Source organism: Acomys minous (assembly GCF_964271855.1).
Source record: "Acomys minous genome assembly, chromosome: 13".
In the NCBI taxonomy this organism is placed as follows: domain Eukaryota; kingdom Metazoa; phylum Chordata; class Mammalia; order Rodentia; family Muridae; genus Acomys; species Acomys minous.
The window spans coordinates 24211794-24283882 of record NC_140495.1 but is presented as its reverse complement, the minus strand read 5'-3'; the positions used below and the strand labels follow the sequence as shown (position 1 = coordinate 24283882).

Below are 72089 nucleotides of genomic sequence, written 5' to 3'. Positions count from 1 at the left end.
GCTAGCAAAAAGGGCACTGAGGGCAGGTATCAGGTTTCTCAGCTTCCTGCAGCGCAGGCCAAACAAGATTGTTTGGTCTCAGAGGGGCTATAAGCTGAATGTGTCAACAGGTTCCAGGGGGCTGGAGAGTTGCATGGAATGTGACAGGAGAGAGGCAGCGTGTCAGACTTTGAGCACAGTGACCTGTTTCATCATTCAGCATTCATTCCCATGCAAAGATCTAAAGCTTTTCAAGGAAAAAAAACAAAACAAAACAACCCTTTTATTCACATTAAAACGTGGATGACTGAATGTTCCTAACAAATTACACCTCATAGAAAACATTTAAATAGAACACTTCAATGCAGGCTTCCAGCCACCACCTCCCTCAACGTTCAAATGTACGTGTGGACATGCAGACGTGGCTCCCCATCCTAACCAGACTACTGAGTATTTCCTGAGACTTTCTCTTCTTGCCAGACAGATATGCTACCTGAGGGCCACTAGAGTATCCCCCATTTGTTCCTTTAGCTGTCTTAAACTTGTTCTTCGGCTTTTACCCCAACTGCCACCTCCTCCAAGTTTTCTTACCCCACCCCACCCTACCCGACCCCGCCCACATCCCAGGCTGCACTGGGAGCTGCATGTGCACACTCTTCCAGAAGGTTCCCAGGCATGCTGAGCAGCCTCAGTGTCTTGTCTAATTCCCTCTGGGGTAAGGCCTGGTTGACAATCCATGCTCAGAAAGCTTCCCCCTTCCCCTGCATAAGGAGGTCAGATCCCCTTGCTAGATTGTGTGAAGCCTGGCAACACCGGTGACAGCCCGCCTGTGACATAAGTGTGTACCCTAGCACGCACTTCCCCTCTCACCAAAGGCTCCCACCGATTTCCTAGCAATCGTTTTGTCCATAGTTGCTACCAAGGGGGCAAACAGAATCTGGAGTTTGGAGACTACAGTGGCAGACATCCTGTGCATCTCAGCACAGAGTCCCTGGGCATCCGTGAGCTGAAAGACGATAAACCTAGTTAGCAAATAACTGTGCGTGAGCAATGGCCTCTCACACCTGCAGTGGTGCCATCACTTCCAGCCAGGTAAAAGCTACTTTTTTTCTCTTACCTCCAGACCTACGGTCCAGCTAGAGCCAGAGCCTGCCCAGCACTGCAGGAGCTGCCCGGAATATACCAGCCCTAAGCAGATGTGCCCACCTGCCTACCGACGAGCACGCACATGCATAAATAATTCACATGCACACACACACACACACACACACACACACACACACACACACACACACACACCAACAGCATCAGCTCTAGATGCAGCCTACATGCCTGTGAGTCCTGGCTCCGTGCTTATTTTCAAGCCGATGACCTTGAACAAGGTCAGCTCCACCACTCTTGTCTCCGTTTTGTCACCCAAAATTGGTAGGGAAGTAATCCTTCAAACCTCACAGGAGTGAGCTAACGATTAAAGCTATCTAATGGTGTCTAGCCACTGTAAGGATGCTAATAAATGCCAGTGACTATGACTCCATGCACCTCACATACAACCCCACTCTCCGATCCTTGGTGACTCTTAGTCATGGACTCTCATAACTTAAAAACGCTCTGAGAGGAAGGGCAATAGTTAGTTTTATGTTCAGTCACCAACCATGTAACGAACATCTCTGATGTGCCAGGCCTTGGGGAAGCAGGAAGGGGCGGGACCCTGCACTGCCTTGAACACACAGCCAAGTTTGGGTACAGAAAGGGTAAGCAATGTGACAGTGGTGAGTGGCGAGTGCCATGGCCAGGAAGGGGAGTAAGTATAATAATTCAGCTGTGGGAACCTTCTGGGGGCTGCTTTGGAGGACGATGCATCTAAGTGGCCACAGTTGAGTTCCAAGTCAGTCGTGACAGAGTGAGGAGGCTGAGACACAGACCAGGCTGTGGTAGCTCATGTTATCAGTAGCTAATTATACCTACGGTTTTATACACTAACAGCCCTGCCTGAGCACTTTCCCCGCTCCAGGCCTAAGTCCAGCACATTAGGCCTATTATCTCAGCTCCAGGAGAGGAGTTTCCTTTACAGCGGGATTCTGTAGACTAGCGGTTCTCAACCTTCCCGATCCTGCTACCCTTTAATGCAGTGTCTCATGCTGTGGTGACCTCCCCCACAACCATTTCGTTCCTACTTCACAACTATAATTTTCGATACTGTTACGAATCATGATGTAAATATCCGATATGCAGGATATTTGATCCACAAGCCCCACCCCCATAAAAGGGTTGTTCCCCTCCCAAAGACATCCTGGCGCACAGGTTGAGAACCGCTGCTCTAGAGCCTAAGTGATGAGAACAATGGTTTGTAGAACTAATAAGGCTCAAACACCGCTTTAAAGTTGGGTCTAAAACAATCCCCATTTTACAGAAAAGGAACATTGAGGCATGGAAAAATCAAGTTGTCCACTGAAGGGGCCCCCATGTGGGCTCATGAGGCAGAGGGGGATGGGACCAAGCTTTTCTGGTAGACACGGTCCTCTTCATAACTCACCCCCAGTGCATACACTAGCCAAGTTCACCACTCAGGTACTCTGTGGGTGAGGTTGACCCGTGGAGAAGTCAGCAGTCAAAGCAGCAGCAGCCTCTTGTTCACAGGGCACGGGGACACCCCTGTCCTGGGCTCTGTGAGCCCAGGGTCAGCAGGGTGCCCACTGCCCACCCTGGCTACAGCCAGGGCTGCTGGCCCAGCGGCCCTGTGTTTACATTTCTCCCTCTGTCTGGAGACGCGGATTTGAGATTATCTCTTCCCAGCCATGTCAGCCTGTCCTGAGCTGTGCTTCCAACCCCAGCACCTCCCAGCACACCCGGGGCAGTCCCAGCTGGAGTCTGATAACCATGGCTGAGTGGCGTGGCCTCAGATGAGGTGGGAGAGAGGGAAAGGATGTCCACCCCTTGACCTAGACTGCAGAAAAAAAAAATAAAAATAAAAAAAGCTGTCTCCCTTGCCTGGGAACTCAGAGAGGGTGGTAGGGCTCATGCCAAGCCAGCCTCGGAGGCACAGAGTGCATTAGCCTCTGCAGAACTCTGCAGGAGTGCCTTCTACGGCTGATCCCAGGTATGTGCAGGTCATCTGATAGGCTGGTGATATCTAGGGAACGCAGGATGTGAAAGCCTCCTTATCCTTCCTTGTCAAACTCACCGTCTCTGTGATATACTTGTTTGCTGTGCAGCCCTGAGCTGATTCCTTTCCCTCTCTGGGCCTTAGATATTTCATCTGTACAGTGAGAGACTAGGGTAGGTGATACTAGGTAACACACAGGGGTCTGTGTGTGGTGGGCTCTTCTCAGATTCCTGAGAACAGAAGGCCAGACCTCGTTCTCCTCTATGGCCAAAGTAGCCAGGAACAAATGTTTGGCACTGAAAAGTACTTAAGGAGTTTGTTGATTGACTACATGGCAAGGTCTGCCCCCTCACCTTCTTTTCTAGTCACGAGCTCCACTTGCAGTGGCTAGGACACTTGGAGACCATTTGAGTGTTCCCAGCAGTACAGGTCTCAGTGAAAGCCATTGACAGCATCACGGGGACTGAAGAGCTGGTGACCAGCCATCCTTAATACGCTGTCAGGGGTGCTCACCCACACTAAGGTTTCAATAACAAATAAAAGATGGGCAGGCTCCTTCTAGAAGCATTCTAAGAAGACACAGTCACAGAGAACAAACCCCTCTGGGGCTCCTATAGTCTTCTGCTTGGGTCCCAGCATGGGAAAGAGGCAGGGCAAGTCAGAGGGAGAAATATAAACACAGGCTGCTGGAGCAGCAGAGACACAAAGGCTTGAGGCCAAGGTCACGCCTGAGACGAGGAGGTGGTAAGACAGGGCAGGGCACTGCCAACGGCTGGATGTCACAGCTGTGTCCAGAGAGTGTGTCCATCAGGGCTTTGAGAAAGGTTCGGGCTGCTTCCTACACCATGGGACAGAGGCAGAGCCGCCTGAGGTGTGCATTGTATAGCTGGAGCCGTGCCTGGCCTAGAACCAAGCACGAAATCTAGAAACTTCCAGAGAACTAGCATGAGCTAGGAGTCAAAACAAAACAATGAAAAGACACTGGGCTGAATGGCCAGAGTGTGCCACAGTGTGGAACTCCTAACCATACTTTACCATTCTGATGAGGACTTTTGCTCCTGCTGGTACCGGGGATCTGATGGTCTTTAAGAGTAAAAAGGTACTGGGTGAACTGTATTATATATCTTTTGAAATACAGAGGTGAATTCGGAGTATTGAGACTCTGCAAATGTCAGACATGGTGAGGACATGGGGTTGGTCTGGAGGGCAGCTTCTGGGCGCAAGCTGACACCAGCACAGTGAAGTCTCAGCACTGAGGCAACAGAGAAAGCAAGCCCTTGGAGGTGATCACCCCAACCCGGCACCAAAGCTGGCTTCCTTGAAGCAAACTGGGGTTCAAATTTATCTACCTGCTCATCCAGAAAACCAGGGGGTCTTAAGCGGGTTGCTCTCTGGAGGAGTTGCAAGCCACACCGCAGATACTGCATGCAAGCTCACTATGGAGTCAGAGTTCAGTAAATAGAACGCACAGAAAATTAAGACACGGGACACCCGAGAACAGCAAGACACAGCTGCTAGAGTCTCCAGAAGAACACGGACTCTGGGTTGATCAAAAGAACGGATGAGATTCCTAAGTTTAAAACATTTAATGAAGTAAAACAGAGAATTGAAAACTCAATCCAGAAACAGTGACTTAAACATGACCCTTTGGGAAATAAATAAAATCCTCTTCAAACAGAAACAAATTATTGAAATCTAAATCTAAAGAAATTGATGAAACAATTGGGGCCAGGGGTGGGTGGGTGGGGGATGGAGCGAGAGGGCTCTGGATCTAAAGCACTGAGCTTAGAGCACAGGGATGGAGAAACAGACAACGCCAGAAAGCCAGCAGCACGCACAGGATAAGGCTGGAAAGCCTGGTGGGTGCTAATGGAGCTGTCTAAAGGAGAGAATCGGGAGCTGGTGATCTCTGAAGAAGCGATGGCCAGTGTAAGAATCACTTGATACGGAAATCACAGGCGATGGAATGGAAAAGAACTTGTACAGTGAAAATATGGAAGACAAGAAAGATCTTTAGGGATGCTGGGTACCCAGACAAGTTGAGCTGGGCGTGGTGGCGCACGCCTTTAATCCCAGCACTCGGGAGGCAGGGGCAGGCGGATCGCTGTGAGTTCGAGGCCAGCCTGGTCTACAAAGTGAGTCCAGGACAGCCAAGGCTACACAGAGAAACCCTGTCTCGAAAAACCAAAAAAAAAAAAAAAAAAAAAAAAGAGTAAGAAGGCCTCTGCATCACAACGCGCTGGAGTGAGGGGCAGGGAGGTAGCATCTCCTGCTCACATTGATGGCCTGTCCAGAAATCTAAGCCCAGCTTAACTCTCACTCACTAGAGCACGAGAGTTGACTCAGACAAAATACTCCATTTACAATACATCCTTCACTAAAGGACAAAGGAAGGCAAATGGTCCCAGAAAGAAGAGCTAGGAAATAAGAGGCATTTTGTTTTGTTTTGTTTTTAAGATAGCATCCTGTTACAAAACCCAGCTTGGCCTTGAACTCTCCATCCTTCTGCCTCCACTTCCCAAGTGTTGAGATTACAACATAGGCAGTATTGCAGGCTCATGAGAGGGAATTGAAAACAAAGAAAATGTGTAGATAAAGTTAAGTGGACACCGATTCTATTAAAGGCTAATGACTAGGGTTCGTGTTGGGATAAAAGTTAATTTAGAATAAAATTCTTAGCCAGTGAAAGCTCCTGAGGCATAATATGTGGGAGGAAGACATTTGCCTGTACTTCTTAAAAGTGCATTCTCCATCCTGAGGAGCCATCAATAAAATGAGAGAGAGAACTGTCAAAGACAGTTAAAGGAAGCAAATGGAATTTCAAAACTCTTACTCAAAGCTGAGTCCCTGACCTTGAGTCTGTGCAAGAGGCACAAAGTCTGTAAGGTCCGAATTCTACCGATGGCATCTTCAGTGCACACGAAGGTCAAGGTTTGGTGAAGATGGTGGGAAAGTGGGCTGTGTGGTTACTTCAATTGCTCCAGAGGACACCTTGCCATTGGCTGCCTGGCACTCCTCTTTATTATGGGCACTTAGCTTTAGAAGCATCTTGAATGCCCATTAATAGAAAACTGGTCAGGAGGATGGAGGCGTCTATGCAGTATAAAGGAGAGAAGGGTAATAAATCCTCTGTGCTCCATAGTCTATTATTCAACACCCCAACACACACACACACACACACACACACTCTCTCTCACACACGTACTCACATCGCATGCACATCACACGTACACACTCACTACCTCCCATACACACATGCATGCAGGCGCACACATGCACCCAAGGAAGAGCTCATTCAAGGCCAGCATAGGGCCGTGGCATCTCAAAAGTAGACACTGCATGCAAACTGAACTGAACTGGAAAAAGGCAAACCACTCCAGAGAAGCAGCAACAGAAACAGATCTAGAAGTTCCTTTTAGCAAAAGGAAAGAGAAGAGAAGAGATGTCTTGGCTGACCCTTTGGAGATGTTCCATCCACACAGCAAGAAGAGAAGGCACTAGAAGGGCATAGCCTGGTCCCCAGCACACGAGGCAGAAGTGTGCACACTACCCCCCCCGCCCATTTCTGCACACCTAGAGACCTGGGAGTTTATGACCTGACTGGAGTTGGCATGTTACAAAGCAGAAAAGGCAGGAGAAGGCCAGCCAAGCTGCCCTCTTCCTTGCCTCCTTCCCTGGTTATCAGCTCTCCACTTCCTGCCTGACCAAACACGTCAAGGATGTTTCTAAAAAGCTCCTATCTTTGAGAAGAGTTATGGAGGACAAGGAGCCTGCATCTCTCAGAGGTCATGGTGACCATGCTGCTCCTCTCTCCGCCTCTGCCCTGAATTCCCAGATACGAATGGTGTGTGTGTGTGTGTGTGTGTGTGTGTGTGTGTGTGTGTGTGTGTGTGTGTGTTACTTTTCTATTGCTATGACAAACCACCATGACCAAGGCAACTAATTTTTTTTTAAAAAAGCATTTAATTTTGGGCTCACAGTTAGAAGGTCAGAGTCCATGGCTATCAGGCAGGGAGTATGGCAACAGGCAGTCTGGCATAGCACTGGAGCAGCAGTTGACAACTCAGATCTGATGCACAATCAGGCAGAAAGAGAGAGAGCTTTTGAAACCTCAAAGCCCCATCCCCAGTGACACAACCCTCCAACAAGGTCACACCTTCTAATCCTTCCCAAACAGTTCCACCAACTGGGGGCCAAGCATTCCAATATATCAGCCTATGAGAGACAGTCTCATTCAGACTGCCACAGTGTATATATACATTTATTCTGTTTCTCCAACAATACTGTTACCTTCCCACGTTGAAAACTATCTCCCACTATGTCCTGAGCGCATTTTTGGATACTGGAAAATAATCACCTCCTTTGCTTGCCTTCTTCCTTAGCCATCCCCCTCACATCTGTGCCTGCCAGCCCATACTCTATCAGAAGATGAGCATTTCTCTGGCCATAACAAGCTGCTTCTTATTTCCCTCACCTTATTCAGTGTTGTTCCACCTACCTGGGCCTCCTGGCCTGTCTGGCCTGGTCAATAGTCACTTGTCTTCTGGGTTGGGCTTGGGAGTCACTGGCCCTATGGATTTTTCCTTGACACTCTGACATTCCGAGTTGGGCTAGGTGTTTTTCTTTGTGCTTCCCTTTACTCCTTGAGTTACATGTATTGTGAGCCTTGCAGCAATCGTCAAACATTTATAGCACGCCTCCAGTCTTCCAGGAGTAGTTATCTTGAATTACATTTGGGTTTTTTGTTTTGTTTTGTTTTGTTTTTCAGGGGTTTTTTGTTTTGTTTTGTTTTTATTTTTTTGTTTTGTTTTGTTTTTTGAGACAGGGTCTCACTATGTAGCCCAAACTGCCCTCAAACTTGAGTTTTTAACTATTGTGCCTCCTGAGTGACGGGATTACAGGCAGGTGCCACTAAACCTGGCTTGTATAATGGTTTCAGCCTCTATACCATCCTATGACACAGCTACAGCTGCTTTACTCAGGGTCATTCTTCCTCCTTTGACATCATACAACTAATTCCTTTGTGACTAGCAACGTGTCCAGCTGATTGATCATGGATCGCTGCCCACAGTTAAATATGCACCAGTGGAAGCTGTTGAGGGGGACTACAAGAACACTCTCTAAACGGTGGCTGCTGCACCTAGAAAGCGTGCCTTGTCCTCCATCGTTCCTCTGCCCTGTAATGTTGATACGATGGCCAGGAGCATCCTAGTCATCTTGCAACTGTGAGGCAGGCTTCCAAAGGATACCAGTCCTAAAATGGTCATTAAAAAAAAAAAAAAACTAAAAAGAGATCCACTTCTGATATGGTGACATAAACTATTGGACCAAACCTCTCCCCATGGATTAACTGTTGACTCTAGGCAAAATAAAGGCCATGACTGTCTCTGGATGCTAGAAGACAGCAAAATGGAAGGCAGATTTGGAAGGAGAGAGAGTTGAGGTTTGGAAGGAGGGATGGGACATGGGGGGGGCTGCAGCGTTTATGTCTTACTTTACAGTAGTTCACAGCCATCTTGAGTGGGCATTGCGCAACTGGCATCATGTGGGGTGACTAAATCTCTTGCAGAACGCCCAAAGTTTGTCTCATTTAAAATAAAACAGAGAACAAAACTCAGGAAAGGCTCAGAGCTTGGAAATAAAGGAGGAATTCTAGAGAAGTCAGAGACTGGGGCTTTGAGTTCTTGGCCGCAACTAGGGGTCCCTGGCTAGCAATGCACCATGCACTCACAGGGCAGGCTCCCAACTGCCCAAATGATGACAAAAGAACTCAGCTGAGATTTGAGAATTGCTTCCATGAGACTTTTTTTTTTTCAGACTAAATCCAACCATTTAACTTGCCAGAGAAAGCAAAACAACAACAGTCTACATAATTATATGACATAGTCTTCATCTCCATATTGTATGTACAATGTCCAGGGTATCAAAAATTACCCAATATGCAGAGCACACAAAAGCATGAAAGACAACTAACTAATGTAGACCAAGATGCGGGAATTAGCAGACATGGATAAGGATGTGCAGAAAGTGTGCTTATAACGAACGAAGACGGAAAGAAACACTTATGCTGCTGGATCTTGGAGTGACTGCATGTGGAAAACTCCAGGTATCCTGAAGACTCTAGCTTTCTCTAATATTGTTGAGGCCAGGCAAGGCACAAGGAAACATAGTACTCAGTCTACTATGCATTAGTGTAGTTACCAGTCAGGACTCATGTATACAACTACACAGCCCCCTTCCCAGTTAAGATCATAGCTTCCACACTGTGAACACCCTCTGGTCTGGACCTTCAGTAAGATCTGTACCCCAGCCTGGAAAGGATCTGTCTTAATGGTGGCCTCAACAGCCAATAGCACCTCACCTTCATCTTCAAGTGCAAGAGGCAGTTGCTGGAAAAGCATCTTCAGTGTTGTGTGTGTGTGGGGGGGGGGGTTGTTCTTGAGGCTCCAGCCTTATGCAGAGAAAGAAAACCTTCACTCTCTGGTTCTGCAAGTCTGGCTTGCTGCCAGCAACATATAAGATGTCTGGCAACAGCAACAGGCTGGTTGATCAGTGGAATCGAATCGAAGACCCAGTTATGAATCCACACACATATGGTCACTTGATTTTTGACAAAGAAGCCAAATGCATTCAATGGAAAAAGGATAGCATCTTCAACAAATGGTGCTGGTCTAATTGGATGTCTATGTGTAAAACAATGCACCTGGACCCATATTTGCACAAAACTCAAATCCAAGTGGATCAAAGACCTCAAAATAAAACCAGAGACACTAAGTCAGTTAGAAGAAAAAGCGGGGAAGAGCCTGGAACACATTGGCACAGGAGACAACTTCCTGAACAGAACACCAACAGCCCAGGCTTTAACGTCAACAATTAATAAATGGGACCTCATGAGGCTGAAAAGCTTCTGTAAGGCAGGAGACACTGTCAAGAGAACAAAGCGACAGCCTACAGACTGGGAAAAGATCTTCCCCAACCCTACATCTGACAAAGGTCTAATATCCAAAATATATAAAGAACTCAAGAAATTAAACACCACCAAACCAAATAACCCAATTGAGAAATGGGGCTTGTAACTAAACAGAGAATTCTCAACAGAAGAATATCAAATGGCTGAGAAACACTTAAAGAAATGCTCAACCTCCTTAGTCATCAGGGAAATGCAAATCAAAACAACTCTGAGATTCCATCTTACACCCATCAGAATGGCTAAGATCAAAAATTCAAGTGACACCACATGCTGGCGAGGATGTGGAGAGAGAGGAACACTCCTTCATTGCTGGTGGGAGTGCAAACTAGTACAGCCACTTTGGAAATCTATCTGGTGCTATCACAGAAAACTGGGAATAGGGCTTCCTCAAGACCCAGCTATTATTCCACTCCTTGGAATATACCCAGAAGATGCTCCAGCACACAACAAGAAAATTTGCTCAACCATGTTCATAGCAGCCTTATTCATAATAGCCAGATCATGGAAACAGCCTAAGTGTCCCTCAGTAGAAGAATGGATAAAGAAACTGTGATACATTTACACTATGGAATACTACTCAGCTATTAAAAACAAGGAATTCCTGAAATTTGTGGACAAATGGGTTGAACTAGAAATGATCATAACGAGTGAGTTAACCCAGAAGCAGAAAGAGACAAATGGTATATACTCACTTATATCTGCATACTAGCCCAAGGGGCATGTCCCATGAAAGTCTTCACTTACCAGGAAACTGGGACAGAGGGGAGGACATCCTATTGGGACTCTAGATGAGAGAAGCATGGGAGAACAACAAAGTAGAAGGATCCAGAGGGTCCTAGAAACCTACAAGAAGAACATTATGATAGGCAGATTTGGGCCCAGGGGTCCCACTCAAACTATGGCACCAGCCAAGGACAATACAGGCTGTAAACTTCAAACCCCTACCCAGATCTACCCAACGGACAGGACATTCTCCACAGTTGAGTGGAGAGTGGGGTATGACTTTCACACGTACTCTAGTGCCTCATATTTGACCACGTCCCCCAGATGGGGAGACCTGGTGGCACTCAGAGGAAGGATAGCAGGCTACCAAGAAGAGACTTGATACCCTATGAGCATATACAGGGGGAGGTAATCCCCCTCAGTCACAGTCATAGGGGAGGGGAATAAGGGGAAAATGGGAGGGAGGGAGGAATGGGAGGATACAAGTGATGGGATAACCTTGCTGGCTGCCATGGATGACAACACAGCTGGCATTTGCCCCAGTAAGTCTTCTGTGGGGTCGCTAAGGTAGGTTTCTTCTCTACACTTTACATGGGTAAATTCCGACTTCTGGACAATAAGGCATGGTTTTAGTATGCGCAGGGATGGGCACTAACAATCCACACATGGCTACAATCCAGGAGTCTTGTTTCCCACTTGAAGCTCTATTCCGCTAAGCGTGCAGGCGGCATCATCCATCCTTCCCACCTGTCCCCTGCCATCTCATTGTCCTGCATCCCTACTTGCTTGTACATGAAGAGTGTCCATTTCTATAAGCTCTGAGCTCTTAAAGGTTAGAGACTGTGTCTCTAGAGCCAGCTGTAAAGTGTAAGTCAGCCATGGGAAGACAGGACACAGCTGTGGTCCAAGAAAACATCCTCCTGTGCTCACCTCTTCTCTCCCAACAACACCGTGGCAGCAGTGGCTGACTGAAGAAGCACGGATGACTCCCAGCACAAAACACATCTGTGACATCTTTAGGCAAAGGCAAATGAAACCAACTAGCTTGGTTGGCAACTTTTTCTTTTCTCTTCTTTTCTTTTTTAATTACAGCACCCTTCTGAACACAGGCAGGCAAAGCTTTGGACCCTGGAGAGCTGGAATGCATTTAAAGCCTCCAAGGTTGTCCAACCGGAACCTGCATAACCCAGAGACCCCCACCTCATTCCTGGGGTCTGACAAGCTGATTGAGCCCCTGCAGGAAGAGTAGCTGGCTGGTGATTGCCGGTATCCAGTGTCAGCTCACTGCTGGGGGAGGAAGCTGTCAGAACAGACCTCCCTGGAGTGCCTGGGGCCTCTGCTTCTTATTTTCCCTCTGGGTGTGGGAGGATAGTTGAGGGGGGGGGAGCAAGAGTAGGGAGTCATCACCCTTTCCCTCACCCAACTGGACATTCAAACTCAGACGCCATCAGCCCAGAATCTCCATGCCTGGAGGGCTCAGACCAGGGAAGCAGAAACCACCCAATGCTATTTTTCTCTGAAGTTTCCTTAGAAACAGATTTTGTTATTTTCAATGTCATTATGACTTGATACTTTACGCAAGTCCCATCTTCTTCACACCATTTAAGGAATGCACAAAGCAGGACGTCGGACTGTGGGTGGGGCATTGAGCTACAGAACTCTAGAACTCACCTTTATATTCCAATGTCATGTTCCGCCCGCTCTCCCCGCCTCCTGAAAGCACTGTTCTGCTCCAGGCGCCAGGCACCAGCTATCTAAGCAGTTTCCTGCACTATGATCTCAATGTGCCCCACTCACACAGCCCAAATTTCATATAATGAAAACATAATTCCAGCGTGAGGCAGGAAGCCTTCCAAGAAAACTCCTAATATCAATGGCCTTCAAATGGCGCTTTTTGCTTTTTTTTCCTCAGCTAAACTTAAAGAAATCTGAGCATGCTGTCAGTGCCCCTGCGTCTATGATGCAAGGCAAGCATGCTCGGAAGGGTCAGTCTTTCCAACATGTACTCCGTGACACAGCTAAGCAGGCCTGAATGTGTCCACGATCTTTCCTTCTTCAACTATGACCTTAAAACGAACATGATCAGAAATACAGCTATTAACTGAGCATGCTCAGAAGTGCGCTGGTCCCTAAAAGCTTTCCTATGTGAACCATTCGTTCTGTTGGAAGAGCGCATTGTCTTAGAAATAGCTCTCACATGTCCTTGTCCACCACAGGTCATTACTCTCTCTCTACTCTTTTACTCCTTGGCTTACTGTGCCCTCACCAGGAGCAGAACCCATTATATCTGACTGCAGCATACCAATGGTATTTAGGGGTGAGCCTCTGAGGGGATCATGAGCTCAAAAGTTGGGATTCTGTCTTAATTAGGGTTTCTAGTGCTGTGATAAAACCCCATGATAATAAACATTTTGGGGAGAAAAGGGTGTATTTCAGCTTACAACTCTAGGGTCACACTCCATTGCTGAGAGAAGTCGGAGCAGGAACTCAAACAGGGCAGAAACCTAGAGGCGGGAGCAGACGCAGAGGCCATGGGGGGACAGTGCTTACTGACTTGCTCATGGCCTGCTCAGCCTGCTTTCTTAGAGCACCCAGGGCAACCAGCCCAGAGATGGTACTGTCCACAGTGAGCTGGGTTCTTTCATATCAATCATTAATCAAGAAAGTGTCCAACAGACTTTACCCACAGGCCAGTCTGGTGGGGGGGGGCAGGGCATTTTTGCAATTGAGTTTTCCTCTTTTCAAATAACTCTAGCCTGTGTAAAGTGGACATAAAACTAGCAAACACAGACAGATTCCATGATTTGATGATGAGGAGGAGGAGGAAGAGGAAGAGGAGAAGATTTTCTAATAAGCAGATTGCCCTGTCTTAACATGTGACATCCTATGTCACAATGCAGGAAGAAGCCCCTCAACAGTTGCCAGGTCATGCCCTTGAGTTCTCAGGCTCCAGAACCATTAGCCCACTGGACCTCATTGTGAGTTTAGGCATCTAGTGCGTGGCATTTAGTTGTAGCAACGAGAAAACAGACTAAAGCATCATGAAACATGTGGCTTTTTCTTACTTAGTGTAGTAATGCATTCAAAGTTCATCCATGATCTAGCACATGTCAGTGTTTGCTTCCTGTTTAAGGCTAAGTAATATTCCACTGTGTGTATATCCAGCATATTTTTCTTACCTACTAATCTTCTGTCATTTGGGCCTTTATGCATCTTAGGCAGCATAAGGAGTGCCAAAATGAACATGGGAGTGTTGAGCAGCCCTTCAATGGCCTCTCTTTAGTTATTGTGGACACTCAGAAGTGGGACTGCCACATCAGATGTAGCTGTAGTTTTAATTTTTAATTTTTACTTTATTTTATATTTTTATTAATTTATTCAGATTACGTCTCCATTGTTATCCCCTTACTTGTCTCCTTCCATTCCTCCCTCCCTTCCCCTTTCACCCCATTGCCTTCCCTTAGGTCTGTGACAGAAGGGGACCTCCTCCCCTACCATATGGTCACAGCCTATCAAGTCTCATCTTGGTAGCCCGCCTATTCTTTCTCTGAGTGCCACCAGGCCTCCCCACCATGGGGAAGTGGTCAAATATGGGGCACCAGAGTTCATGTCAGAGTCAGTCCCCGCTCTCCACTCAACTGTGGAGAATGTCTTGTCCATTGGCTGGATCTGAGTAGGGGTTCAATGTTCACTGCATGTATTGTCCTTGGTTGGTGCAGTAGTTTGAGCAGGACACCCTCTGTCCAGATCCACCCATCATGATGTTCTTCTTGTAGGTTTCTAGGACCCTCTGGATCCTTCTATTTCCCCATTCTCCCATGCTTCTCTCACCTAGAGTCCCAATAAGCGGTCCTTGCATCTACCCCAATCTCCTGGTAAGTGAAGACTTTCATGGGGCATCCCTTTTGGGCTAGTGTTCGATTATAAGTGAATATATACCATGTGATTCTTTCTAAGTCTGGGTTAACTCACTCAGTATAATCATTTCTAGCTCCATCCATTTGCCCACAAATGTCAGGATTTCCTTGTTTTTAATAGCTGAGTAATATTACATAGTGTAAATGTACCATAGTTCCTTTATCCATTCTTTGACTGAGGGGCATTTAGGTTGTTTCCAGGTTCTGGCTATTATGAATAAGGCTGCTATGAACATGGTTGAGCATATGTCCTTGTTGTGTGGTGGAAGATTTGATTTTTCAAGGAAGCCCTACACTATACCAATTTTCTGCAGCTGCTGCCCCATTTTATATTCCTGCCAACTGTGTACAAGAGATCCAGTTTCTCTGCTGAGGGTCTTGTCTGTCCATTTGATAATGGCTGTGGTGACAGGCATGGGGGTGGGGTGTGTCTCACTGTGCATTTGATTTGCATTTTTCTGGTGACAAGTGAAGCTGAGCCTCTTCTGATGTGTCTGTTGGCCACCTGTGTACCTTCTTCACAGAAATGTCTGCTCGGGGGCTCACCCAATTTTCATATCAGGTGTCTAGGTATGTTGCTATAGAGATACAGCAATGCCTTGTGTATTTTGGACACTAACCCTATGCCAGATACACAGTTCACAAATATCCTTGGCTGCTTTTCACTGTTTTCCCCTTCACTGTGCACCAATCAGGTTGACAGAATCTCTCACTTGACTTTTTTTTTTATTACCTGTGATTTTTGATGTCATATGTGTACGTGTGAAATAATTTACATATGTCAAATGTCAAGTATGTTTTTTACTATGTTTTCTTCTACAATTTTTTACAGTGTGAGGTCTTTCTTTTGAGCCTAAGTTTAAAGTATTTTTATATATTTGTTATTTTTATAATTATTATTAGTTCGTTAAAATTTTAATATGATGTATTTTGATAATATTTGCCTTTTTGTATGGTATAAGAGCCTGATTTCATTGTTTTGCTTATTAGAAAGCCAGTTTTCCTAATACCATTTGTTGAAGACACTATTTCATGCATTTTTTGGCAACATTATTTGAGGTGCTGACTGTGTATGTGCACACTTAACTCTGGGTCCTTCATTCTGCTTCACCAGTCTATGCTTTTCTGTACAATTCTGCTCTGATTGACAAATATTAGTAATGTGTCTTTTTAATGTCATAAGATAAAAAAGACTATATATTAAATGCCTGCTGATAGAATCATAATCCATAGTGGAAAACTATAAGAAGAGGTTTCCCTAAAATAAAAAACAAGGCTATGATACCCACCCTACCATTTCTAACATTGTAAGTCCAAGTCAAAATTAATAAACAGGAAAAAAATACAGCAAGTGTCCAAATCAGAAATGAGGCGTGAAACTAATCTACTTGCAGATGACATACAGGACACGCAATAAAAGTGGTAATAGCTAATAAATAACCCCAGTAAAGTTGCAAGATACATACACACACACACACACACACATACACACACACACACACACACACACACACACAAACACACACTGCTCAAATCAGTTATATCTCTATATACGAAAAGCAGAGTATATAGAAAGTAAATTAGGAAAACGTCTGATTTATGATAGCATCAACAATTAGTGAAAGAGTTTCAAGATAAGCTGGCCATGGCTTCCAGCTCCCTGGTGGCTCAGCCTCAAAGCACCCAAAAAGCAGTTCGTCAGTAAGGTGAGGGGGGTGGTGAAGTTCAGAACTGGGCAGGGACTGGAAGAGAGCAGGCACTGGCTACTGGAACAGGACACAAGAGATGGCATACCAGCTTGGAGCCCATGTCACCCAGCAGTGAAGAAAAGGGGAGAAGTGAGAGAAGTGACAAAAAGCAGAAATGCAACAGGGAACACACAATCCAGATACTAGTGTAGAAGGGGAGGGTGGGTGAGTCCAGCTGGCCTGGATGCTGCACAGGAGGGTGACCAATGTTCTGCACTTATCAGCTGGCAAGTGTGCAGTGACAGGGAGCCATCTCCAAAAGATCTCCCTGGATGCACAGCAAGATGGCTAGCATCTACATTGTGGTGCAGGAGGACCCAGGAAGAACCACTGTAGCAAGCTCACTGGAAAAAAAAAGTCACGTGGTTCAGGTTAATGACCTGGAGTGATGTGGAGTTCGTGTCCTCCTATAGACTATGGTATGACTAAAGACCATGTCTTTAGTATAATCATAAACAAATCCTTTTTTTAAATATTACATTTCTTTTTTAACATATACATTTATATTATTACACATAAATAAAATAAACTACATACAGAAGGAAGGACCATGAGACGATCAGGAATTATATAAATGTTACATTCATAGTGATTTGGCTGTTTGTTTTTTTTTTTAATACATTTTTATTAATTTATACATATTACATCTCAGTTGTTAGCCCATCCCATGTATCCTCCCATTCTTCCCTTCCTCCCACTTCCCCCCTACTCCCCTCCCCTCCCCTAAGTCTGTGTCTGAGGGGGACCTCCTCCCCCTGAATATGCTCATACGGTATCAAGTCTCTCCTTGGTGACCTATTATCTTTCCTCTGAGTGCCACCAGGCATCTCCGTCCAAGGGACATGTTCAAATATGGGGCACCAGAGTTTGTGTGAAAGTTAGATCTCCTTCTCCACTCAACAGTGGAGAATGTCCATCGGCTAGTCCGGGTAGGGGTTCAAGGTTTTTACTGCCTATTTTTTCCTTGGCTGTTGCCACAGTTTGCGGAGGACCCCTCAAGACCCAGCTATTCCACTCCTTGGAATATACCCAGAGGATGTACTACCACACAACAGGGACATATGCTCAACCATGTTCATAGCTGCCTTATTCATAATAGCCAGAACTTGGAAACAACCTATGTGTCCCTCAATAGAAGAATGGATAAAGGAACTGTGGTACATTTACACTATGGAATACTACTCAGCTATTAAAAACAAGGAATTTCCAAAATTTGTGGACAAATGGATTGAACTAGAAATTGTCATAATGAGTGAGTTCACACAGAAGCAAAAAGAGCTAAATGGTATATACTCACTTATATCGAGACACTAGTCCAAGGTGTACGTCCCCATGAAAAACTGTACCTACCAGAATAGTGGGCAAGAGGGGAGGACATCCTATTGAAACTTTAGGTGTGAGAAGCCTGGGAGAAAGAGGAAATGGAAGGATCCAGTGAGTCCTGATTTGGCTGTTTGTATTTGGCAAGCTTGAAGTAAACATCTTTCCTATCTTGTTGGGGCTAAATTTCTGAATGAAAATCAATATCTATCATATCTCATCTCTACTGACTTAAAACATCTATCTAGACCTACATCTTAACCACCAACGAACTGAGCTTAATTGTAAGACTAAACTATCTGGTCTGAGTTTGGTCTTTTAATTTGGTTTTGGAGGTTTTCCATTTTTTTTTTTTGGTCCATAATTACTACTATTATTTTTATGAGTCACTCACTGACTTGCACTGCATGCATGTGTCTGTATTCATGTGTGTATGCCTTCATGTGGATGCACATGCATGTGTGTACCTGCACATGAAGAGGCGAGAGTCTATGTAAGTTGTCTTCCATTATTCTTCATCCTGCTTTTTGAGGCAGGGTCTCTCACTGACCTGGCGCTCACCCATCATTTAGACTAGCTGCCAGCAAGCTCTGGTGACTGGCCTACTTCCTACTCCTAACATGGCGGCTGCAGGCATATACCACGGCACTCTGGTTTTTATGTGGCTGCTTCAGGTGCACGCTCAGGTTCTCGAGCTTTGGTGGGCACTTTCTTCACTGAGACACCTGCTTGACCCCCTACGCATCTATTTAAACTTTATTATTTTCTGGATGCTACGATTTGTCAGCCTTGTCTTCTAGCCCAGGAATTCTCTCTAATTCTATTTAAGATTCTTAGCAAGGCTTTCCACTTTTTTTTTTTAAATTGACTTACTGGATTGTTCATTTAATAATTTCTCTTTGATTTTTTTTCAAAACTTGTTTCCTTATCAAACTCCTCAGTCATATTTTATATTGTCTTCCTTAATTTATTCAGTTGGCTTTTTAAAAAATATATTTTTTCTTTGGAATTCAATAATCATTTTTAAAGACTTTGAATTCCTTTCTCAGCATTTCAATTCTTTCCATATTGTTGGAATCAGTTCTTGGGGGAATAATGAACTTCTGATAAGTCATGTTGTCTTGTTTTTCATAGTCCTTATATTTCTAGGTTGAGATTCCTTCATCTTTTTTTTTCTTTTTATGGTAGCATTCACACATACTACTGGAGAATTGATAATCAATCATCAATCTTACCCAGCCATGAGCCCTGCTAACTACATTAAGGACCAGCCTGGTAAGGAATGCCCATTGACACAGAAGTGGCACAAATACGGGAATAACTGTGGCAGATTTAATTAGGGCCCCATGGTCTCACATATTTAAATGCTTGGTCTGTAACTGATGGACTGTTTAAGAAAGATTAGGAGGTGTGGTCATGTTGGAGGAAGAGTGTCACTGGAGGTGGACTGTGAGGTTTCAAAAGCTCATACCAGGCCCAGTCTCACTGGCTTTCTGCCTAGGGACCAGGATGTAAGCTCTTAGCTAGCTACTGCTCCAGTGCCATGCCTGCTACCTGCTGCCACAACTCCTGGCCATGATGGTCATGATTAACCCTCTGAAACTCTAAGAAAGTCCCCAATTTAATGGTTCCTTTTGTAAGTATCCTTGGTTATGGTGTTTCATCACAGCAATAGAACAGTAGTTAAGATGGTACAACCAACCACTTTTCTTGTTGGATTTAAGGTTCACTCCCCACAAGATAGAATCCATATCTGGTACCATTACTGAGGCCAAAACCCTGGGGCTTGACAGGTCAGAGGCCCTAAGGGGAAACCTACCGTTATTACTCTAAGTGGACACAACATTAAAATGACTCCTAATGACTTATCATTATACGCAGTCTGCGCATCTCTCGACCTTTAGTCGGAGAAGCTTCTTTTTGGAGTAGAAGATTAACACAGAGACCCACAGCTAGACAAGAAACAGACAGGAAGAGACATCTACATCATCCACCCTATTGCCAAGGCCTGGGATCATTGAGGAGGTGGGGGAGGGGGCAGAACGATTGTAAGAGCCAGGGGAGACAGATGACTACAGTGAAACAGTGTTTTCCAGGCACGACAGGACAGTGGAACATCTGGACACATAGCCGTTGTGCACAAGGCCTGCACAGGTATAAGCCAGACGGAACTGCAGCATGGAGTGGGTAGACATGACGTCATACCCCCATCTCAAGAGCTGTTGGTAGCTGATAGGTTCTGGGAGAGGAAGAGTTGGCGTTCTTTACGGGTGTGGCCCCTGGTAGGGAGCCCATGCTCCAGTGGATGGCCACACACCCAAGAGTATATATGGAGCCCAATTTTTACCTGATGGGTTTAAGTGAACATTAGGACATCAAGTTGTGTGGGTAGGCATGGGGTGGTGGATCCAGTAGAAGATAGAGGGGAAGGCTAAATATGATCAAAATAAAAGGTATGATGTTCTCAAGGACTTAATAAAACATTTAAAATTTTTTCACTTTTCTGCAAGGGCTCTTAAGGAACAGTCTTCTCTTGCTATGTCCAGGGACACTGAACTGTTGTGAAATGTTAACTGTGTGTGGCTCTGTGGCTGTGTCTATGTGATTGTATCACATAGTCTTTACATATCCATCTGTACATGGACACCTAGGGTGACTCCATGACTTTGCTATCATAAACAGTGCCATTAGAAACGTGTGTGTGGTGATCTCCAGCGCAGGGTGACTTTGATGCCTTTGGGTACAGAAGTGGTATGGATGGGTAGTTCTATTTTCCGCTGTTTGAGGAACACCACTACTGATTTCCATAGTGTGTTGACTAATTTATCTCCTCGCTGACACTGGGTAATGGTTCCCTTTCCCCGGGCACCTTTTCCAGTATTTGTTGTCTGTTTTTTCTTGATAGTAGCCATTCTGATTGGTAAGGTGGAATCCGCTGATTGCTACATACGGTGAATACTTTTTCATGTATTTAATAGACAGTTGTACTTCTACCACAACTGTGCTTATATCTGGCTTTAGCATCACATTTCTACATTTATTTGCATCTATAATTCAGTGTAAAATGATTGGCTGTAAATACGCATGTCTCATTGTCCCAGGAGTTTCCCTTGCTCCACATTGTCACTACTTCCTGTTCTTGAGTCGTCCGTGCTGTTTGCTGGGCTGTCTATTAGCCATGAGAGGGTATAATGAGCCTTCTCGTTTTGATTTTAATTTGCATTTCCTCATGAATAATGATATTGAGACATTTTCATATATTAAGTGAATATTTAGGGATCTGATTTTGGGCAATATCTTTTCAAATGTTTGTTACTCCTTTTAAAATAGTTTTCTTCCTCCTACTGATTTAGGCCTTGTTGGATAGAGGCATTGTTTGCCCAGCTTGCTTTTTATTTTTGTGATAAAATTCTATGACCAAAAGCAACTTGGTGAGGGAAGGGATTATTTAGCTTATGTGTAGTGTTCATCATGAAGGAAAGTTGGGTAGGACTCAAGGCAGGGACCTGAAGGCAGGAACTAAAGCAGAAGTCATGGAGATGTGCTGCTAACTGGCTTGCTTTCCAAGGCTTACTCAGACTGATGCTTATACAACACAAGACCACTTGCCCAGGGGTAAGCACCATGCACACTGTGCTGAGCCCCGCCACATCAATCATCAATCAAGAAGATGCCTCCATGGACTCGATGACAGGCAAATCTGATGGAGGCATTTTCTCAACTGAGATTCTGTCTTCTCAGATAACCCTAGCTGTGTCAAGGTGACCCCAAACTAAACAGAATAGCTATGCTTCTCCCAGGCCGAGGCTTGCCATTTCTTATTAAACTTGCAGTTTAATGTGTAGCCAAGAGGAAAGAGTGAAGTCCATGAGGTCAGCCCCTTTGTCTGCCTGAGAAAGGAGTTGGTTCCCTGCCCCCTCTTCTTCTCTCTATCCCTAAAGGAGTTTGGGAAGAAACACAGGCAGGGAAGAAGCCAATCAGCTGTCTTTCTAAGTGATGCTTGTCGGGTGAGTGGCTATGGAGAAGAGGGGTTGGACCAGGGACCTTCCAGAATCCATAGCCTTCTGACTACAAGTTGAGTCTAGTTATTTATCCAAATTGAAGGTAAACAAGCAAACAAAAATCCTAAGCTACCAGAAGCATCCAACCCTTTCCCCTAACAGGGTTTGGTGCAAGGAAAGAGGAAGGCAGGTTGCTTGCAGTCATGGCTCTCTCATTTCTCCACAAGGGACCCAGGTGAAGGACATGGTTGAGAGGGTAAGGGAAAACAAAATAACACAAACATATTCCATCTCTCAGGACCTATGTGCTCTTTAAGCTGCTTCCTCAGCTCCGTTTTGTTGTCTGCTGAGGGCTTTGTCATGAATGGACACTGAATTTCACCAACTACCTTGTCTACACCCACCAGAGGTTCTGAGCACAAGCACCACCATGACTCACATAAATGGTAAATTTGGGGGTGGGTGGGTCTGTTTCAGACGAATGAAGGTGACTGCCATCACCTTTTTGGATGGCTAAAAATAGAGATGCTGAATTCTGGGGCTGATGAAGAGCCAGTGGCAATCTAGAGATGTGAAGAATGTATCATTTTACTCCACAATTGTCAAATATTCTTAGTATTTTGATGTTACTACTTAATCACCATCATGGCCAACGTTAGTGTTCCTGACATAAAGGGATGCAGAGCTGATTTTAGGACCTCTGAGCCCTTGGAAATAACCCCCCACCTACCCACTTGGGTCTTTGTGCTATCTTCACTTAAAGGGCTTCTCCCTCCAAACACTGGTAAATGTGATGCCTGGCCCTACTGGATCCTACCTGGCTATTATAAAAATAATCTGGATCTAAAGAGACCCAAGGCAGATAAATAGCTGGAGATCATCTGGGGCTAACTCTTGGATGCCTTCTCCACTTGTGTGCAAGGCCTTGGGGATGGAATTCTCCTCTCTTCTTATCACCATCCATCATTCCAGACCCACACTCCATATCCAGACGAGGGCAAGGGTTCAGCTGTTCGCTGCCCATTCTCAGCAACCGAACCTCACACTTCTATCTTGTCACGGTATCTATGGAGCCATCTCTGGTAAGCTCAAGAGAGTGACCTCAGGGGAAATGCTGGCATCACCACACACCTCTAACTGTTCTGCTGGCAACCTGTGTTTGCTTTCTCCTTTATTTTCTTAACCAGCTCCTTGAAAACAGAAACCATTCTTGGAAGGAACCTTTGATCCTTGAACATTCCAGGGATGCTATGAAAAGACTGACTGACCAACTGTTGCCTCCTGGATCATTTCTGTGACCTTTACCATATCGTGAATCTCCTGTGGCCAGAATCTTGGCTATTCACCAGCACTGTATACCTGGGCCCTTTGATGGCCACCCCCACTATTTCTAGCTGCTTGTCTATTTTGGTTCTTTTTGGACCCAGATTATTTGCTGTAACAACCAGGTGGGATCCATCTGGGGCCAGGCATGACACGTACCGTCAAGCAGTTGAAAGCTATCAGCCTGACTCTGAACCACAAACAACTTTGCCCTAGAAAACCATGTCCTCTGAACCACACTTCAAGGATGACTACTTAGATAGGGCTTTGCCTAGGTGTGGCAACTCTAAGGATCAAGACCAAGCTTTTGGGAAACCCTACAGGGTGTGAAGTATGGACATTGCATTTAGCAATCAGTACACTAAGGCAATTCAGCCAGCAAGAGTGCTGCCCGCCTACTCACCAACCACTTTCTCCTGAGTCCAGAGCAATTGCAAAGCCAGAGGTCCTGACACAAGGCTTTTCCCATCCTTGCCGACATGGGTTCATGGTATATTAAAACTCTGCTGGCGTGAATTGCCTGAAAACACGCTTCCCTAGTTGTGCCTCACACAGAAACACTGCTGCTTTTATCATCTCCTCCACTTCTGGAAGAGACGCCCACCCACAGATGCTGTGGAAATTACCGGAGCGTCAGGCTGCTGTGTGTTTTTAGGCTTCTTGTCAGCTCCCATCTGCTATGGCCAAAGGTGCTCAGGAAGCTGGGACACACCTCAGTTCTGCAGCTTGAGGCCCTTTGGCAGAGTCTAAGGCAGGGCCTTGCCTGGAGAGTGGGAGGAGAGAGAGACAGTTCCTTACCCCAGCCTAGTCCAAGGTTTCCTAGGGATTTAGCAGCTGGCACCTACAGGAGTGTGCTCTCCCAGGCTGGCAAACAGTATCAACACAAGATGGCCAATCTTTTTTACCCCCTGCTGTCTATCTCGCCTTCCCTTGGGCTTGCCAGATAAAATACAGTCCTGTGGCAGGGACGGATGGGAGAGTCGGTTCTTCTGGCCTTTTGATGACAGCATAGCATAGCTAGAGTAGAGCTTGGAGTCCCTCATGGGGAGCACCGGCCAGGCCTACAAATGCCTTTGGGAAAACTTATTTCATCACCCAAAAGAATGGAAGAGGAAGGCCAAACCTCAGAGCTAGGATGGGAAGCAAAACATTCAGAATGTCCTGGAAACTATAGGCATCCCAACTTTCTCAGCCAGGAGCGGTTCAGTTAATTTTCAACACCAGATATCTCTAGATAAGGAAAACAATGCATGGAGTGATGCTAGCCTCTGGCTTGACCAGCCCCACAGACTTATGAGTGTGCCTCTGGTTGAACCACAAGCTCTCAGGACCAAGTTCTCTGATTCTGGTGGCTTTTTTTTAAAACAAAGGATGGGTTTATGGGTTGAGAAAATGTCTCGTGTATCCCAGGCTGGCTCAAACTACATAGCAGAGGATTACCTTGAATGTCGGGATCCCCCTGCCTCTACATCCTCAGTGCTGAGAATTCATTCACGTACCACTGCACCCAGTTTCTGAAGTGCTGACAATTAAACTCAAGGCCCCATGCATACCAAACAAGCACTTTATTAACTGAGCTGTTTATCCACAGCCCTGGGGCCAGTTTTGATGCTGGAATATCAAATAGATTGTCACGTGAACCCTGGCACGTGGTAATCTCACTCTACCTGGAGGTGACCACCTTCTTGCTTACAAAAGACCCCTGCTGTACCTCAATACTTCACGAAGCCTCATGATGTCATCAAAGCCCATGGACATGAACTTTGACCACTGGATGGGCTGACCTCTAGAGCTGTGCAGAATTCACAGTCTCAGCCAAGCTGCTTTAGAATCCTAGAATCCTTCATTCTGGTTACCCTTGGTTTCTCTTCAGCTTTTCGAAATGTTCCAAGAACTTTCTCATCACATTGGGCTCTTATTTGTCAGCCTCAAAGCATCTTGGGTCAGGTCTACCCAACCTCAAGGACTGACCTGCAATTCTGGATCAGTATCTTGCCATCACCCATCCTGTACCCACAAAGAGCAAGATGCTCTTGTGGCCCTCACTCCTGGGTGAGGCTATGGGCCAGAAGCAGACTCAAGACTTCCTCGGAGCTCTCTCCCCTCAGTATGCTTGGTCACTAAATGGTTCCAAGTGGCCCGGGAGCTGTGACATCACAGTGGTGCTTTTGATGCCAAGGACTGCTCAGTTTCCATCTGCTTTACTGGACAGGACACTAAGGGAAGGCCAAGTGGAGGGAGCTCTGGGACTATCAATCTTCATGATGAAGGGAAAGATGTGTATGTGGTGGTGGTGAGGGGATTGACAGTGATTGCTTGGGGATCAAGTACAGCGGTGAGCATTCCTTCTGTTCCAGGAAAGGCCAGGTCATGGAGGCTCAAAGACACCTCCTATCCCCCAGGAAGAGGTTGAAAGGGTCAATATCATGTGGCTTTTCCCTGGGAGCAGTAATCAGTAGAGGGGTTTGTGTGGTGGCAAATACCTTCTCAGCTTTTTCTGAAGTCCCATCTCCTACATTGGGGTGTCATGGGACCCTGTCCCTGAGTGCTTGGTCAACTCTTTTTATACGTATTGTGGATACTAAATCTTCCTTATAGGGTTAGGTCTTGAAGGCTTGGTCCCAGTGTCTGGAACTATTTTCGGAGGTTGGGGACTCATTGAGGAACTAGATCCCTGGGGGTGTGTCTTTGAATGTTGGAGCTTGTCCCCAGTCCCTTCCCCCCTCTGCTTCCTGTCCACACTACCAGTTCTGTGAAGGCCTTCCTCACCACAGGCTGGACTCAGTAGAGCCAAGACAAGAAGAAACCTCCAAAATTTTGAGCTAAAATAGATTTTCCTCCTTAAGTTGTTTATGTTGGATATTTTGTCACAGTGACCCAAAGTCTGACTAACAACCCAACAAGTAGTCTGGTTTAAGTTTTCCAGAGAGTTCTTCTGAGTGTGTCTTTGGTGAATTTTAGTTTTTAGTTTTGTTTAGTGGGGGAGGGGATTGTGCTGTTGGAGACTCAACCCAGGACCTTGAGCCAGCTAGCCAAGTGATCTACTCCTGGTCTGTATTCCCAGCTCTCTTTCTACGTTTCAAAACAAGGTCTCACTAACTTGCCCAAACTAGTGTTAAACTCACTGAGCATCCCACTCAGGCCTTGGACTTCTAGTCCTCCAGCTTCGGTTCCCCAAATAGCTGGGGACCCCTGAGTATGTTCTAGAAAAGCAAGAAACCTTGCATGGGATCTATATTTGCTGACTTCAGGAAATTTCCTTGCTATCCTCCAGGCCATAGTTTCCTTGTTTGTCCAACACAGGAGAGAACGGCACAGACTTTTTTTGTGTATAAACATAGACCCACTTAGTGTAAATTCTGGGCTCCTGTCATTTTATGGACCTGTTTTTTCTATTCTGCAAATCTAATATTGTTAAAAACAAAAACAAACAAACAAACAAAAAAACCTGGCAGTTTACTGAGGTTCTGTGCCTGGCCGGAGCCTGTGCTGCTCTTTCCAGCAGCCCTGTAACTTAGGCCCCACTTCTCATGTCCGTTGCATAGAAAGTGGGGCACAGAGCATTGCATTGTTTTCTAAACCACAGCATTAGTGAGTGATGTGCCTCACCCCAAAGGCACAGCTCAGAGCAAGCAGAGCCTCAGGGAGCTCTGTGCCTGTGTGTTTAGAGAGCCCTCCCCATTCCTGGGAGCTTGAGCTGGATGTGCCAAGGGATCCCAGAAGACTTCCCCACTTCCCTCCTAGGCTTCCCTCATAAACATGTTTTAGTAGTGTCTCTACTTTGTCCCCCATCCCAGGAATCTCTTGATGATTCTCTCTGATATTTTCAACTCATTTGACTGATCATTTTTTTTATCTCCACTATTTTTATTCAGGTTCTTTTTCATTGTTTCAGTTTCCTAGATGAATTTTTTCCTCTACATTTTTGGCTTCCTCCTCCAATATGCTAACTGTTTCACTCACTTTCGAGACTTCTCATCAATGTCTTGGACTATTTCCTCAGTTGTGCCATTGGTTTGGTCATAAATTCTTCCAAAGTGTAAGACTCTGAATTCGGTCTCAGACATTTCGGTCACCCTTGGCAGGTTGAGAAAGGGTTGCGGTTGGGAAGAAGGGAGCTATGTTTTGTACATATACTGAGGTAGGCTTGTCTTCTAGTTCTAACTCCTCCTTTCTCACAGCTCATGTCTGCCTGAGGTCCAGCTATGGAGACTGAGAGATCCTGGAACTCATTTCCAGGTGGGATACTTGAGGTGATCTAGTTTTGGCTAACTGACACAGCAGGGTCAAGAGCAGGTTCCCACACAGATGACCAACACAATGAGATGGAGCCAAATCTCAGCCACACATTGAATTCTACAAACCCATTGGGGCCTCCAGTCAAAGCACCAGATCCTCTCAACTCTGGAAGCTGACTTGGGGTTGTATTCAGGACTCCAGTACCCAGTCAACTCTGGGCCCACTGGGGTCAGAACCTGAGATCTAGGGTAAACTTTGGGACCACTAGAGCCAAGCTCTGAGGGTCCTTCAGTGATCTGCAGAATTGCTGAAGCAAATGAAAACTCAAGTGCCACAATGATTCTGGGACTAATGGAGCCCAAGCTCCACTCTCACAGTGACTCTAGAACCATGGGAGCCCAAGCCCCACTCTTAGAGACTCTAGAACCATGGGAACCCAAGCCCCACTCTCATAGAGACTCTAGAACCACGAGAGCCCAAGCCCACTCTCATAGAGACTCTAGAACCACGGGAGCCCAAGCCCCACTCCCATAGAGACTCTAGAACCACAGGAGCCCAAGCTCCACTCTCATAGAGACTCTAGAACCACAGGAGCCCAAGTCCCACTCTCATAGAGACTCTAGAACCACGGGAGCCCAAGCCCCACTCTCATGGAGACTCTAGAACCACAGGAGCCCAAGCTCCACTCTCATGGAGACTCTAGAACCACAGGAGCCCAAGCTCCACTCACACAGTGACTCTAGAACCACAGGAGACCAAGCCCTGGTCCCAGTGAACTTGAGGGCTGCTGGTACTAAAGTCCCATTCCCTCTGATAAATTCTGGGGCCAGTGAAGTCAGAATTCTAGTCCCATGATGAAGCTGGGACACTGGCCCTGAGCCCTAGGCCCCACAGTAAATTTTGAGGTTGCTTAAGCCTTGCCTCTTTCATTCTTTAAACACTCCCTTCCTTGATGCTCCTGGGCCTCAAGGGATCTATATCCTAGTTAGAGCTAAGTACTCAACAGTCACTAATTCTCACCATTCTGACAAGGCTCTGTATTAACCTTCACTTCAGGCTGAGAGTGTCACTAGTCTCTGGGTATAGACATAAATACTTAGATAGAAGTTTGAGAATGTGTCCATTTAAAGAAACAACTTTATCACATCGTCCCCACCCCACCCCTTGGACTTTTGATCTGTTTACAGTAATAGATGTGCATTCCCTTCTATGAGGTAGGATCCAATCCAAGAACAAATCAGTTAGTTACCCCAATACAGGCATGCCACCATCGCACCTGCAGGCATATCCACGCATGGTCTACAGCTAAATGAGACTGTTGATGAGTTTTCTTCCTCCGCAGCCTACATCCCACCTTCTGCTCCTATAAACACTACGTAGAGGGAGAGTTTCCAAAACTGTTCCAACTTGATTTTTCTGTGTCTATAACCAAAGTGAGTGATGTCTTCAGCAAGAGGGTCTCACCATCAAGTTCTTTGGACAAGCGAGATTGACAAAAATGGCCAGTATTCTTTTGGGGACCTTTCAGTCAACAATTCAGAGGGAGGTATCCCATACCTGTTGATAGAGTTTTAGCTACAAGTCTATAATCTGTGGAAGTAGCATTAACCCATGAAAGGTACCTCTACTCCAAGCTATTTGTTTACTGGTTTTTCAAGACAGGGTTTCTCTTTGTATCCCTGGCTGTCCTGGACTCACTTTGTAGGCCAGGCTAGCCTCAAACTCACAGGGATCCACCTGCCTCTGCCTCCCTGAGGGCTGAGATTAAAGGCTCGCACCACCATGCCTGGCTTATTATTTAATTTTAGGTTGTCTTATTTTAGTTTTATTTTATTCATCTTTAATTTTTGTTAACTTCCCCTGACTTACGTATTTCCCCATTCCAACATCATTTAAGCCTTTTATTCCTAGTATACACTACTCCTTCATATCCCGTGTTTTAGTAACACCCCACCCCCGCCCCGCCAGGATTTCTTTTCTTACCTCCTGGCCCATATAGATAACTCTGATTTAAATATAGAAATCTATCAATTTGAAGCTGGGATCCAAAGATATGAGAGAGAATATACACCATTTGTCTTTCTGGATCTGGCTTACCTTGCTCAGTATAACGTTTCCAGATCTATCATTTGCTTCAAATTACACAAGTTTACTTTTTACAGCTGACTAAAATCCTATTGTATATATGCACTACATTTTCACTGTCCACTCACCTGTGGAAAGACATTTGGTTGATTCCATTCCCTCCACTGTGACTGGAGCAGCAGTAAATATGGCTTCTCGGGTCCCTCTCTCAGACAGCATGGAGCCTTTTGAGTATATACCCAGGAGGGTCAGAGCTAAATCCTATGTAAGTTCTATTTTTAGTGTTTTGAAGAATTCTCACACTGGTTTACATAGTAGCATGTTGTTACTTATGTCTCAGAGGGCTGTGGCTGGGCACCATCTTGAGAGCCTATTGTTTAGGGTACTATACTGAGGGCCTGAGAATAAAAACAGTCACAAGTCAGGGCATCTGAGGGCAACATACCGCAGCCTCTAGGTGGGAAGTGACCATGGGAGGCATCTGTGGAGACGAGGAGAGATGGATGCAAACAAGACTGTGTATAAACTAAGGACATGACCAGTCCATGATATGGTTAAGGGAAGGTTTTTGTTATACATATGACAGAAGGGGGGGAAAAAACCAGCCAGAGGCATCTGGAAGAATCTAGAGCAGAGAGAGAAAGAAACAGACTGAACACAGACAGAAGACTAGACTTGGCTAGGGCTATCTGTGAGAGAGAGAAGAGTAGCAGGGGACAGAGAACATAGAAAACACAGTGAAAGAAGCCGGAGCAGAGAGAGATAGAGACAGAGACAGTAGAGATAGCCGAAGGGAGCACCGGAATAGCAGAGCTATAAAGAGAAATGAATAGCTGGGGGAAGGAAGCCCATGAGCTAGGGGGAGCTTAGAGTAAGGGGAACAAGTAAGAGGAAGGACAAGGATGCCAGCGTGGGCTTTGTCATGTGTAACAGGCACTTACGATACTGAAGGAGCCTGGAGGCCAGCACGCACTGTGGTATGTTGATAACGCCATATGTCCCTTCTGCCAGAGGTAAGGGGCATGACTCCTTACGGTAAAGGAGAATCAGTTTCACAAGTTCCTGAGGAATGCTGGCTTTTCTCTAACTGCCTGAAATCCTCCTCTAGAGTGGGTTGAGCCTATTTCTGGCGTTCTGGACTGCCTTTTGGAGTCTGGGGAATGAGTTTCCTCTGGACCTGTCAGACTGGACATGCTCAATGTCATCTGACATCAGGAGCTAAGTATGGTTGAGCCAGGGGGTTAGCGTTTAGATGAGAGGGAATTTTTTCACATTACCAAGCAGTTTCTAAAATTGGATTTGTTGTGGTTAACACGGCAGATTGGCTACTCAGCAGCCATTTGGTTTCCCAACCTCTTGCTCCCTTAATTTTCTTATTAAAGAACACACATTCTTACCTTCCCTGATTCTTTTGTAGCTAGGACGTCATGTGGTATGTTGTAGCCAATTGATGACGCCAACAGATGAATCACTGGGTGAAATCTTCCAGTAAAGGTTATAAAAAAAAGCAATAGATTTATTCATGCCCTTTTGCGGGTTCTTCTTTCTTCCTTTTGAATGGTGATGCCATGCCTGGAGGAACAGCAGCCACCTTGAGACCTGAGGGAAGAAAGCAGAAATTAGATGGAGTCTGAGTTCTTGATGGGGTTCCAAGGCTGCTACAGCAGACGTGGCCTGCCTACCCTGGACTTCTGCTACTGATAATAAAAACTCCTCTCTGCTAAAAAACCTCTATTCTCACAGTTCCTCATTGAAGGCGTTCTGAATGTATATATCAGATATGAGTATTCCACAGTGGATAGCTCCATTGATTTTTTTTAATGTATTGCTCCAATATTTTGTTTTAGTCTAGAAGTTATTAGTCATAGAGAAAGGAGGCTTATGCTGGGTGGAGAGAGGGTTGTTGCTTTGGTTTTTTTGACTCTTGATGCATGCAGGTGTGTGTGGCAGCAGCCACAGGTGGCTTAGGATGACTTATAGGACCCTTCAGGAGCTAAGTTTCCCACTGCCCATTAAGGGTGACCACAGCCAAAATGGGCTCACATGGAAAGATGTTTATGATCTGAGCTTTTCAGAAAATCTGAAGAGGGAAAGCAGTGGTCAAAAGAAGGGCCTGAAATTGCACCTGCCTATGCAGCTTCTGCCCAGGGGCTCCTAGTTTTCTGGGCTAGATAGCCTAGCCAAGTTCTCCCAACCACCACACAACCAGTATTTGGTATGGATACTTCTTTACAGTAGGAGATATCCTGCACATAGTAGGATCTTTAAAAGCAGGCCAGGGGCCTCGCCACCAGATGGCAGTAGAACCTTCTGCTCCCCGATTACAATTCAAATGTCAATTGTCTCCAAATGTTGTCACATGCTCCTGGGGGAAGGAACAAGACAACTCCAGTCCAGAAGCAACTGGTATAAGGAACAACCTAATTCCGAAAAGAGTGAAGATGCTGGTTCAGAACTGGGTAGTCACATGACCCGAAGAGAAGAAAGGGACACTGATGACTTCACTCCCACATGGGCTGGTATCCAAGAAAGATGGCACATCCTCTGACATCCTTGAAAACTGTGTCAAAAAGCCCCCTACCGCCCACCAGGCCACTGAGCACACCTGTAAAGTGAGGCTATCCACAGGTCATCGAAAGCAGTGTATGATGGGAAACTCAAGAAAAACACAAGGACACCCCAGAGTAACAGATGGGATTCCTTCTGGCTTTTAGGTGTTGTGGACCTTCCAATACCTAGAATGTGCTGCCAACAGCTCTTGTGTTTGTAAATATGTGAAGAACCACAACTGACACTTGAGCCCCGAGACCTGCCCTCTGTAATAAGGGTTTTTCCCTAAATTGAGAAAGTCAGTGAATGTTCACAGCCTCACAGCAGGCAACAAGCTGGATGCTGAAACTGTGACAAGGAATACATCAGGTAAGATCTTCGCCTCCCAGGGCCCACAGGCAGTTGAGGAAGTCAGACTATTAAGCAAGCGATTACAAGGCCAGGGTGGATTATCTGGGCTTCGGTTTACTCCTCTGTCACATGGCATGAACCATCCTTAGTCACCGGAACTTCCAGGTTTGCAGGGGGATCATGAAAAACCATGTGCGGGACAGCACATCATGAAGGGAAGTCACAGAGACAGAGACGGAGCAGAAAATGGAAATGTGCTGCTGAACTTGGTTAGGAAACAAAATATGGAGTCTGTTGTGTCCATGTAGCCAAACCAGACCAAACCATGATGCACCACTGATGTCTGGTCATGACCAGATACATTTCCTGGTCATTGGAATCTCTGTAGAAAGACAAAAAAAAAAAAAAAAAAAAAAAAAAAAAAAAGGATAGCAAGGCAGCTTGGGCAACATGAGCAACTAAGACAGAAAATCCATATTTCATTCTCCCCTCCATGGCCTTAACCCGCGGTCCCCTTCTGACAACAGCAGAGGTGTTTGCTGCCACATATGAATAAAAAAAAAAACAAAAACCTGCTGTGGTCAGGATATTTATACCATGGAAATTGGTAAAAATAGCAATCCCTGCGGTTAACCAACCACCAGTGCATCCTTTACACAGCTCCCAGAATCCACTGGTGAAATCTTACCATGTCAGGCCCTAGCCATGAGGTAAGCTAAGAAATACGGTCTTCCAGCTATATAGCCATATGCCAAGAATATTGCTATGAAATAAAGGTAGAGTACATTCTAGATCTAGAGCACACAGACTTGCTGAGAGGATTGTAGCCAGAGGTCCTGACAGAATCAAAGGTGAAAATATTTAAGAAGAGAAAGGTAACTCTTGAAGGCTATTTGGGTGATAAAGTCTGGGCTCAAGATGTGGTGGGGACTTGGGAGGCCGTTTCCATGCAGAACTCCTGGGCAGCGGTACAAACTGGCTGTGGTCAGGTTCTCATGTACGTGGCCCGACCTTGTGCACAGGAAGCCTTCACAGACCATAAAGGTGTGTGACACAACGAACATGGTTCCTCAGTAGGCCGTGTGATCCTTCTAGAGCAAGCCTTCCTGCCCTTCTCATCAGCCTGAGGTGAGAGCAGACACATTTTACTCCTTTGTCCCAGGAGCTTTCTCCAAAATCAAAAATGGTGCTTCTCTAATTCTGAAAGTCATCGAAGCAGGCTCTCTAGGATTCCCCCTGATAAATCACACACCTTGAACTGCCTCACTTCTCATTTTCGTATCCTGTATCCGCTTTATCTTGGCAGTTCAGTTAAAACCTCTAATCTGCTGTCCTGTTCCTCTGCCCTTTCTTACGCCTGGGCATGAGCCAGTTGCTGTGAATAGTTGAGAACTCATGACCCAGACCCTGGATACAACGGCAGGGAACCACACCTGAGCTGAGGGCCTCTGCTTCTGAACTGAAAGCCCTGGCCTTAGATGCCTCTGATGCAGCTCTTCACTAATGTACCACTGGGGCATTTCACATGCCCAACAGGGCATGGCTGACACATGTGCTCCCTTCTAGAACATGTCCTGGGTGTCAAGTGGATTTAATGACTCTGTAGGGGATAGTTGTCTTCCATGTTACTGCCCTCCAATGGTGAAAGGAGCCACCAAGATGTGTAGCTCTAGGCCTGGGAGATGGCCAAGAGCCTGGACAGTGGCTGGAGTGTCCACATTCCTGCATGCAGGACCCCTCAGAGAGCAGTGTGAGAGAACAGGGTAGCCTGTGTACTGGGAGCCAGTTCACCCTGTGCTGCCACACTGCAGCGGACAGTTCTGACAAGTCTGAGGATTCTGACTTTAAGCTCACCCCTCTAAGTCATCACCAAAAGTGCATGTGTCAAAGTAGGAGGAAAGAAATACATTTTACTTTGTAATCATGTGTACGCGTGAAAGATTTGACGGTCCTCATTTGTTTCTTGTCCTGGAATCCCAAATGTTGGGATCAGCGTATCCCTGAGAGCTGGTTTCTTCTGGTCCATGCAGTGAGTGCTCTAAGTAACTCGGCACTGACTGTGGAAGGCGGGAATCTACATTTCAGCTACATTAAAACTGTCCTCCTCCTGCACTAAAACTGGCTTCCCTTTTGCATCTGCAAGATATTTGCAAAGCAGGAAACAGGTGGGTCCTTGGAGGTGGGGGCTGGCAGGCTTGGCGTTAGCTTGACAGAGATGGTAATAAAGCCAGCAGGGTCATTTGGAAAAGTACAGACTCCACTCCATGGAGGAGAGTGGGCAGGGTGGAGCTAAAGATTTACTCTTTAACATGTGCCCTCAATTGGAGAAAATTATTCACTTTGGCATCTAACTCACAAGGATCCTCTAAATGGAAGCCTTAGATATCATCTATCGAAATGGTTTCCAGGCCCTTTTTTTTTTCTTATCAGCAAAATCAAAAAGATTTATCAAAATGAAAACTTATGTGAAATCCCAATAGTGAAGCAGCCAAGAGAGAAAAACCAGTTCCTCGGACCATTTAAACCCTTGCTGAGATTTGAAAAATACTTCCCTATTTACAGATAGCCCTAAAGTTCCTCCATAGAGGTTTGGGATCCCTAGAGCGGAGATCAAAATCACGGACTTAGCAATGACAGGTGTCATGGTTGGGGCCTGGCCAGCACCCATTTTCTTTTTATGAAAACAGTCCCTTCCCTCTGCATTTCCATTGCTCCATTTGGACGAAGCAAGCCTTTATGCTTCCGACTCCCAACCTATACTGGTCACAGAACCTGGACCACAGGCATTCCATCTCTGGCCACGATGATTGGTTCAAAGATAGATGGTGCCTAAAATAGAGCCAATCGGATCTTCTTTCAGGTCTTGGGGAAGGCAGTGCTATCTATTTTTTTTTTAAGGCTTCTAAGAAAACAGGTGGAAGGAACCTGAGTTGGAGGCTGAGTTCTGATCGCAGAGGGAAGGCAAGGTTAGGTCCATCAACATGTGAAAATACCAAAAGCCAGACAGAGGACAGGCACCGCTCAAGGCCTCTAGGCCCTGGTAAAGACTCAACTCCACATACATGATCACATTTGCATCTTTAGCTCTTCTCTGTCCTCTCTGACTTGTTAAGACTGTAACTTTTGTATGTGGATAATAAGTCTATGTAAGTTAGAAACAGTGGGAAGAAGAATACCGGAATTCAGGCAGACAGGGGAAGACTAGCTTTTCCTGAAGGCAGAGTGCTTTGGGCATCTGTCATCTGAGAGCCTGGGAAGGTCACCTTTAAAGGAATCAAACTCTAATATCCCAAAAAGTAACTTCATGCCTTCCTTCAAAGTTTCCTTTTTAAAATTCACCACTTTTTTGTCCACAGTGACATCTTGAATCCCTAACACCGTCACTGGAAGATGGTAGCGAATTGCCAGGGAGCCTGAGCGTAGGACACTCAGCGTAGGGCACGGGAACACTGACAGGAGAGGGAGGGTCATTGGGTGAATACCCAGTCGTATTGCAGACAATCGTAAACACACACTGGAATAAAATGGGACAGACCTGGCTTCAGACCCAATTCCAGCTACATCCTTCTAGCCTCATATGGGGCAGATACTTAACATCTGAGGGTTCACTTCCTACGCTGTGAACCTAATGCCCAAAAATATCTGCTTTGTCAGGAGCAGGAGATAACACCGTGAAGACCCAAGTGTATACTAAGTTGAGTTCCCTCTTCGATAAAAGAAAGAAACAATAGCCATTGTACGGATATTTTTCCAGTTCTGATTCTTCTATAACAGATGATGAGTTTGGGAGGAAGATCTGCTTCCCAAGGTGGAGTGTGTCCACTAGCCAGGCTCGTGGAGGCAGCCAGCCTCGGCTTGACACACCCCACGGTTGGGAATTGAGACCATTCTCACCATGGGACATCACACACATGAGGTAGCACGCTTTCCCCCAGCCCCATAGACAGCAGGATTCCCAGCTACATACAGGTGTATACACTGGGTCCAACAGCATAGGCAGATGCTATATAAGGGTCCCAGGCCATAGATAAAGAGGCTTCATAATGGCGAGGCTTGAGGAATCGGGGCTGAGACAAACTAAAAGACTTATTGCCACCCAGCAAAAAGTAGCAAGGTGAGGCTAGAAAATAGGTCTATCCTTACCCAAGATCCTTCCGCCCCCCCCCCCACCCCCAGATACCATAAGTACAGTAGCATTTTCAATATCTCAGGATGAATAAAGCGTGTAGAAAGAACTGTTGCAGACAGGGCCGTTGGACTCAAAAGTGGCCCAAGGCTAGATCATGGCAAAGGAAAAAACAAAGAAGCATAAAGCAAGACAGTCATCTCCCCTTTTCTAGGCTCCTTCATCTTAGAGTCCAGCACTGGAGATAAAGATAGAAAAAGTCCCCTGTGCTAGGGTAGTAAGAGTCTCATATGTTACTCTTCAAGGGAATTTGCATCTAAGAAGCAGAGCCAAGCATCCTCCTCCAGTGTAGGCCAGATGGCCACAAAGGAGGGGTTCCAGGCAGCGTGTGCCAATAGTAAGGCTGTTTCTACCGAGGAACCAGTTGGGGGGCTTAGCAGCCCCTTCAGGAGGGGTGAGAAAGCCAGCTCTGTGGTGGAGACAAGGCTGAGCCAGGAGTGGAAGGGTTGTAGCATGTTCAAAGATATGTCACAGGAATAATGGAGTGCCCTAGCCTCAGGCCAGGCTGACCTCCCAAAGTATGTGTTTGGGAGTCTGCAGCTGGAGAGCGAGTGCTTGAAGAGAGCCAGGCCCACCCGGATGCAGGCGGCCGGCTGCCTTCGGACCTAGCCGTGATTAGAGGCCTGCTAGACAAGCATCTTGAAGGGGGTGGGGTAGTACCTGGTCTAGGCTAGACCTGCAACATCCTAGGACCACCTCTCAGTAAAACCCCGGGGGGGGGGCAGGGGGGGAGCCACAGATCCAATGTCAGGAAGGCTGGTTGAAATCAGGATGGAGGAAGTGAGTGGAGACCAGCTTCTCCTCTGGCACAGGGAATAGGGGAGAACCGCCACTCCCTAGAACGCCCTCTAGTGGAGGGTTACAGTATGGCAAGCAGAGGATCGCTGTTCCCTTAGCCTTTCCTCCTCAGTCCCACTTTCCACAGGATGACTTCCTGTGAAGCTTTCGAGCACCCCGCTGGATGAAAGGGAACTGCTGCCCCCCCCCCCACCGGGGAGACATTTTAGATAAGGGAGGCAGTCCAGGAAGCAATGGATGTCTCGGATGATTTCCGCATACGGTGGAACTTGGTGACTCATGTTAACTAGGGGATCAAGGGCATTTCCAGAAGGCAGGAGAGCTGAAGTAGGGCTGTGGAGGGCATTACCCGGCAGAACGTGCCATGTTTCCCTCCTCGCCGGGAGCCCTGGCACCGGAGACCCCCATCAATCTTACATGCTTCTCTCTGGCACAAAGGCCAGCCACGCTGTCACTCAGCGCATACCCAGGAGGCAAGGCTTCAGAGCCACTGGGGTTCGGAGGGAGGGAGATAAGGCTAGATGGGCCTCAGCCCAGAGATGGTGGATCTGAGCTTTAGGCTGCTTTATGCCCGTTCCCTGGGTCTCGCTGGGGTATCCACACGTCACCAAAGAGGACACAGGTTAAAGGGGCTCCCTCTTGAGTGAGAGGAAAGAGGAGTCCCCATCCGAATGTCTGTGTACCCCACATCTAGGGTAGCACCTCAGCTAACAGGCAGGAAGGCCAGTTCTCAGCTCCTCTCAGCCTCAGCAGCCATCTTCTCCTCTGCCTTCTCTGCCCACCTGCAGCTCTTCTCGTCCCTTCTGCCTCACTGGCCAGGATCTCAGACGGTTCACATCCCCTCCCCACAGCACACACACAAACACAACCTTCACACAGGGCGAAGGCCACAGACTACTTCCTCGTGTGCGTTCACAGGGCCAAGCCTTGCTCAAGTGCCCTCCTCTCTCTCTCTCTCTCTCTCTCTCTCTCTCTCCCCTCTCTCTCCTTCCCTCTCTCTCTCTCCTTCCCCCTCTCTCACTGAAGTACTCAGCAAACACACAAACGTTGCACACCCTTTTACACACATATATAAAGTGTTCCCACCCCAGAGCTTTTCAAATGCTTGCACAGGATTTACCTGAGCCGACTCCCACAAGTGCACAGATCCATATCCATCCATGCTTCTCTACACGTGTGCACAAACTCTCACGTATGTAAATTAACATTTTATCATTAGCCTCATAAAGCTTTTTAGAGGGTAGGAACTCCTAACTCTAAGCCCAGTTCCTTAAGATGCCCCCCCCCCAATCTCCACAGTCTACTCTAAGAAGCCCTGACCCTCAAGACATATAAATCTGGGCTCTCCTTCCCTACATGACTTTGTAAACCATCATCATTCCTGACCCTTTTCACCTAAGTCAGGCTATTTGCCTTGTTTAAATACTGCCCAGTGACCAAAAGCAAGCTGGGGAGGAAAGGGTTTATTTGGCTTACACTTCCACATTGCAGTCCATCACTGGTGGGCATAAGGACAGGAACTCACACACAGCAGGAACCCGAAGGCAGGAGCTGATGCGGAGACAATGGGGGGGTGCTGCTTACTGGCTTGCTACCTATGGCTTCATCAGCCTGCTTTCTTATAGAACCTGGGACCGCGCAACCAGGGGTGGCACTATCCACAAGGGGCCGGGCCCTCCCTGATCAAGTTAAGAAAATGCCCTGCAGCTGGATCTTCTAGACGCATTGTTCTCAATTGAGGTTCTAACTTGTGCCCAGTTGACATAAAACTAGCCTGGGTACCAGTATCCCATCTATAGAACTCTGTCCAATCTCTAAGTCTCTAACATCAGTGAGGCAGGCCCTGAGTCTGAGAAGCACTAGTCTGGGAATAAGCTTGTACCCTGAGAAGAGTGGCCACCCATGCAGGTACGCCCTGTATCCTAGGTATGACTCTTGTGTCCTTTAAAGGTACCAGAAGTCTTGTCACACACACACACACACACACACACACACACACACACACACACACACACCTCCTTCTCCTGTGGCTTTAATACACCTGCTGGACCCTCAGCTCAGCTCTACCCAGGGTGCTGCCACACATTTCTTCTGTTTTAATTGAAGCCTTCCTAGTTAAAAGGCATCCATTCTTGCCTAAGATGTGCCCACCCAAGCACAAATCCCAGCCCTTCTAACTGCATCACTTAGGCAACCTCCCCTCATGTCTCTGTGCCTCGGTTTCCCCACATAAACATGTAAAACAGTAATACCTCTTCTGCAGTTCTCATAAGAGGCATGGAGTACTCTGAACAATTCCTGTCACGTGATATGCAGCCCAACGCGGTGCCTCTTCCGTCTCTCTCATCCACCCTGTCCACAATCCAAGGAGACTTGCTCCACAGGCTGCAGCAGGCTGGAGCAGGTTCAGAAGCTACGGGCACCTGGCTCCAGCCCACATCCCCACACACAAGGCTGCATCTACTCTGTCCCCCACCACCACCACCATGTGGAGTTCCAGAGAAACTCCGACATCTTTGATTAATAAGAAGCAGAAAGATAAGTCACATGATAATTAATAAATCATTAGCGGCATTACTTTTCATCAGATAAGCCCATTAATTGTTCCCATTTCCTTACAAAAAGCCCAGGTCTTGAGGCCCCTCACAGCAAGTTGATTTTATGATAAATACAAGACCATGAAGAAAAACAGGGCCGTGGTGGTCTGAGCTACATTTACCTGAAGGAGAGAGTGTGTGGCCAGCCTGCAACACTTAAGAGTCTCCTTTGAGACCAGAATTCATCTGTTCGGGCTCCCCAGGGAGGTCAGACACTCCTATCTAGGAGGCAGCCATGAGTTCCCTCTCTGGCAGAGGCACCAAGTGACTGCCAGAATCCACTGCAGCCACACTAAGATAAAAAGTGCCTCTAAATTGAAAGAGTCTAAATACTTAACAATGGCGGGCAAGGGCTTGGAGCAGGGACATGCCCGCCCATTCATCTGCTCATCTTCATCCTTCTAGCATGCAAATGACCAGTATGCATCCGCTGACAATGCAGAGGACTTGGGGAAAGGTGTGGAAGAAAGAGAAACAGTGCCTGCTTTCTTGGAATGCTAACCCATCCTCCGCCCACCCCACCTCCCCCCACCTCACACACAGCTGCTCTTTTATCTTCTCCTGTACCTATCTCGACCTCTGAGAATGGCAGCACAGGCTCATTCTCCTTGAAGAAATACTTTTGTCCCGGCGTGGTGGTGCATGTCTTTAATCCCAGCGCTCGAGAAGGCAGAGGTAGGCGGATTGCTGTGAGTTCGAGGCCAGCCTGGTCTACAAAGCGAGTCCAGGACAGCGAAGGCTACACAGAGAAACCCCGTCTCGAGAAGTCAAAAAGAAAGAAAGAAAGACTGACTTTTGGACAGCTATTGTGTATGGGGACCATGAACTGAGACACATAAAAGCCATCCCCAGAAGCTGGCCCACTGGTGAGACGGAGAGGCTAAACCAATCAACGACGACGACGACAAGGCAGGCTGGAGACCTGGCTGGCCGTTCAGAGCCCTTGTATCCAGCACCCGAATGCCGGTTCACAAGCACCCATAACTCCAGCTCCAGGGGATCTATCTGGTCCTTCTTCTGAGCGCCACAGGCACAAGGCATGCATGTGATGCTCATCCACACATTCAGGAAAATATACATCCATATACCTAAAAATGAAATAAATCTAGCTCCCCATGAAATTCACGACAACAAAATGAAAACAATGAAGTGAAACAACTAGGGGGACAGGAAGCATGCCTAATTAATGTGCAAGCTGGTTAAAGGCAAGAGGCAGCCTTGCAAACTGAGGAACCCATACAGGGACTTCGCAGGAAAAGGCAAGTTAGGACAGGACTCTCAGGGTACCAGTAGGCAGTTTCAGTTTGTCCTCTGGCTTCTTACTCATCTCGAGGGTGCCGTTGCGTTAACCTGGCTTATACTTATAGGATTAGTCTTATTATTACCTGCTTGGCTCATGCTTGGATAGCTTTCCTACACAGCCCAGACCCACTTGCTCGAGGATGTTGCTGCTCACAGTGGACTGGGCTCTCCAATATGGATCAGGACAGTACTCCACAGACATGGCCACAGACCAATCTGATCTGGACAACCCTCCAATTGAGACTCCTCGGATGACTCTAGGCTATGTCAGCTTGACAGCTGAAGTTAACTAGGACAAAGGGTCATGGGACATAACCCATTAAGCCAATGTGCTTCCATGTTATCATAGTCCCAGGAAAGCAGAAAAAGTAGTAGAAATTTTATTTAAACAAATTATGACCAAAGTCCATGATATTTGTAGAGGAAAATGATCATACAGACCCACAGACCTGAAAGAGTTCTAAACAGAACCGAAGTGAAGAGATTTTTGCCTGTCAAAAGACGGGTGCCAGGAGAGGAGATGCACAGGCGAAAAGCTAAAGTGGACCACATGCCTGAGGGCGGGAAGTGACAAAGTAAGAAATTTAAAAGAGATCAGTAACGCAACACACAAGAAAACTACGAAGACCATCAGTGGGTCACTCTGCAGAATCCTGGAACTAAGCCCTTATCTTGAAGAAATGAAGAAGACACAAAACTCTGTGGACAAACAACCTCAAAAAGTTCACCCCTTTCACACTTAACCTTACAAGAAATGCAAAAGGGAGTTCTTATATCATGATGAAAGGAGACTAGCTAGCAACATCAAAGCACGAGAAAGTATGAATCTCACTGCAAAGATGTGTTACATTAAAAATAATCTAGTATGGTGAAGCTGCATACATATTTTATTAACACAAAAATAAAAGAAAGTATAATAACTTGCTAATAGGTACACAATTATGAAAGCATCAAAACCGTGACACCAATAACATCAAGTGCAGGGCAAGGAGAAGGTCAAGTGTACTTTCCGTTTGTGGTTAAAATTAGGTCAATAACATAGGAAATTATAGGTATTTTGTGTAAGCTTCATGGTAAAACAAAGAAAAATTCTGTACTGGGTATACAAAAGATAAGGAGAAGAAGATCAAAATATCACTGCTAAAAAAATGAGCAACCCACACACAAATGCAGCAAGAGAGAAAGAGGGAAGGAGGAAGCTGGAGAGGAAGGAGGAAGGGAGAGGAAGAGGGAGAGGGGAGAAAGAACAAAGGAACCCAAATCAGAAAACAGTAACATAGCCGGGTGGTGGTGGTGCACGCCTTTAATCCCAGCACTCAGAAGGCAGAGACAGGTGGATATCTGTGAGTTCGAGGCCAGCCTGGTCTACAAAGCAAGTCCAGGACAGTCAAGGCTACACAGAGAAACCCTGTCTCGAAAAACAAAACAAAACAAAACAAAACAAACAAACAAAAACCCAAACAAAACAGTAACATAGCAACTGTAAGTGTTTACTTATCGAGGATTATTTTAAATGTAAATGAATTAAATTCCTTAATCAAAAGTTATAGAGGAGCTGAATGAATTTTAAAACCAATACAAGATACAATTATGTTTTCTGCTCACCACAGATGCCTTAGAGCTGGAGAGATGACTCAGGGAACTTGTTGCTCTTCCAGAGGATCCAAGTTGGGTCTCAGCATCCACAACCATCTGACACCCTCTCCTAGACATCAGGCAAAAATATGATACACGGACATACTTACAGGCAAACATCCATACACATGAAAAAAATTAAGTAATAAATCTAAAGACTAAGGAAATTTTAAAAACGTAAGAAGAGATTCACCTTAGCTTTAAGGACTAATCCAGGCATTGTGGCTCATGCCTTTAATCCCAGCACTCCTGAGGCAGAGGCAGGCAGAGCTCTGTAAGTTCAAAGCCAGCCTGGTCTTCAAAGAAAGTCCAGGGCAGCCAGAGCGACACAGAGAAACCCTATCTTGAAAAACCAAAAAGAGAAGAAGGAGGAGGAGGAGGAGGAGGAAGAGGAGGAGGAGGAGGAGGAGGAGGAGGAGAAGAAGAAGAAGAAGAAGAAGAAGAAGGAGAAGGGAAAGAGACAAAAGGATGGTCCATGTGAACAGTAACAGTAAACTGACATGGGTGCAACTATATTTGTATCAGATAAAATTGATTTCAAGTCAAAAAATACATCAAAGGAAAAAAGGTTGTTATTTTAATTAAAAATCCCTGATTGGGCTAGAGAGATGACTCAGAGGTTAAGAGCATTGACTGCTCTTGCAGAGATCCTGAGTTCAATTCCCAGCAACCACATGGTGGTTCACAACCATTTATAATGTGATCTGATGCCCTCTTCTGGCACTCAGGTGTACATGCAGGCACAGCATTGCATACGTAATAATAAATAAATAAATCTTAAAAAATAAAATAAAATAAAATCCCTAATCATCCTATTTTACCAATAAAGAGTCAGTCGGATGTTGTGGTGAAAAACCTGCTAGCCCAGAGAGACAGAGAAAACACCCAGGTGACCTTCCTACTCAGCTCACGTCCCAAGGGAGAAGGCCCAAAAGGCTCACTAGCTCAGCTGATAGCCTCAGGAGGAAAAGACCAAAAAACCCAAGGCCAAAAGCTTCCCAGTTTAAGGGCCAAAAAGGCAAAGGCCAAGGAGCTGAGGAGCTCCAGGTAAAATCCCAAGTTAAAGAACCAAAGCACCAAAGACCCTTTCTGCATCTACACTCTGTCTTAAATACCCCTCAACTCAAAGTCCCTCCTACTCTTCAATCCCTGTCAGCTGGTTTTTTTTTTTTTTTTTTTTTTTTGCTCCACCTCTTGACCTAGGGTTAACTTTATTAAATCCTGTGTACAGAAAGCCCTTGGATTAAAGGTGTGTACTAGGGCTGGCTGAGCCACACCTTAATCATATGTTTACAATAAACAGAAATTCTTGGGTTAAAGGTGAGTGTTAGGGATCAGCTACACCAAACAAAAGACAGGTTTTCACAGTTCACAATCTTAGGGACCACAACGGGATCAAATATCCTGCAACAGAAGGCAATTCTGCATGGTAAAGAGGTTAATTCAGTAAGAGACTATAACAAGTATAAATCCATATGCACCAAACATAGGCATATCCAACATATAAGCTAAATACTAACAGAAATAACAATATAACTATATGAAGTACTTCATTCTGTAAATATATCCTGTTTACAGAATAAAACAACTCAGAAAGTATATCAATGCAGAAACACTAGGCTTGAAGAACACTATGGTCCACATATATTTGTATAGACTATCTAACCCAACAATACCATAATAAATCATCTTTCCAAGGACACAGAGAATATCCAACATATATCATATGCTTGGTCACAAACAGGTCTTCCAATTCTTTAAGAAGATTGAAACAATACTGAATCATAATGACTACCTTTTCTAATGACAATGGCATAACATTAAAAATCAGAGCAGGAAAATTCCTGAAAAATTCACAAGTGAATTGAAATTAACAACATGCCCCAAAGCAACCAAACAGTTAAAATAAGAGCTCAAAAAGGAAACTTAAAAATATACTGAGAAAGGCTCAGAGGTAAGGATGAGTTCAAATCCTGGGACTCAGAAAATAAAACAGAGAACCAACTCCTACAAGTTATCATCTGGCCTCCACATACCACACACACACACACACACACACACACACACACACACACACACTAAGTAAATAAATGTAAAATTTTTAATATTGAAAGAAAAAAAACTAAAAATGAAATACTCTAAAATTTATTGGATGCAGTAAGCTCGGTCCTGAGAAGGAAGTTTGCAGTAACAAATGTCTAAATCAAGATGGAAGAAGAACCTTAAACAACTTGGCATTACACATAAAGAAACAAGTGAAAGTAGAAAATGTAAACCCAAGCTTAGCAGAAGAAAGTAAATAACAATAATCGGAACAGAAGTAAATAAAATGGACACTAGAAAAAAACACAAGTGGTCAAAAACTTTAAGAAGTGGGTAATTTTCATTGTTTTTTGTTTGTTTGTTTGTTTGTTTTGTAAGAGGAAATGCTCAAATATAATCCTGACACAATGCAACTGGCACCAAAGAAACACCATGGATCATAAAAATCTGAGACCAACCGCACACCAAAACACTGAATAATCTCCTAACTGCATCATTTGAAAGAAGTAAAAGTTCTAAGAAACAAAACCAGTTCTAAGAAGGAGAAAATCATATACATGCAAGCAACATTAATTGGGCTGAGCAGGTTGTATTTATATATATTTAGGGAAAGAAATATACATAAACAATTAAAGAAAAGAGACAATGTGTTTGAAAGAGAACCAGGATTCATAGGTGTTGCAGGATATTTGGTCCCATCGTGGTCCCTGAGATTGTGAACTGTAAAAAAATCTCTTTTGGTTGGTGTACTTGATCCCTAATACTCACCCTTAATCCAAGAATGTCTGTTTATTGTAAACAGATGATTAAGGTGTGGCTCGGCCAGCCCTAGCACACACCTTTAATCCAAGGGCTTTCTGTACACAGGATTTAATAAAGTTAACCCTAGGTCAAGAGGCAGAGAGAAAAACCAGCTGAAGCTGGGTGTGGTGGTGCACACCTTTAATCCCAGCATTCGTGAGGCACAGGCAGGTGGATCTCTGTGGGGTGGAGGCCAGCCTGGTCTACAAAGTGAGTCCAGGACTACAAGAGAAAGCCTGCCTTAAAAAATAAAATAAAATAAAATAAAAAAGAACCCAGCTGACAGGGACTAAAGAGTAGGAAGGATTTTAAGGGCTTTGGGTTGAAGGGTATTGTATGTAGAAGCAGAAGGCGTGCTTGGGCCTTTAGCTCTTGAGCTCGTGAGCTTCGTCAGCTCCTTGGCCTTTGGATTTTGAGCTAGCAAGCCTTTGGCATTGGGCTTTTTGGCCTTTTGCTCCTGGGCTGTCAGCTGAGTTGGTGAGTCTTTTTTTTTTTTTTTTTTTTTTTTTTGAGACAGGGTTTCTCTGTGTAGCCTTGGCTGTCCTGGACTCGCTTTGTAGACCAGAGGCTGGCCTCGAACTCGAGTTGGTAAGTCTTTTGGGCTCTTTTCATAGGAATGTGAGCTGAGTAGGAAGGTCAGAAGATGGCTGCTTTCTCTGCCTCTCTGAGCTAGCAGGTTTTCACTCCAGCGTCTGGCTCCTGAGTCTATTGGTAAAACAACAACAACAGAAAACATTTGGGATTTTCATTTAAAACATCACATATGAGGGGTTAGACGGAGAAAAGAGGAGGAGAAAGTGATATAATTTAATTTAAAAATAAAACATATGAAAATGAATGTCAATTCTTCTTAAATTAGTTTTTCGGTTCCTTTTTTAAAACTTTGTTTATTCACTTTACCTCCCAAATGCACCTCTCCTCTCCTCTCCTCCTGGTCCTACCCACTGATCCTCTTCTCTCTTTTCCCATTACCCTCCTTCTAAGAGAAGGGGACACCCCCCTTTAGTAACTCACCCCAACATATCCAGTTGCATTAGGACTAAGCCCCATCCTCTTCCACCGAGGCCAAACAAGGCAGCCCAGCCAGGAGCCAGTGACCTAAGAGTCCATGTCAGAGACAGCCCCTCCCAGGTCCTCTTGCTAGGGGACCCACATGAAGACCAAGCTGCCCATCAGCCACACATGTGTAGTGGACCTAGGTTCAGCCCATTCCTGCTCTTGGGTTGGTGCTTCCATCTCTGTAAGCCCCGTGGGCCCAGGTTAGCTGACTCTGTCGAACTTCTTGTAGACTTCTTGTCCCCTCCCGGTCTCTCTACTTCCTCTAACTCTTCCACGAGACTCTCCGCTCTCCGCCTAATGTTTGGGTGTGGGTCTCAGCATCTGTTTCAATCCGCTGCTGGGTGGAGCCTCTGGGAGGACACGTATGCTAGGTTCCTGTCTGCAAGCAGAGTGGCTCTCTCCTATGGGGTGGGTCTCAGGGTGAGCCAGTCATTGGTTGGCCCTTCCCTCCATCTCTGCTCCATCTTTATTCCTGCATTCCTTTATTCTTGTAGGGAGTGTACATTTTGGGTCAAAAGTTCTGTGTGTGGGTTGGTATCCCCCATCCCCTCCCCCCTACTGGAAACCCTGCCTGGCTATGAGCTGGCCACCTCATTCTCCATGTCTCCCGCTGCTAGTTGTCTCAGCTAGAGTCACGCCAATATCCTTCCAGGAGCCTATCCTGTCACAGGTCTCCCGCCTGTCCCAGAGATGCCTGCATTGGTTTCCTCATTCTCTCCAGGCCTTTTCACCTCTCATCTCCTGCTTCCTCCACATTTGATCTTCACCCTCATCCATAACAAACTCAGATCTGGGCAGAGTCTTAGCCACTGGCTAGACGCAAGCTGGGCCAGCCCATTTCTTAGCCGGCCAACTTCAAAAACCCAGTTTTCCTTTCATTTTTACTATTTGCTGCGTCAGTGGGCCTCCCCGTTCTCTTCAGCAGCTGCTGTTGTTTCCCAGGACTGTGTTCAGTTTACAAATCCCTGGGCTCCTGCCCACTTCCCAGCACACTGAATTGTCTCCAAACGCAAAGAAAACAGAAGTTCTGAGGTTCGGTGCTATTTTTAAATTCCCATTTTACTTTCACAGCAGTATAATTTTTAAATTATGCTTTCAACTTGGAGTGCACACTAATGGTTTAAAATGCCTGCTTTGCAGCATAAGCATGTTGCTATTTAGGCAAACTCAGCAGAGGTGTGAGACACAGTGGTCACAACGGACATGATGCTGATCTTGAGGTCCCTCCACAAGACCCCAAGCGTTGTTCAGAACCTACACCCCATCCCAACAACACCCAGTGAACTGGCAAAGCAGTACCTCTAAAATACCCTGGGCTGAGCTGAGGTGCCATATCTTGGAGCTACAGATCAGCGTATGTGCACTTGGCTAGGTTTGTGTCAACTTGACACAAGCTAGAATCATCAGAAAGGACGGAGCCTCGGTTAAGGAACTGCCTCCATGAGATCCAGCTCTAAGGCGTTTCTCAGTCAGTGGTCAATGGAGAAGGGCCCAGCCCATGGTGGGTGGTGCCAATCTTGGGCTGGTTGGTGGTCCTGGCTTTTACAAGAAAGCAGGCTGAGCAAGTTGCGGGAAGCAAGGCAGAAAGCAGCACCTTCCTGTGACCTCTGCATCAGCACCTGCCTCTAGGTTCCTGTCCTGACTTCCTTTGCTGATGATCAGCAATACAGAAGTGTAAGCTGAATAAACTGTTTCGGTGCCTCTTTATAACAACAGAAACCCTAACTAAGATAAGATGAAATCATGGTATGAAGAGTAAACTTATCTTCCCAGCAGACTCATCGGCCTTTTAAGCTTCTGTTTTTATAGGTTGTTATTGTTCTTAATTTGTTATTATTGTATGGGTATGGGTGTTGTGTGCCACATGCATGCGTCTTAATGCGTGTTTGTATGCATGTGTGTGTGAGCATGTATGTGTAAATACTAGGAGAGGCCAGCAGAGGGTATTGGATCCCTGGGAGCTGGAATCACAGGCAGTTTTGAGCTTCTGGATTCGGGTGCTGGGAACTGAGCTCCAGCCTCCAAAAGAGCAGCAGATGCTCCTAACCACCCGAGGATCATTCCAGCCCCTCTTTTCCCTTTTATTTCTAGCTTTAGCATATGAAGGGAACATAATGTTTGCCTTTCTGAGTCTGGCTTATTTCACTTAACACAATGGTCTTATCTATTTTCTCTGAAGACAACATAACTTCTTTCGAAAGTTATTTGAAATGGGGTCTCTCTATGTAGCCAGTCAGAGTAGCCTCAAACTTCCCATTCTCCTGCCTCAGTCTCTTTTTTTTTATTATTTTAATTTTATTAATTTATTCAGATTACAACTCAATTGTTATCCCATCATTTGTATCCTCCCATTCCTCCTCGCTCCCGCTTTCACTCTATTCCCCTCTCCTAGGTCCAAGACTGAGGGGGACATCCTCCCCCACTATGTGGTCATAGGCTAGCAAGTCTCGTCTTGGTAGCCTGCTACTCTGATTTCTCTTCAGATCGTATAAATCTTTTGCCTTTTACTGCCTCAGTCTCTTAAGCTCAGAAGATACAGGTGTGTGCCTCCGCATCCAGTCAGAGTGAGTTAATCTTTATAAAGTTGTCAGGACTGTGCCTGGTGCAGTAGCATTTGAGCACTAGTGTTAGCCTCAGCGTCATCACTCCTTTGATTACCTATGGTTTACTGGACTGACAGTCTACCAGGGCAGGAAACTCTGTCTTCTTTCCTGTCCTGCACTCCCAGTTCCTAGCAAAAAGTGGTAATGAAAGTCTGATGAACAAATCAACTGGCAGGGCTGAATGTTCCTGCCCTCCTGTGACTCTGGCATCCAAAGCTCTGGGAGGCTCAAAGGTCACTGTCCCTGTGGAAGTGAGAGGGTACACCCAGCCGGGCTTGTTCTAGAATTCAGGGTCATCTGATTCTTCACTGTGGGGCATCCACAGGGACAGACTCACATATCCTCAGCAGGGACTGCCTTCCCAAGGACAAAGCCTTTGCCTTGAGCCTAGGACAATTGCCCTCTCTAAGGTACCAGGACACCACTGGCCAGGGATCTAGAAACACGTCATCGTCAAAAACTTCTGTCCATCATCTGTATTCAGAACAGCCAACTCTCAAGCCCTTGAAATGAGAGCCCTCCAGCCCACCACCCTGGCGTCTGAGGGCATCCTGCACAGTTGGATCTCTCCGGCCACATCTGGTTTCCAGATTCAGGCTGACATAGCCGCTCCCCCTAAGCATCAGGCACACATTCTTAGCCTCTCCAGCTGATTGCGTCATTGACTCCACCCCTGCTCACCTTAGTGCCAGCCTGCTGCCCAGAGCCCCAGATCCAGAACCTCTGTGGCTGGTTCCCATTTCTCTGTGTGCCCTTGAAAACCAATTCAGAGTCCCATCAGATCTGCTTCAAGTACGGCTTCCTCTGAGGCACATCTCCCCCGACATCCTGCTACAGCTTGACAAATTCATTTCATACCCAGTTATTTGTTCATACTTTTGTCTCTATTTAAGGAAGGGCATGCCTTGAGGGATGGACTGCCTGGTTTGGGGAAATTATTTATGTGTGTCTAACATTGATCCCAGAATACAGGACAGAATAATCATTTAAGAATACTGATCCATCAGCTGAAGGAAGGAAGGAAAGAAAGAAGGAAGGAAGGAAAGAAGGAAGGAAGGAAAGAAGGAAGGAAGGAAAGGAGGAAGGAAGGAAAGGAGGAAGGAAGGAGAGAGAAGGAAGGAAAGAAGGAAGGAAGGAAGGAAAGAAGGAAGGAAGGAGAGAGAAGGAAGGAAAGAAGGAAGGAAGGAAAAGAGGAGAGAGAAGGAAGGAAGGAAAGAAAGAAGGAGGAAGGAAAGAGAGAAAGGAAGGAAGGAAAGAAGGAAGGAAGGAAAAGAGGAGAGAGAAGGAAGGAAGGAAAGAAGGAAGGAAGGAAAAGAGGAGAGAGAAGGAAGGAAGAAGGAAGGAAGGCAGAAAGGCAGGAAGGAAGACAGGCAGGCAGGCAGGCATCTATGACTCTGGGACTCGGTGGCACATAGGAGTAGCACAATGGCACTCTGGACTATAATCCCAGCACTTGGGAGGCTGAGGCAAGATTTCAAGTTACAGGCTAGTCTGAACTACAGAGGAAAAGAAAACAGGAGAGGAAGGGGGAAATGATTATATTCACACTTCTTACGTTTCTAGAAGATTTTCTTTAAAAAGAAAAGACAAAACAGATGTTTGTGAGGAGTCCCAGGCACCCAGCTTGCCACCCCTCCCACTCTGTGTGAGTCCAGCCCAGCCCAGCCTCCTTTCCTTGCCATTGACTGGACGGACACCTGTGCCCATGCTTTAATCCCCAGGTAAGCTGCCTGCACATCGCCTTGTCCTGGCCATGGGGACATCAATAGCCAGGCACACCTGCATGCTAGTGGTCACTGATCCGTGGGTGGGGGCCTAGCAGGGCAGAAGCCTCAGCTTTTGAAGCACTGACAAGGCTGCTCCACCAAGCCTGACCCTTGACCTACAGGTGGGACAGCCATTGTCCCTGCATGTCCCAACCACCGCCAGCCCCATTGCAGAAACCCGTGAAGGCATTCGATTCAGGTCGCCGCAAAGCGAAACAAACAGAAGGGCCAAGGGCCCAGGTTTGTGTGGAAGGCTTTGCTGGGCAGGGAAGCCATTGCTTGCAGTACAAAGATAATCCGCAGCAGGCTGGTCCCCACTGGCCAGCAGGGGTCCACCTGTCATAGCAGGTTGTCTGTAAATACATGGCTAGGTCAGCTCTCCAAAAGAAGAGGACTGGGAAGCAGAGGCGTCAGAAAGCAGTGGAGAGGCCCAGAACACTGCACATGGCTGAGAGGCAGAGCTGACTGAGCCTCTAGAGGGGGAGGGCACACCAGAGGAGTCATAACAGGGAAGGCAACTGTCCCCATGCTGCTTGACAAACAGCAGTGTGTTCCCGAGCCTCTGCTTCAGGGGAGTCTGCGACACTTAGCAGAAGAGGACAGACCTAGGTCTGGTGCCAGCTCAGCCACGCATCAACTACAGAAGCGAACTCAACTGGCTTAGCCCCCATGGGGCCTCAGTTCATTCATCTGTAATCAGATGTGCCAGAGAGCACCTAGAGGGGATGCTATAGAGACCAGCTGTGTGCAAAACCGCTTGATCCCACCCTCAGCCTCTCGCTTCCCACATCTACCTGCACAGCGAGCCTTGTGCTTCTAAGACAGCAGGCAGCTCTCAAGCACGTCAATGCTAAGTATAGCTCGCATTCGAAAGTGGTGCCTCAGGATGACAACGGCCTGCAGGCTGAGTGTCACCACCTGGCATGCTTGAGAGTAGGCGTGTTTCTGATGTGGGGTTTTGCTGGATTTTTATAACATCTGCACATTCATGAGACAGCTTGGGATGGAACCTAAGTCTGATGATAAAGTTTGCATATTTTTCAATATATACTATATACACATATATACTATACATATATGTGTTATATATATATATATATATATATATATATATATATATATATATATATATATATATACACACACACAATATACACTATATACACAGAGCCCAAAGGTAATTTTACATAGTATTTCTTTCACCTGCATTTGACTGACTTGTCACAGGGAGGTGGGTATACATTTTTCACTTCTGGCAACATGTTGGTACTCAAAAGATTTCTGACCACAGAACACTTTCCAACCACAGCCCTTCCTTAGACCCTAAGTCTAAGTGCTTCTCAACCTGTGTGGGTCACGAGCCCTTTGGCAGTAGAAAATTACAGTTATGAAATAGTAACAAAAAATAATTTAATGGCTGGGGTGGTCCCCACACCATGAGGAACTGTATTAAAGGGTCTCAGCATTAGAAAGGTTGAGACCCCACTGCTCTAGTGGCATAAATGTACGGGCTTATGTAGACAGATGGCTCCCAACGTGTATGTTATGCATTTTCATTACATACATTATTAGTCATGGTTGTTATAACCAGCTCACTTTAATACGCTTTATTATGTCTATTTGGGGATATAAATGTACTTACTTAAGGAAATAAATTGCTGGGTCATAGGTTCAGAGTACCTGTAACTCTATGAGGTAATCCCCCTACTGACTTAGTCAGGGTTTCTACTGCTTTGAGGAAAACACCACGACCAAAAGCAAGTGGGAGGAAAACATGTACTTCTTCTTCTTCTTACAACTCTCAGGCCACTCTATCCTGAGGGAAGTCCGGGAAGGAACCTGGAGGCAGGAACTAATGCAGAGGCCGTGGAGGGTGCTGCTTAACTGGCTCTCACAGCACCCAGACCCAGCAGCCCAGGAGTAGCAGCACTGCCTACAGGAAGCTGGGCCCTCGCAGTCATCAACTGGGAAAATGCACCCCAGGTGTGCGCAGACCAGTCTGGTGGGGGCATTTTCTCAACTGAGATTCCTTCTTCCCAAATGGCTCTCTCTTCGGCTAACTTGATATACTAGCGGGCACACCCACCGAAACCATGTTTCCCAGCACGGTTCTGGCCAGCACGGCACTCCCACCAGCACGGCACTCCCACCAGCACGGCACTCCCACCAGCACGGCACTCCCACCAGCACGGCACTCCCACCAGCACGGCACTCCTACCAGCACGGCACTCCCACCAGCACGGCACTCCCACCAGCACGGTACTCCCACCAGCACGGTACTCCCACCAGCACGGTACTCCCACCAGCACGGTACTTCCACCAGCACGGCTGCCCAGTTCCCATCACCATCACCCACATTTGATATTGCCAATCTTTAAACGTCAGTTATTCTGATAAGCAAAATAGCATCATATTGAGGCTTGAGTTTCCATTTCCTTTCTTATTAATGAGATCAACCGCCTTTTAATACATTTATATGACATGACATCAGGACTGTGCTTTAAACCCCCCCAGTTTGACTTTTTCTTATAACTCTGTTACAGTCCTTTATTGCTGTTGGATAGGGAGTCTTGGCCAGGCATCTCCCTCTGTCCTGTCACTTCATGCATACCTCTTTCTTTATGGTATCATTTAATGAGACGATCTCCCAATTTTTCACGTAGTCTTTTCCCCTCATGATTTTAGTGGGATTGCGGTGCGCTGTACAGTAACTTCTGTCTATCCCCAACTCATAAGGTATGTGTTCGCTTATTTTCTCAAGGCTTCATTCTTCTGCACTTTTCATTCAGATACAAACCAAGTTTTCAAAAGTGGAAACCCAACTTCTACAAACCATTCACTAATGGAACCCTCTTCACTCTCTGCAGTGACACTTCGTCACAAATGCATGGCTATGTGGCACGCTCTGCTCCTGGGCCCCGTATTTACCCTGTGTCCATACCACACGGGCTCTAGTGCCAACCTGTAATAAGTTTAGAGGGAGCACTGTGTGTTCTTTTCTTTCTTCGGGATTGTCTTCACTGCTCCCCTCCCTTAGTGTTCCCATATACACGTTAGAATCATGTTGTAAACACCTTCAAAAGGAAATCGTGTGACTTCATTTGGAATTGCCATGAATCTGTAGAGCCCTTAGATGCCTGCTGTCTTTTTATATTGGCTCTCCAGTCAATGTAAAAATGCCTCTATATTTTGTTGGGCTTCTTTATTTTCTCTCAATAGCATTCCGTACTTTCCTTTAAGTAGGTTGCATGTGGTACACTGGAGCACTTTTCAGGCCATAGCGACTGTCTCCAAATCTAGCTAAACTTTCTTTCTTTCTTTCTTTTTAAGTTCTATTTATTTATTATTTATATAATGTTCTGTCTGCATGTGTGCCTGCAGGCCAGAAGAGGACATCAAATCTCATTATAGATGGTTGTGAGCCACCATGTGGTTGCTGGGAATTGAACTCAGGACCTTTGGAAGAACAACCAGTGCTCTTAACCTCTGAGCTGTATCTGCAGCCCAAAGCTAAACTTTCTTACTGCGGCTCATAATTCACCTGCAGATGCTTTTGTGACTTGCACATATGTGGCCCTTTCCTTTAAAACAGTTTGCTTACTTCCATATAAAGTCTGGGTATTTTCTCCTCTACTGCTGATCTTGGGCTCAATGTCAAACAGGAAGAATGAATGCCTTATTTCCAGTCATGGGGAGAAGGGTGAAGGGCCCCAGATCCCACTGCCTGCTTTCCTGCCGCCTGTAGTTTGTGCAGGTGCTTCTTCCTCCTCGGTGCCTTTCTATTCTTAGTTTTCTGAAAATGAGGTTTTTTTTTTTTAATAATAAACAAAATTTGATCAAACATTTTATCTACTGAGATACCGTGTGGTTTTTTTTTCCTGTTTTCTGTTAATTTGGTGAATTGTATTGACGGCTTTTGAAATGTTAAGGTAGTCTTGCATTTTGGGGTTAAATTCAAATGTAGAGTTTTATGCATGACATATATTACTGGATTCACTTTGTTTATGCTGTATCTTACTCTGTGTTTGAGTGGCGTTGTCCTCTCCTCGTTTCGTATGGTATCCATGTCATGCTTCAGTAACGTGACTTTGCCTCATGAAGGTTAAGTTTGTGAGTCCCCTCTTGTTCTGTCTCATGGCACTTTCTGTAAGATTCATGTCCAACTATCTTAAATAGTCCAAAGAAGCTAGCTTGCCTGCAATATTTTTCATTGTGGCAACAACTTGGGGGAGGCAAATTTCCTTTAATGATTAAAGGACTACTGGAATTTCTATTTATTATATCCATTTTGGAGCACTATGTCTTTGTAAAAATCTACATACAACAAAAGGGCTGTCCTTTTTTTTTCCAGTTGGTGTTTTTGGTACCTTAGTCAAAAAGTAGGTGTCCAAGGCTGTGTGGGTCTATCTCTGGGTCCTCTGGTCTGTTTCAGTGCACTACATGTCTCCTTTGTCAGTGCCACTGTATCATTATGGCTCTGTGGTACAGTTTGAGCTGAGGCAATACGGTGCCTCCTGATGTGTTCTTTCTGCATTCAACTGCTTTAGCTATTTGTGGTCTTTTGTTTTTGCCTTTATGTGACTTTTAGGATTGTTTTTTTCTAGTTCTGTGAAGAATATAAGTTGCATTTTTCATAGGGATTTTATTGAATATGTAGATTTCTTTCAGTAGTACAGCTACTTTCATAATATTGGTCCTGACAATCCAGGGTCATTGAAGAGCTTTCTATCATATAATGTATTCTTTAATTTTTTTCATTTGACTACTACTAAGATTTAATAGCATTAGACATGTTATATGTATACACATACACACACACACTATATATATATTGATCATAAGGTGGAGAATGACTGAAGAAGACACCTGACATCAACCCATCACTCCTCTCTGGCCTCAATGCCCATATGTGTGCAGGTGTACATAAAGCATACAAACAACATGTATATGCACATTAGCTACTGTTATTAGGATTTGAAATCATTTTAGTGGTGGAGTGTGGCAATATACGTCTGTAATCCGGCACTCGAGAAGCTAACACAGGAGAACAAAGCCTGCCACAAAACCTGCATCAAAAAAATTGGCAAAGATCGATAACGTCAGTCAGGAGGATCAAAGCTGCCTGGGCTAGTGTGAGTTCAAGGCCACTGAGCAACTTAGTGAGAACCTGTCTTGAGGTAGGAAAAAATATTAAAAGGGCTGAGGAGTCTTCTCACTTGCCTCATGTGAATGAAGCCCAGGGAAGGGGAAGCAGAAACAAAAAAATGTTGTTTTCTACCAAAATATGACTACAGAGTAGACTTAGCAAAATGTACAAACCACTGAAGCCAAACAAAAGATACCAATGATCTTCTTCAAAAATGTAAACGTAAGCAAAGATGGCTAGGTGCTGACAGATAGTGACAGATGGCGATAAGCCTTCAGCAAGTTTACCATTCTCAGGCATCAGAGGAGAGGAAGCTCTTCAAAATGTTTTTCAAGGTTGTATTTGATTTTTTTTATACCACATCTACACACACACACACACACACACACACACACACACACACACACCACACTCCCCAAACCACACATAAACATACACACCACATCTCACACATACATATACCACACATATCCCACTACTCACATTCCACACCATACACATACACACACTATGTGCCATATTCAACTACACAGCACATGCACACACCATACACCACACACAATATATACACTGCACACACAGCATATGCTACACACACCCCACACCATACACACCAGATTCATCACACACCATCTAAATATATCATACACCACACATATACAATATACACACCATACACCACATACACATATATATGCGGTCACACACACACACACACACACACACACACACACACACGCACGCACACACACACACACACAAAATGGGCTAGCCAAAGTTTTAAAATAGAACCAAAATCATCAACAATATATTCTGAAACTGAGTTTGGCAGGCTTAGAGAATAATTAACAGAGTCCTGGTCAGCAGCTAGCTGAGCCTGAAAGGCAGAAGTGAGAAGCCCATGTGCCTTAAAGTTCCCCTGGGGCCCTGGGGAGCCACTGTTCTGAGGACAGAAATACAAGGTCAGCCCAACTAGTCAGTTCATCTGAATGACTAGTAAAGTAGACACCATGGGTAGGAGACATCAGGGTGAGGGGATGGAGAGGGAGAGCGAGACAGTTTAAGGCTTCATATTGTAGTGACTATTTGGGGCCCTTTTAGCTCAATATTGTCACCTGTTTGCTATCATTCATTGGTGATCATTTCAAACAACTGACTGCCCTATCTTTTCATGGATGTCTTTTAATGTTAGACACTAAACTTCTGTCTGTCTGTCTGTCTGTCTACCCCCATCCCTCAGGTCTTCCAGTGCTTGGAATCCAAGCCAAGTCCTCACCTACCACAGGCAAACACTTAGACACTTTAGCACTGCCCCACACCCCTGATGGGTGCTTCTCCTTTTTCATCCTAGAAGTTACACTCAATGGACATGCCCCTGTCTATTCTTTGTCCATATTTCTGATTTTTCCTGAGGACTTATCTTTAAAAGGATGACCATGCCAACCACTGCAATGGCTTTTGAATCCATCGTAAACATTAAAATCCTTTACACACTCAGCCTGAGAGCCCTCCACACCTGTCAGTGGTGCACACACACTTCCTCCTGCATCCTTCACAGTGTTGACATGTTCCCCTTTCTCGGCTTGTCAACCCACAGGGGGGACAATGGTCCTGGGGTGTTCTTCTAGATTAGTGCCACATGAGCAAGAGCAACGGTACCCGATCTTTCCCTGGCCTGGCTCCCAGTTTCTCTGCTTCCCTTTACTTGAGTGAAGACAACCCTTGAAGCCTGCTGCCGTACAGAAATCTCTCCATGCTGTGACTTTTGTTTTTCCTGATACAAGGGCTCCAGAGCACGTGTACCAGGAGACATGCAGTCTTGGGTCAGCCCTCAGCCAAGTACCTGGCTAGGCTGAGGACAGAGCGCCAGAAACCTGAGTCCCCTTTTGCGAAAACACTTTCATAATGACCAGCCCTCTGAGCGGGTACAGATGCAGGATAAGCCAAGAGGAGGATAAAGCGAAAGGCCATATGTGAGGTCTCTTAGTTGCCACAGGACTGGAAACACTATCACACTTGCTTTTAATCTCCCTGCTCTCTGTACTTCTCTTTCCTTTTAATTTTCCTAAATGGCCCAGCCGCTGCTTTTGAGAAGGTATTTAATATGGCTGAGGATTTAGCTGTTCCTCCAGGAACGAGCTGGGCCGCCGCTTCTGAAATGTCATCTTGATTTGCTGCTTCCCCGCTAAGTAAGAGACTTACTGGGGCTTAGAACACGAATTGGAGCACAGACCTCCCTAATGAAATGGGCCAGGCTCTCGCCTACTGCTGTAACTCAGGGAACAGCTGCCTCTGGAAGAGGAGCTAGGACCAGGAAAGGGGTCTGGAGCCAGAAGGACTGTCTTCCCAGCCATCGCTCTGTGTCCCTGGCTCCAGTACAGGATCACGACGGGTGCCCCGGGTGTGTCCTGTGTACACCCACCTCATCTCCTCTTGCCACCCACCAGGTCAGTCGATTCCAAGCTGACCTTTCGCATCCTGCCCTTAGGATTGGCTAGCATTTATTTCACAGTATGAGCTGTCAACCCTTGCCCGCTTTCCCCTCCTCCTACACTCACCCCAAACCAGGGATTCTTTGAAAACAGAGGTCATGTCTACTTTCTGTGATCCCTTGGTGCCAAAGAAGTACTCAATACATTCTAGAAGATTCCTCAATGAATCACCGGTATATACACACATGAACAGCGGACTGAGCCTTAGAAAGGCCCTCGGTGTCTGAGTCTACCTCACCTAGAGGTTTCCTCTCCTAGCCAGTGGAAGAGCAGACACTTGGCCAGCATTTCTTCTTAATGCACTACTGAATGGCTGGGGACAGTCAGCGGGAAGGGTATAGCTGCACAGGTGGTGGGTCTTCTAGGAGTGTCTAGACAGGATGGTGGGTGAAATCTGGACTCAGGCATGAGCTCTGCCTACCGTGACCCTCAGATCATATGACGTCAAGGCTCCAGACGCTAAAGAGGTGGTAGGCGGCCAAATGACAGAATTGCTTAGCCACCCTGCGTTATCCAGCCTCTGGCCATTGGATTCCAGTTGCCAGTGCCACAGGATTTAGCAGGTCACATGATCCCACACACTTCAAAGACCTTTCAAGCTGTTGGTCGCACTAAGAGTTATCAACCGTCTCCCTAACCTGTGTAACTGAGTCAAGGAATACGACCGGATGTGGCATGCATTAGTTCTAGAACCAACCATGGATTGCAGTGTTTCTGTCGGGAGGCACGACGGGGGCTAAGCATTCCTTTGAAGACTATACCTCAGCGCGCTCTGACCACTGACTTCCATAATTTCCATAAACACAGAGGCTCTGCATCTTTGTGAGCTTCCGTCCCCATCTCCATGGAGAACAAGTACCATACCTGCTCCTCTGGTCCACCTGCCCTCTCTTGCTGATCCACACTCTCATCAATATGACTCTGTCAGTTACTTTTCCTGTTGCTGTAACAAAGCACCACATACATGGCTTGAGAGATGAGACGTTTGTTTGGGCGCACAGCATCAGAGGGATTTCAGTCCCTCACAGTAGGGAGGGCATGACAGAAGCCATGGCAAGGGAAGTGTGTTCACATGGCAGCAGAGAAGACTAGCTAGAACCCCAAGTGGTTATAACATATTAAGGACCACGCCCACTTCCACCATTCAGGTCCCACCTCTTAAAGACTCTACACCTTCCACAGTCACATCACAAATGGGGTACCAGCACTCCGTACATGGGCCCATGGGAAACACTTCAGAGTCAAACCATAAGAGACCATGTGATGCTCTTCAAAATGTTCAGGTCCCTTGGAATTATGCTGTAATATAAGGTAAAAGAAACAATATCACGGAAGACATGGCTACAAATGTGTGCTACCATATGTGGCATACAAATCCAGGCTCCTTCTGCTCTTGTTTCACAGTTGTGGAGTTATGTTCCTACATCCCCTTCCAGAGACATTTGCTAGCCCCTTGCCAACAAGGTCAAGGCATCTGGTTCGGCAGACACAGTGCAAGGCATACTTGGTGTTGAAATAAAAATAAGATTATTTGGGGCCAAAATGTGATCGCTGACTCAGAAAGTTTTACTGCCAAAGAAGGAATCTGATCCAGCACAAATTCTAGGTGAACTCTGAGGGATAAAACTCATGAGAAGACAAACAGGGAAGATCTGTCAATGCCAACAAACAGAATTGTCTCGGTACTGCATTGGGAGAGCAAATGGGGTGAGGTAGATTGACCAGTGATACTGAATTTTCCCATTGTATAAGCTTTGGAAATGACCCTCTGTATACACATGGTACATTCCTCAGGGCTGTGTCAGCCTGATGTTGCTGCAAAAAATTTGTACAGTCTCAACCTAAGAGTATGAGAGCACAGTGCTATTCAAAAGCCCAAGTCGATTGTTGGGCATGGTGGCGCAAGCCTGTAATCCCAGCCCTCAGGGAGGCAGAGGCAGGTGGATCGCTATGAGTTTGAGGCCAGACTGGTCTACAAAGTGAGTCCAGGACATCCAAGGCTACATAGAGACACCCTGCCTTGAAGAAGAAAAAAAAAAAAGAGACAAAGGAAGGAAGGAAGGAAGGAAGGAAGGAAGGAGAAAAAAAGCCCAAACCAGGATTGTCATTCAGTGAGAGTCAATCAGTTTTCACAAGTATTATGGTTTCAATATGTAATGCCCCAGGCACGTTCATCTAGGTCCCAAGTGGATGATGCTATTTTAGAAGGTGTCAGACACTTTAACGCAGGGTTCTGCTGGAGGAGATAGGTCACTGAGGATGGGTCCTTGGGACCATCTTGTCCTTGGTCTCTTCTATTGTATTGCTGTTTCCTCACAATTGAAGCATTTCTTCTCAAGATGGGGGGGTAACAAATAAATACACTCAATAATGGCCAATTACAAACAAAAGAATATATATGTATGGAACATGGGAAAACTTTGGGACACTGTAAAAAGACCATATATGAAAAAGAAAAATAACATAGTGACATTGTAGAGAATGTTTTAAATAAAATCATAGAAGTAAAGATCCTAAGAAAAACAGATACTTCACAAAGCACAAAAGGCCTATGAAACACCAAACAGATAGGACCAGAAAGACACTCCCATGACCTATTATAGCTAAAACATTAACAATAAAAAAAGGAAATTGAAAGCTGCAATAGAGAAAGATCAAGTCACTTATAGGGACAGGCCCATAGAATGTCACCTGTTTATTCAATAAAAAACTGAGAAAGGGGGAAGTTCCTGACAAGATGTATTCTAAGTTCTCAGAGTCCACTGCCAACCCAGGCTATTATGCCCAGCAAAACTATGTATTAAAATTGAAGGAGAAATAAAAACAGATTATGGGCCAGCCTTAAAGAGGATAGTAGAAAGAATACACTGGACTGAAATGAAGGATAAACACACTTAAGGATAAACAACACCAGGAGAATGGACAACACCAAGCAAGAATGGAAGGTGATGGAAGAATGGAGAAATAATGGGGGGGGTGTGGAAGGCTTAACCAAAATGAAGGATGCATGAAAAGCCCAACCCAATGGGGGGGAAAATAATTAAAAGGGACAGCAAAACGTAGGTGACATTAAAATTGGGGATTAAAAGTTTAAGTGTAGACAGGAAGATTGGGGAGAGAAGAAAGTGGAGGGTGAGTTAGATATATGAAGGTGCCTTATCAAAGCCACTACCTTGTAAGCCAATCAAGATACAATCTATAAATAAAGAGTCTGAATAGAATTATCCTGCCTGGGTAGACAGAGCTGCTCCCAGAAAACGTTGGCTAGTAAATGAAACTTCAGTCCTGGGTATGGGATACCTCCCTATGAGTTACATATTGGAGAGACCACAGAGGCGCCCCAAACAGGCTAGTGGCATTCTCTTGGTCACCCACCAGAACTAGATGGTGTTAGTTCTACTATCAAAGACACTGCTCATTTTAGATATAGGACATAGACAACCAAGCCCAACCTCTCTCTGTGCCTACTAGCTAGCATATACAAGGCCAGAAGGTGCGATGCAGACTGCTGGGGAGAAGAGACAAAGCTATCATCCAGCACTGGCCCCCTGCATGCGACATTTCTGGCAAGATGTGCCTAGTGGAGCCATAGCAGCATAATACTTAAGTGGAGGGCAGTAACCACCCACTTTCTGATTGTATATGAGGCCTTCCCTACAGGAGGGAGTCCATGCTGGGTACTACCAACCTGGCAGAAGCCCATGACTGGGAAAATCAGAGGTCCTGTGGGTAATCTACTGTTGTTTTGCTAAGTGGTTATGCAAGCAAACTGCCTCCTAAATGTTTATGTATACACCCACAGATTTGTGATGCTTTCACTCTGGTCAGAAAAGCCCCCCTCTATCCCTCACACACATGGGCAGTGGTTAGTGAGGAGAGTCATGACTGGTCACACTGCCAGTATAAGTAATTGTGAGCTCATGGCTGTGGACGGATTATCTACATCAACCCGTCCCTTCCTAAGCTCCAGCAGCAGGCAAAGAACTTCAGCCATAGGAAAGGATGCCATTTATGGCAACATGATAGAACTGGATTGTTGTGTTAAATAAAATAAGCCAGGTACAGCAAGGCAAGGACCATGTGATTTTGTATGTGGAGTTATTTTTTAAATGTAGATTTTTATATGAGTTGAAAATAGTGTTGTGGTTACCTGAGAGTGGAGCGAGAATTGAGGGGAGACAGTGGAGGGGTTAACAGTGGGTACGAAGTTACAGAGAGGAGTGAACGATCCTGGTGAGCCCTAGTGGCAGACTGTAGGTAATGGCAAGAGACCCATGGAAGATTTTGAGTGTTTCACCAGAACTTGATAATAACTGTTTGAGGAGATTGACATGTTCAGCCTGATTTAAACATGCACTGAAGCACCACGTGGCACCCCATAAATATGTATGGCTCTTCTGTGCCTGCTTCCCCCCCCCCCCGCCCCAAACCTTTCTACTTTATCGGCACATAGTCTTTCTCCTCTTTAGCCCAGCATCCTCTCTCTTAAGGCTGGACACTTCTGGTATTCCCGACAGCACTCAACACTGAGCACTGAGCACTGAGCACTGAGCACTAAGCACTGCCATGGCCAAGCAGAGCAGGTGCTCAGGAAAACATGTGAAAAGCAGAGGGCACTTGCTGCCCTCAGGAAACTTTGTCGGGCTTCCCAGGGCACACACTTGGCTGATGCGCTTTAAACCATTGCGTACCTTGATCTTGGCATGAGTGGGTGCCTTTGAGCACAGGTTTGAGGCCTGGCTGCTTCCACGCATGCCGTGGTTTTATGGTGTAGAACCGGTGGAGCACACGCACTGGCTAGACCTGAAAGAACTTGTAAAGATTGAGTGTGACTAGAAATGAAAAGCGGACGTGAAAACGCTCACACTGCTGGTGCTGCTGTTTCTGCTGCTGCTTTTTGAGTGGCCCTGAGGTCGACTCAGATGCTGAGATGTCTGTTCCTCTCTTGTCCTGGAGCATCTCCAACCCTCAGGCCTACTCCTCCCCTCTCACACACATCACTGCTCTCTTCAAGCACCAGGTCCCATCTATATTCACAGCGATGAACCCAGGGCCTGACTTCTGACGGGGCAGAGTGGCTGACTATGCATGAGTGTGCTTAACAGAGCGGAGAGTCGGTCTCCTGGACACAGTTCCAAGCAGCCTTGACTGTCCTCAGTGTGCACCAGACCAACCGCTGTCCCTGGACATCTCTCTAAGGTTTGAGGAGAGTATATGGAATTGGGACACAGAGGACTCTTAGACAATCGAGGCCAAAACAAGACTAAGCTCTCACTGATCACACCTTTCTCTGAGCAAGAAACACGTACTTGCACGCACAAGTGCACACACCTAACTTTTCTCACCTGTCTTCCACCCTCGATCAGCTTTGGGCATTCCCATGAGCACAGCCACTCCTGTGAATCTCAGGACAATCGTAGCTCACACTTGGATATGATTATGGCCAGGCCTAGAACCCTGTCCCCCCAAAACTGTCTCTCCCTCACTTAACTACCTATCTTGGTTAACTCAACCACCCATAGGGGGCCAGGTGCTATGATCATTTAATTCCTGACTCAAAGTTATATATTTTCACATCCATAAAGACTTTTCAGTGTATTTGTGCTGCTTTAATAGGTTAAAGAAGTAATTCTCAGAGAGGTTAAGTGATTTGAGCAAAAGCCCACAGCGGTGAAATCATTCAAACCCAGGTCCTACTGAGCCTATCCCGTACTCTCCCTGGCACGCTGCTCTGAGAAACTTTGCACACTGACTACCACAGTGTTTTGTGTGCTCTGATGCTTCCTACACTCACACACACACACACACACACACACACACACACACACACACACACACACACACTTACCTCTATGCCTTTTTCTTTCAAAACAGAAGGTACCTTGACTGTGACTAGTCCTTCACCCTTGTCAGCAATCTTTCCAGGCACCTCCCCATCTGTGGCAGCCCAGGAAAGTCCCTGCCAGTTGCCAATGGCTCCCCATTGCAACCTGCCCTCCTTACCTGTCTAATCCTGCCCCTCTTCATCCTCCCCCTACACAATCCCAAACCTTTGGCTTCTCTGTACTAGTCCTGTCCTGCCCTGTGTGGGTCTGTGGTCTCACAACTCTGGGTATGCCAACAATGCTGCTCCACGTTCTGCCTGATGGTTCATAGCTCAGATGTCTTCCCTACTGGGAATCCCTCCAGCCACTGCAGCCCTTTAACTCATAACCTTCTGCTTGGCCCTTTCTCATGGCGTCTGACACTCGCTTAGGTATTCTCTGGTGTAACAGTGTGTACGTGTGCTTTCTCCAATGCTCTTTGAGCTTCATGAAAGCAGGAAGTACCTCTTATTTGTTCCTGGCAGTGTGTGTGTGTGTGTGTGTGTGTGTGTGTGTGTGTGTGTGTGTGTACACCTTTGACCATGCAGAAAGCTGGGCTAACACAATTCTTAATTTCATAGACTGCTATCACCATGCTCCACCAAGTCTTTTCTTCCTTGTATCCCTGCTGCCACCCCGCTTTCTTCACCCCTCCGGTTTGTCTCTGCACTCCCAGAGCCTAACACGGCACAGAAGGGTGCCCAGAAAACATGCCTTGACACAGCAGATGGGTGACAAATCGACCAAGCACCCTATTTAGTCCTACTCCGCACAGCTTCCTTCAGTCTGCCAGTGCAGCGGAAGAAATGAGCTACTGAAAAGAGAGTCTTCGCTATTGGAGGGCCTGGCTGCTGCAGAGAGAAACATAAAGCAACTTACACACCGGAGGCCAGTTTATCACATAGAAAATGTAAGACTTTCAGTCCAATTTAGTGCAATCCAATATGAAGATCTCTCAGCACTGGATCCAAAAGGGAGGGCTGGGGAGCTCAGTAATATAGCACCTGACTAACATGTCTACATGTATAAATGTAGATACAGATGTATGCATGCAGATGTGGTAATACATGCACATATGTGCCTCAGTACCCTGCACACATGTGTACACGCGCGCGCATACACACACACACACACACACACACACACACACACACACACACACACGGCACAATTTATACAAATATATGACATATGGCAAATTTGCACTCAACCCAGGGGGCACTCCTGTCCCCTAAGGCTATTGTTGTCACATCACTTGGAACTGGCCCTTGTGAAACACTATCTACAATGCCGATCTAGGCAGTTCACCCACAACATCACTGCCAGGATTCTGAGGCTTAGAAACACTTAGGAACAACAAACATGCCCCATAATTTAATCACTGTGGTAGATTATTAAGCAGAGGCCACAATTCATTCTTTCCTGTGCCGTTTACCACAAGGCATTTTGGGTCAACAGCGTAGTAGCAGACATACTGCCAACGCTGGAGATGAACTTGTACAAGGGACCTGTTCTTTCTATATCATCTGCTAGAGATGAAAAAAAAAAGTTGTCAAGGCTACACAGAGAAACCCTGTTTCGAAAAACCAAAAAAAAAAGAAAAAAAAAGTCAGAGTCGAGTCCCTCCGATATCCCATCTCAGGCTGGCATCACCCAGCTGCACCCTAGGCATCTGAGCTAGCCAAGATCAGCCAAACTCAGCCTAGAGCCACCAAGTCCCCGAAGAATTGTGAGCTACATGATGTCAGAGTATTCCCCTGAGGGTCTGTGCTTGCTTAAGTAGGAATAGTGTAGCCATTAATTGCTAGTTCAGTCACCTTTTGTTGATCTGGGATTTGGAAATTCCAAAAGTCAAACCTCCCACTAAGAAAAGGAGCTGCCTTAACTAATGGCACCAAAATGGCCATGGAATGTCTGAACGCAGCCACTTGGAGGAAACCACCCAAAAGCTTGGAATAATGACAGCATGCCCTGAATGCTGCAAAGCCTGGGAGAGACTCTTGACAGAGGACAGCATGCACGCTGGCACACCTGCGCCTCTGTCTGATAATATTTCATTTGCTGAGTATCCCCTGGTGTAATTGCCAGGTTCGCTGTCACTTCTCCCCTCTTCACAAGATGATCCAGTCAAGTTAGACCAATTCAATTAGTGAACACTACCATGTCTAACTATGCACAATTATTATTATTTTTCTCTCAAAATGCCAGATGCCTAAAAGAAGCTGCAAGATCAGTGGGAAATTATTTGAAAATCTGTTAACAGACTACTGTGAAACTCAACCACTATCAATGGGATTCTGGGCACCCGTGACAGAAACCAAGGCATATGTTTTCCATCCCTACACCCTAATACATAAAAAAAGAAAGGTCCTTTCGACCTAAAAATACAATTTGCAAATGTTCAAAGACTGCTTGTCATTACTTCCCCTCTGAAGATGTGCAGAGATTAGCACTTTTAAATGCAAATGTCTAACGGTCTCCAAACTCGAGGGAGAACCACAGCTCAGCCAGGCTGCAGCACGCTCGGGGCAGCATCCTCTCTGTCAGGAAGCTATGCCTACAGGACGACCTAATAGAGGGTGGGTGTGCTGGAGCACACGGGCAGTATCAGGACACAGGAGGCTGAGGCAAGAAGGATTGCTATGAACTCAAGGCCAACCTGGGCTGTATTGCAAGACAATGCTCAGGGAGCAGGGGAAAAAAAGGGCTCAGCGGTTAGGACACTGGCTGCCCTTCTAGAGGACCCAGGCTCTATTCCCAGCACCCACATTGTAGCTCACAATCCAGTGTATCTTATATCCTCCTCTGGCCTCCATGAACACCAGACACATACATGGTACACCGATATACATGTGGGCGTGCGCGCGCGCACACACACACACACACACACACACACACACACACACACACACACACACCAGAGCTGGAGTGGTATCTCTATGGGTAAATTACTTCACAAACAAACATGAATTCGGACCCCGGAACCCATATGAAGCTACATGCAGTAGCGTGTGAGTAATCCCTGAGTTCTAGTGATGAGGTGGGAGGGGGAAAATGGAGAATCCCCAGATGTTTGTGGGGCTATTTAGCCTGGAATGTGCAGCAGCAGCAAGAGATCCTGTCTGGAGAGATGTGGAAGGCAAGACCATAGCCCAAATATGTCCTTTGACCTCCTTACACAATGACATGTGTACACACACACTTACACATATGGACACACACAGAGAGACAGAGAGAGACAGAGAGACAGAGAGACAGAGACAGACAGACAGACAGAGACAGAGAGACAGAGAGAGACAGAGAGACAGAGACACACACAGAGAGATCAAACACAACGATTAAAAACAAGGGGGGAAAAGACATCAAAACAAAACAAAAAGGTGTTCTGATTAGAACTTCATGACATCATCCCAGGACTAGATGCACACTCTGGGAGAAGGTATCTGCTGCTCCCAGTGAACACAGCGCATCCTCTAAAGATGCTGCTTTAGGCGAAGCACAGTAGAGGACCCCTTGCCTAGCATGCCTAAGACCCTAGATCCAATCCCCAGGACTGCAAAGAAAAGGAAAAGAAATTCATAGGGCCATCAGATGGAGGGCTCGTGGGATCCTGTGATGGAGCATGGGCCTTAGAATCACACCTGGTGCCATTCTGGTCCTCCCACCAACTTGCTCTGGGGCCCCTGAGAAGTCACTGCATCCTTCTAGTGTCACGTTCCTCAGCTATGACCGAGGGACGGGAAGGGCTCGGTGGCTGTCATGCTAGCATAACAGAAAATGAATGGTCCCTGTCGCAAAGATGATAGCTCTTGATTTAAAAAAAGAAAGAAAGAAAGAAAGAAAGAAAGAAGAAAGAAAGACACTAAGGCTTGACCTGCACGCAGTGGATTTCAACTAGATGAGGTGGGAGCTGTTTAAAGCAACAGAATTTACTAAACCAACAGTATGAGTGGGGAAAGCCCCAAACTATGTCATGATGATTTTAACAGCTAAGAAGTCCCTCTGGCTACAGACAGTGACTCTACCTGCCTAGCATCCTTGTCTCCAAAGCCACAGACCAGGCAAGCACCAAAGCAAACAGATAATATGCTAATAGAACCGTACCTAAAGGATACATAAAACTGCCCTGCTGGAGAATTAAGGACCTCTGAGGCACAAGCCCAGACTCTGTGGTACCCGTTTGTTGTTCTATCTCTCTTTCAATTGCGTGGCCATTGATTGGCACCTGTTGCCCACCAGGCACTGTGCCAGGTGCACTGCAGGCACTCTCATTTAACTCTCACAGGGCATGCTAATCTGTGCAGTGCCATCCAAGACTGGCAGGTGAGGAAATGAGGCAGAGCAGGTAAAGTCACTAGCCAATGTCCCCCAGCTATTAGGTGGCAGGGTTAAAAGTTGAAGGGAGGCCGGTATTGTCTTCAAAGCTCACGGTCCCACGGCTGCCTTTTGCTGCTGTGACCTGTTAGGCTGAACTGTCTAGATAAATGACTCCATACGGCTGGTGCGGTGTGCACCTCAGGAACTAACAGGTTCCCTTTCTCGCTGGTGCCTCAGTGGTGTTTCGAGGACTTCAACAAGTCCAGTTTTTTTTTCCCCTCTACAAATCCGCCACGGCCACATATTCCTCTCACTCTCACTGCCTTCTAATTTTCTCTCATCAACTCTGCTCAGATCTTATACTCACACCTTTATTTTAGAAAGGAGTTTTCTGTACCCTCATGGCCTATATTACTCCCTCTAGCTACATTTCAAACACAAATTCACCTCAGCGTACGCAGCCCGTGCGCGCACACCTTTAATCTCATCCCTTGAGTGGATCTCTGTGAGTTTGAGGCCAGACTAGTCTACACAGCAAGTTCTGGGACAGCCAGGGCTACACGGAGTCACCTTGTCTTTTAAAAATGAGGGAAAAGGAGAGAGGGAGGGAGGGAGGGAGGGAGGGAGGGAGGGAGGGAGGGAGAAAGGGAGGGTATAGATTAGGCATACACCCTGCATCCCACACACCACATGAACGAAGCGATGCTCTAAATCTACCCTGTCATGCACATCTACATTTATATTTATTATGCATACATAACTTTTATTGTGGAAAATGTTTCTTTTTTTTTTTTTCTTATAAAGAGTTTCAAAAGAAAACCCAGAAATGATTAATTGTGCAGAAAACCCTTCTGTCCTCATCACTCAACTTCAACAATTGTCAGCTTGTGGTTACCATGTTTCTGATGTACCCCAATCCATTTCACCAACTCTACTGCTGTTTTAAAGTAAATGTGGGGCATGGCGTTGCTGCATTCGTACACACAGCATTCTTGATATCAGGAAACATTTGAAGAATGTTTTCTGGGTGCGATTCAGGTTAAATCAAGGCAGGCACACACCCATATATCATCAGAAACCGCAATGCTGGGGGCTTATTACTATTCCTACCTCCCAGATGGTGATTGAGAGGCACAGAAGCAAGTAACTTAAGGTCCCATAGCTGATTCATGGCAGACCTGGAACTTGAGCTCAGGTATCCCAGGCCCTTAACCTCTGTACTGTATAGGGAGCATAGCCCTTTTTTCTCCCAAGATCCTCTTCTCCCATTTGTCATAGGGCTGGTCCAGATAGAATATTTTGTAGGTGTGTACAAAGCGCATCCTCTTAGCTGGCCGGTCCAGCTCCCCTGCCACACCACCTTTCTAACAGATTGCCTGAAGGGAATTGTTGCTTCAAGACACAGGTTGACACTGAGGTCCCATGTGGCCTGTGCTGAAAAGTGAGGCTAGTGTACTCACACCAGGCTCTACTCCAGGGCCCTGAGGAGCCCAATGTCAGTGCATTGCAGTCACAGGGCACAGAACACAAGGTCAACCTCTGACAATTTTTTACAACTTGACACCCCAGTACTTTCCCCTGCAGCCCATGCTGTCTTTACAAGGGTGCTGATTTCTCTGAAGCCCTTGCTTCTAGCAAACAGGGCTGCTGCTCAGGCTGCCCTTGACCGCACTGGGAACGGGCTGAGAGGAGTGCTTTTTGTCTTGATTGAAACCCTCCGCACTCGCACTCGTTTGCTTTCGGCAGCATGCAGGGTCCTCTTTTAAACAGGAGGCGAAAGGGCTTAAATGTCTCCCCAGGTTTCTGAGACGCAGGCCTTCTCAGGGGAGAACGGGTGATGATTTCAGGGTTAAAGGAATGAAAAGCACATGCCCTGCCTCTCTCTGCGACTTCAAAATGAAGGGAAGAGGGAGTTAGGAAAAACAGTTTTGAGTTTCGTTGAACCAACATTGGAAAAATGCAGCAAGACCCTTTCCAAATCCAAAGCAGAACCGTGTCCTTCCACCTCTGTGAGGAAACTCTGCTTTGGAAACTCGGTCTCCTGGGGCTGCCAAGAGCGCCAGCCTTGTCAGAGTCCCTCCACCCTCCCTGGTGCTTCCTTCTGACGACGCCACCATCCCAGACCTAAAATCTCTGTGAAAAGTGGGAAGGAGACCAGGCCAGACTGGTGAGTCCCATGGCAGAAATCTGTTCCTTGCTTGTCCATGATGCCCAACAGGCCCGCCTCCATGGCTAAGAGTGTGAAAAGGCTCTTTGGCGGCAGAGAAACAGTGGTGAGCTTTAGAGGCTTTCCCAGCCATCTGTACTTACTATTGGCTACTCTCCTAATCGTCCTTGGCACTCTGCTGGCTTGTGGCGTCTAACGCCCTCTTGACCTCTGTCTTATCCCCGGCTGCCTGCGGGCATCTATCTCTCTTGGGTACCACACCAACTAAAGGATTCGATTTCAGCACCCTGCAGTGGAGCGCCCACCAGCCTATAAGATCCTGCCTTTGCTGAGTCTCGACACCTGGCGAAGTGGGTTGGGGCCAGAAGGCAGTGATGCAGAAGGAGCCACCTCTGGCCACTCTGCTTACACCACAGACTTGAGAGTGGAGGAGAACTTGGAATCTGTCACGATCTCATCTGTTGCCCCAGACCTTGACACAAAGGCCCCAAGTTCCTGGGCAGAGTATCAGAGGCTAAAAAGGAAGGCTCAGTCAGAGGAAGTGAGCATGCTTGTATGTGGAACAGTGCTAAGCTTTGACTAGGTTAAACCTGTTTTGTAAGTTACCCTGGCCTATTAAATCCCAACTGTCATGGAGGCCTCTGCTTTCCAGGAAGTTATTCCCAACAGCAGTTGTTTCTGCAGCCGTGGTTATTTTGAAACCCTTTATTTTGAAAACACATTTCAAAACAAGGCTTCTTGCGCCCTCCGCTTTCCCTGGCCCATTAGAAGCAAGATGGCGCAGCTGTTTCCCTGTGTGATCCCTGCAGGCCACTCAAGTCCAAAAATCCATCTTGTAGTCACCACGGAAAAATGCAGAGGCACACTGTGGGGGAAACATGTCAGCTCATCCCAAACACTCCCTCCCTGCCCCACACATGGCTGAGCCATAACACAATGACCTGTTCAGAGAATAATTCATTATGTAATTAAAAGGGGGTTTTTGGGGTTTTTTTTTTTTGATC

General features: G+C 46.1%; 2 long non-coding RNA genes across 3 annotated transcripts; both read right to left on the bottom strand.

The window, feature by feature from the left end:
• Positions 1-2607: 2607 nt before the first annotated feature.
• On the bottom strand, positions 2608-4451 carry LOC311581313. The gene is made up of 3 exons (XR_014773743.1): positions 4432-4451; positions 4118-4165; positions 2608-2923 (listed from the first exon to the last, which is right to left on the bottom strand). It is a non-coding gene; the product is annotated as an uncharacterized lncRNA (long non-coding RNA).
• Positions 4452-28446: 23995 nt separating this feature from the next.
• LOC311581312 lies at positions 28447-47052 on the bottom strand. Of its 2 annotated transcripts, none has more exons than XR_014773741.1 (4): positions 46686-47052; positions 42798-42897; positions 30806-31007; positions 28447-29632 (listed from the first exon to the last, which is right to left on the bottom strand). It is a non-coding gene; the product is annotated as an uncharacterized lncRNA (long non-coding RNA). The 2 variants fall into 2 exon arrangements; XR_014773742.1 differs by lacking the exon at positions 46686-47052 and adding an exon at positions 43021-43422.
• Between the last annotated feature and the right edge of the window lie 25037 nt (positions 47053-72089).